The 72,089-nt window shown below is 37.8% G+C and overlaps 2 protein-coding genes across 2 annotated transcripts; one reads left to right on the top strand and one right to left on the bottom strand.

Moving 5' to 3' along the window:
• Positions 1 to 8,105: 8,105 nt before the first annotated feature.
• Positions 8,106 to 14,262, bottom strand: LOC587180 (YEATS domain-containing protein 4). Its single transcript, XM_786926.5, has 7 exons — positions 14,100 to 14,262; positions 12,277 to 12,396; positions 11,390 to 11,456; positions 10,676 to 10,770; positions 10,049 to 10,141; positions 9,231 to 9,318; positions 8,106 to 8,557 (listed from the first exon to the last, which is right to left on the bottom strand). Exons 1-7 carry the CDS (start codon positions 14,169 to 14,171, stop codon positions 8,385 to 8,387), a joined length of 708 nt encoding a protein of 235 aa, XP_792019.1. The 5' UTR covers positions 14,172 to 14,262; the 3' UTR covers positions 8,106 to 8,384.
• Positions 14,263 to 14,274: 12 nt separating this feature from the next.
• Positions 14,275 to 35,801, top strand: LOC589934 (large subunit GTPase 1 homolog). Its single transcript, XM_030987340.1, has 13 exons — positions 14,275 to 14,472; positions 23,711 to 23,837; positions 24,557 to 24,677; positions 26,207 to 26,293; positions 27,083 to 27,230; positions 27,806 to 27,976; positions 28,298 to 28,858; positions 29,106 to 29,207; positions 29,811 to 29,954; positions 31,447 to 31,570; positions 32,246 to 32,325; positions 32,633 to 32,785; positions 33,567 to 35,801. The coding sequence occupies exons 1-13, from the start codon at positions 14,380 to 14,382 to the stop codon at positions 33,777 to 33,779; spliced, it is 2,124 nt and encodes a 707-aa protein (XP_030843200.1). The 5' UTR covers positions 14,275 to 14,379; the 3' UTR covers positions 33,780 to 35,801.
• Positions 35,802 to 72,089: the final 36,288 nt, after the last annotated feature.

Genomic DNA, 72,089 nt, shown 5'->3' on the forward strand with positions numbered 1-72,089 from the left:
AAAATCAACCGGTTATTCAACTGGTAAATCAACTGGTAAATCAACTGGTAAATCAACTGGTAAATCTACTGGAAATATCAACTGGTAAATCAACTGGTAAATAAACTGGTCCCAGTTAGTGTTGGTTCAATTTCCATATTATAAACCAGTTGAATGTACTGGTTTCAACTGGTACCAGTGGCCTACTGGTTTCAACTGGAATTCCGACCTAGGGCTGCATTAATGGCGTATGGGCCGACTGCCTTAATGAGCTAGATTTAGCGCAAGTGGCCAAATAGATCACAGCATAATGAGATACTGAATAAACTGCACAAGCGTGCAGCACACATTATACCTGGTTGTTCTTGGATCAGTTGGATGACCCCGTTAGAACATGTGTTTTCGCAACTAAACTGGCCATCTCCAGGAAATGCATACAAAATCGTTAATTTGCATGGTCTTTAAATGTGTTCACCATCTAACTCCCTCTATTCTGGCAGACAAATTTATTCCCCTCGATAATGTGGCAACACCGACTACATGCAATCTTAATCAACACAAACCCAGAACAAGTACATGCAGAACTGAATACTATAAACGATCGTATACCAATGTTAAAATAGACGGGGCCCATATCACAGATAAAAAGGGGTATTTAAGAGAAGGAAAGGGAAAAGAGCATCTCTCAGATTTGAATAGGGGCAATTACCGGAGGTGGAGTCAGCACTTCCCCTATCTCTTTTTTCTCTCATTCATCTGCCCCTTTCCCTTTCCCTGCCTACCCTTCTTTCTCTCTCTCTATCTCTCTCTCTCTCTTTCCCCTTCATAACTTTATCTCTTTCTTCTTGCATATTTTGTTTCCCATCTATTTTTTCTCTACCAGCAGGGCCTGTGCTACAAGCGTAGCTCTTTTAGGGCCCTTCCGAGTATTTTTCATTTTGTTGTATATTGTAATGTTAAGATTTGTAGGCTACATGTATGCCGTATATATATCCTTGTCAATATGCCTATGTAACCAACCTTTATATAAAGTATCATATGTACTCTTATGTTAATGCTTTTGAGTGAATAAAGTGAACTAAACTGAAATATCAAGCACAGAGTGATCATTGATGGGTGATGCAGGTATACGAGCATGTAGAGGCCATCGAGGACATGGATCGAGGGGCCACCAATGACATGTAGGGCTACCGAGGACATGGATCGAGGGGCCACCAATTATGTAGGGCCATCGATGGCATGTAGGGGCCACTGATGAGCGTGGATTTCAACTCTAACCAAAGTGATCTTTACGTTTACTCCCCAAAAGTGTATATATCTTCACCTTGACATTTATTGAGCATCGAAAACGCAACTATGGAAAAAAGAAAATAAAAGTTATGATAACGGTTTAAAAGGAGAAAAACATCTCGTTCTTATATATTTGTTTGTAATAACTCCAAGAAGGATGTCGTGCATTGAATTTGTGAGATGATCGAACAGTCGTGGATACACGTGCTAAACGATAATACATCCTCCTCCTCCTCTTCATTATCATCATCATCATCATCATCATCATTATCATCATAATCATCATCATCATCATAATCATCATCATCATCATCATCATCATCATCATCATCATCATCATCGTCATAGTCATCATCATCATCATCGTCAGTTGGAGCTTACTTTTACCTCTTAAATAGACCTAATATTCACCACCTTGCATCACTAGTATGAATGTGTATAATGTGTCAACTTCTTATCCCCTTGATCGTGTTGTCATGGCAGCTGTCTCAACAACAAAAAATCGAGATGAACATGTATGCACATTAATACTCAGTAATTAGGAAAAAGGGACAAAAGGCGTCCGTTCCGAACCTTTTTATCAAAGTAATGGCGTTATGTAGAGCGCGGGTTAAACATGTAATGGGCGAAAAGCTTTGACAATTAGACAGCGTTCATTGAGCTCCAAGGCTAAAACTTGTGAATGTCAATTTACACAATACAAGAGAACATGACGACGACTTGTACATATCTGCGACTCACTTTAATTGGTTGAATACGGGCAAATCCGATATCGAAAATATAACCTAATTCCTTGAATTTGCATAATAGGTGGAGGCTTATTAGCAAAGTATGCAAATAATATCTATAATCAATCTGAACATATATGTTCATCATGTTTAGTGACCCCCAACATATTCATGTACAAACCCGGATTGTGTTCATCATATTCCAACAACATACTATTTAATGGGGAAAATGTAATTTTTCATTAATATTTAATTATATCGCAAACTAATTTGCATCATATGCACCTTTTTATCATAATATAAATTTGAAGATGTCTCCATCATGTTCAGTGACCACGATAACATTATTTCCAATACGTAGATTATTTCAATCTGGTGCCAAGATTCTAACTGTTCATCATTAAAGACAATTATCACATTTTACACAATTAAACCGACACTCATATTCTCTTCCTTTATTTCTTTTGTCTGAGCTGTGCGAATAATCGAATATTTGATAATTTGTTTAGCGTTAAAGGTATAGACCAGTATTGGTCATGCAATTGCATTATGAAAGAAACGTTGTGGAATCAATCAGAAAAGGTTGATCATCTAGCATATAAGTATTGGTGTGTACTGCAAGGTTCTGGAATCATCAAAATTATAAGAGATTTGGCCCAGTCTTGGTAAAGTAAAAAGCACTGTACACAGAAAGATGTATTTCGGACTACGCGATATCTATCCAGTCCGGATAGATATAATAATTTACCAAATATATCAACTAGTAGGCGGTTTCCCGTCAAAATCTGTATCATCACGTATAATTGTCAAAATATATTCTTTCATATGATTGGCAATAAGAGCTTCCATTTAATTAATACTTTTTGGAGAGGGGGGCGTTTCCATAACTGGTCTATGAAGTCACTATACATCCAGCATACATGCTTACTTTATTAGAATTAATTGTACTTTCTTTGCAGTTTTTATATTTAGCAGCAAAATGATGCACATGCATTATTTTTGAGAAAAAAAAAGTTTTACACTGTGCAGTCAAATTATTATATTATACTGACACACTCTCTCGTTAAGCCTTGAGTACGATTCTAAATAACCTGCTTTTGCTAAGAGCCCTTTTGTTAGGATTGAATGGCTAATTGCCGTCTTGACAACCGATCAATCACATGTTTTAGCTTGCCCGACATTAGTGACTTTTATATTTGCACGACGAGAACGTGGACTGCTACGTGTGACATCCTCTGAAAGCAATGCGACTTCCTTTTAAGGCAGTGCCTTAACAGGACCCCGGTGGGGTCACTCAATGTGACTTCCGGACCGCATGACCGTTACCAAAATCGCGGAAAAAGGGGTCAATTTCAAGCATTGTCCGCGGACAAGATATTCCTCGAAATAAAGAAAATAGGGGTGCACAGGTGTCCCCGAAATTGATAAATAGGGGTCAGGAAAAGGGAAAAGAGAAAACCGGGAAGAAAAATTCTCGGAGCCGAGTCTTGTCCTTGAAATATGGTAAAATAGGGGTAAATTTGCGAAAGTGTCCTTACAATCTTATAAATAGGGGTATTCCAAAGTACGATTTTGTCCTTGTTTTGACGTAAAAAAGGGGGTTAAATTTCACAAAATGTCCTTGAAATTGACCGCAAAAGGGGGTTAAATGCATTGGTGGTAACGGTCATATGTGTCACTCTTTGCAGGGGAGTGACCCCACCGGGAACAGGACGTCACATCTAGCAGTCCACGTTTCCGTCGTGCAAATCTAAAAGTCCCTATTGTTTGGGTCCAGCATTTCGCGGCTACGAAGAGTTGTGACACCACACTTTGTCACTCTATTATTTTGCATGCTCTAATTACCTGTATTTTATCTTCATGAATAATTATATACACTGTTTCACTACCTTGCTTACAGATCAACCTGGTTTCGCAATCACCCTAGTCATTGAATTACTTTTAGACCATTATATTTCTTATTCTGAGTCGTTTTTGAAAAGGTTATTCCCTTCTTTTAAAATCCAAAAAATCTCCATTAATAGACTATCGCAGAAACCAGATCAGTTCCTGTGACCGGTTGACCTTCATTTTTTTTTTAACACAAGCGTATATCGTAGATTACAACAACAAACAATAATAAAATAATAATAAAATAATAATAATAACAACAGTAATAAGGCAAGGTAATACAATGTAAAGAGTGGGGAGCCAACAGTCAACCAGGGTGGATCCAGCCGGGGGCAGGGAGGGAGCCCAATTCGTGAGGAAATATTTAACCGCGAAACAACCAGAATAAGCTGGGGGGGGGGGGGGGGGGGAGAGGGGGGGGGGGGGTACGGAGCACTCTTCTTTTTTGTTTGCCCTCGAAAATTTGAAAATCGCCCGTCACCAAATAAAGGTAAATTTAAAGTGTTTTTTACCTTCTTTTTTTCCCCAGGGGAGGGAGCCCCACCCTAGATCCGCCATTGGTCTCAATTGTCAACATGTATTCATGTCTATTTTGTGCTCGTGTATTACCTTTCTACGGAAGCTTAAAAGTGCCACCGAGATGACGAGATAATTCCTCGTCTTCTCGACTTTTTTGGTCCGAGAAGGCGAGAAGGCGTGATCCAGCATCTCGTCTTCTCGGCATTTTTTGGTCCAAGAAGGCGAGAAGGCGAGATTCCAAATCTCGTCTTCTCGACTTCTTGGGTGCGAGAAGGTGAAAAGGCGAGATTCTAAATCTCGTCTTCTCAACTTCTCGGGTACGACAAGGTGAGAAGGCGAGATACCAAATCTCGTCTTCTCGACTTCTTGGGTACGAGAAGGTGAGAAGGTAAGTACCAAATCTCGTCTTCTCGACTTCTCAGTTACGAGAAGGTAAGAAAACGAGATTCCAAATCTCGTCTTCTCGACTTCTCGGTTACGAGAAAGTGAGATTCCGAATCTCGTCTTCTCGACCTCTCATGTACAAGAAGGTGAGAAGGCGAGATTCTAAATCTCGTCTTCTCGACTTCTAGGGTACGAGAAGGTGAGAAAGTGGGGTTCCATTTCTCGTCTTCTCGTCTTCTCTTCTCGGGTGTGAAATCGTGAGAAGGCGTTTTTTTACCAACTCACCAAGTCGCCTTGTTTTAGATGAGAAAGCGGGAAGGCGAGATGTCCAAACTCGCCGTGGCGCCATATATAGTACGAGAAGGCGACTTGTTAGGGGGAATCCCCTGCTATTCACGAGGACCTCTTTTCATAAGGACCACTATTAATAATTTGAGAAAAAGGCCATTATTCGTAAAATTAAATACTATTAAGTAATAAACAAAATGATAATAAGATAGCGAGATATGAATAAGGGACACCCCACGGCTGTGGCTTAGGCGGGAGGGGGGGGGGGGGGACGCCACGTGCCCCCGAAAATTTATAGAAAACAATTTGAAAACAGACATTTCTGAACAATAAAGAAAAAAGACGTGCCCCAGTAATGTACGCGACCCATCTTCCCGCAGTATTCCCTAGGAACAAATACATAATACCGACATTTTTAGACCAAGTAGTTCACAGTAGTTCATAGATGGCGTAGCCTGTGTGTGTTTCACGGGGGGGGGGGGGCAGTGGCGGATCCAGGGGGGGGGGGGCCCGGGGGCCCGGCCCCCCCTTGAGAAAAAAAATCATGTAAAATCACGTGATTTTTACCTTTTTGGGGGGTTGGGCCCCCCCCCCCCTGGCGCTCAAGGGGGGGGGGGGGGGGGGGTGCAAATTGAAATTTTTTGAGGATCAAAAAAAAAAAATGTGCTCACTACCTCCCCCCCCCCCCCCCCCCCCCCCCCCCCCCCCCCCCCCCCCCCCCCCCCCCCCCCCACTGAGCGAATTTTTGGCCGGCCGCGATTTTCAAATTTTCGGGAGCAAAAAAAAAAAAAAAATTGTGCTCTGTATCTGTATATTTGTTTGGGGGATAGGGGGCTTGAACACTCTCGGACCTTAATCTTAGGTCTTTGTGTCATGTTAAGTACAAATAGGTAATGCAATCCCAATATGATTTACCGTTTGAGTTCTATAATATTTCAGATCAGGCGAAAACGCACGGGGGAGGGGGGGGGTTGGGTTTGAGTTTTTCTTATGTGTATGTTTTGTGTATGTATTTTGGGGAAAATTGCTCATCATCTCTCACCTTGCTCATCATCTTGTACCCGAGAAGTCGAGAAGACGAGATTTGTAATCTCGCCTTCTCGCCTTCTTGGACCAAAAAAGGCCAAGAAGACGAGATGCCGGATCACGCCTTCTCGGACCAAAAAGTCGAGAAGACGAGGAATGATCTCGTCATCTCGATGGCACTTTTAAGCTTCCGTATGTTTCCCTTCCTACCTACCGCAAGTGGTGGTTTGTCATTCTCTCTCTCTCTCTCTGCTTTACTTACTTACTTTCCTTTTCTCTATGTACACGACCGTAACTATTTTTGTTTAAACTAAAGGGCAATTTCAATGCCCAATTATACATCCCATAGAAATCATGTTCAGATTACGTAATATTGTCACGTTTGTTCATTTCCATAGAAGCGCAAGGCTATCAAATTGCCTTAGGTTGATTATCTGAAAGTACATGTACTTGTAGTTGTGATCGTGTTTCTCCCATTTCTGCTCTCTAGACCCCAGTCAATCTCCTCCACCCGTTCTCTCTCTCTCTCTCTCCCAATCTCTCTCTCTCTCTCTCTCTCTCTCTCTCTTTCTTTATCTCTTTATCTCTCTCCCTCTCTCTCTCTCTCTCTCTCTCTCGTTCACTCGTTCCCCATCCCACTTCACTTTCACTCTAACACAGTTTGTTCATGTTTTCTTTTCAGGCTTTACAAAACACACAATTTATAACAAAACAATGAACATATTACTTTGTTTTTATTTCATTTAATTTATTTTTTTAAAAGTCATATTTACATTAATGTACAACATTTGTAACATAAGTTTGATCAATTCTTTCAACTGAAAACCACATCGCAAACAAAATAGGGAAATGCATCAATAACATTTTGGTAACATACAATGTAACATTACAAATAAATTATTACAAATCAACAATGGGGGGTTTATCGCAATAGCCTGCTTTGGATTATTTTGTATACATGTACAGTACATGTACATATAGTCCCATCATTGTTAATAGACATGTATTTTCTCTACTTTCTGTAAACAGAAACAACATCCACTCTAAAGCCATTTCTAATGTGTCGTCTAAGGAAAATATCATGTAAAAATAGTTTTACGCATCTCCTAGGTGATGTTCTGGAATCTGGAAATTGCTCTAGAGTGGATTTTTCAACAGGTATTTGTAATCATTTTATGAGTAAAATTTATGTTTTGTTCTTCCTAGCATCTATTTAAAACAAGGAAAACTCTTTCTCTCCCTATCTCTCTCTCTCTCTCTCTCTCTGACTTTCTTTCTCTCTACATCTCTCTTTTTCTCAATCTCTGGGTCACAATCTTCTATGTCTTGTTATCATTATTTATTTATTCATTTATATGTATTTTTATTTTTAAAAGGGCAGCATTGTCAGTTACAAAACTGTTTTTCACACTGACCCTGTATCTTATACTATAGTTCTTCTTACCCTCTTATAGCAGGAATGTGACTGACCACATGAGCCATGACCAGGGGTGTCACAAAGCCTTTTTTCAATGAAAAATGATAAAAATCAGTGACAAATCTGCTGATAACCAATCAGAAGTAAAGATTTCAGTAGCTTATAAAAAAAAAATTGTCATTTGTCACTGATAATAAGTTTTTTGAAACACCCACCAGCTCAATCATGAAAATATTTGACTTCCTAACCAAGGGTACCAAGTTAGGCCCAATCCTATTTTAGGTTATGATAAATGATGTAGTTTGTATAACAGAAAATCGCTGGACATATGAAGAGTTTCATTCCAAAAGGAGCTAAATCCATGTTTGTAACTTCGGAGAAAAAAGCCATTGTTTACCAGATTTTGTACAGGCGTCTATGGAAAAGTGATATTAGAAGTTGATTTTTTTTCATAATTGCTCCAAAAATTTAAGTAAATAATTTTGTTCAAAGACGGGTACTAAAGTGAACAATGTTCTGATATCAATAACTCTATTTTCATCAAAAGTGGATTTAGCTCCTTTTGGAATTAAGCTCTTCATATGTAGATGACCTTAGCCTATTGGAACCACCAACGGTACAATGCCACGTAGATTCACTAGTGGACCGGTGAAGAGACAATGTCATGCTGCAAAACCCTATAAAGTGCAAACGAATGGAAATCGATTTCCTGCGTGGTGCATGTTGTCTGCTACATCTCGAGATTGATGGTATTCCTTAGGAGGTTGTGTCATCATTATTTGTTGTGACATGTATTCATCCTCCTAATGTCTCACAGTTCACTCTCCATGTCCTACCATTCTAATGATGCAATCCATTATGCATCAATCTTTTTCCTTGTTCATCTCAGACTCCTCCAGTTTTCTGATCTCCTCTTTGAAGTGCACAATAGCCTCCTTGCTCTGTTTCAGTCTCTCATTAAGGTCTTGGATCTCATGACGAATCTTCTTCCGAGCTGACTGCAAGGATGACACTGTCTTTCCTTCCATCTCTTCAACTGAAGATGAAAATACAAGAATTCAATATCAGTGATGGCATCTCAGAACATCTTCAAACACATTACTTCCGGTCATTTTAGACCAGAGGTAATATTATTTTGAAAAATATGTTGTGTTTTATGTCATTTAAAAGCATGTGAACTGTCAAAACAAAATGAAGTGCATAAAATATACAGTAAAGTGTTGATACCTGCACAGATGTCAATCATAACTACACACACACACACACACACACACACACAGTCAGCTTTGTGCAGCATTAAGAAATCAAGTGCTCTAAATTTAAAAAAAAAAAATTGACAATTAATATACGTTTACTATACTTTCAACTTCATAAAAAATGGAATGGCCTTCAGAATACCAAGAATTGAAAAAAGTGCCTTGACAGATTTTATGCCCTCCATTGTCCAATACTATGACATCATTTGCACCATAACTACTTGTAAAGTAAATTTCTTTCAAATTATTAAACAAGGGGTAGTTACATGTATGTCAAGAACAAAGATAAAAGGCAATTTATCTTACCTCATTTGTTTAATTCATAATCAAGAATGAGTAAATGATTAAACAAGGGGGTAGTTATTGCGAGTCAAAAATATTGTATCCTAACAAATAAGCTTAATTCATGATGAGATTTAAAATCATGGTAAGGTCAAATTTGGCTTGACTTACAATCTGTTTCATGTTTATATGATCCGAGTGTCAATGCTCTCGTTCCTGTGAGCAGTTGTTGCATCATAGCTGTAGGGTCTTGAAATATCTGAAGAAAAGGGAGAGAAAACATGGAGTGTATGACAATCACTCAACATCAACTGAGGGATCAGAAAGGTGTCTACTCTTTGTTAAAAAATGAGGTCTGTATTCTTCTAAAAATTTAAAACCCTACGCTCAGGTTAAAGGCATAAATTGGAGATGCACGGCCCTACATGTTATCAGTGTCTATGATATGGTGTAATATTGTAGCCTTAAAAAAAGCTCAGAAATCATTTTTCACCTCTTCCCAGAACTCAACCTTCTCTTCAACCCGTCATTCAAAATCGAGTTTTAACAATGAAAGTAAGTCTGAGGTCTAGATTGTGCTGTATTTTTTGCGATTTTAGATCAAGGCCAGGGTCGAGATCACCTAATAACTAAAATACGCATGTTATAGAGTTAAAGGGAGATGGTCATAAGTTTCCATGTGTAGTGAGTCATAAATTGATGACACCAGAGTGACCAGACTTGATGGAAATACCATTAGTGGGTGTGCAAGTCTCGCACACAGCAAACCTGTAGTCGCATCAAGAAATACCCCCTTGTCTCTCAGTCTTCAGGATGAGGGAAATGTAAGCTAAGGCGTTTTGGTCATAAAACTGAAGGTGATTGACGACACCTGTTATTGGGTAAACACCCTAATGGTGTTGGATGCCGCATGACAGTCCACTACAATGTGTCTTTAATACCCTTCCGTCTCTCAGAAGCCCTATTTGTCATGATGATAGAACACTTACCAATTCATCATAATGCTCTGAGAAGAGGGTCTTCTTCCCGAGAACAAGACCTGCGCTCGACTGAAACAGCTTCAGAAAGTGGTACACCGTCACCTATGATAAATAATTAAAATAATTAAAATTAATAATATGGCAATAGTGCAGCTACTAACCAAATAAACTCTACTCTGTATCTAAAGACTCACCACTTTCAGGAAATCTTTCAATAAACATGCTTTATTACCTAATCAATTGCACTATTTTACACTCTAATACCCTATTATCTTATGAACCTGCGGGTAATGGACAGCTTGGTGAGCCCAAGACATGATGTTATAACCACCTTGCAGAATGACACAGAATCATTCAGTGTAAATGTAAATATTTCTGTATACTTTCTATTTCACAACTTTAAACCATGTCAAATGTATTGTATTATTGAATGTTGAATTGTATATCTGATTTCTTGTCAAATTACTGTTCTGTTGGAAATGAAAAATAAAACTGAAAACTGAATCTGAAATGTCCTGTCTTACCTGTTTTTTAAATAAATGAATCCTTTTATGTACAAGCTATCCTATTTGTCTTTTGTTTCATTGTTTCAGTTCATGGAAATTGCAAAATAAGATTGATGATTATCACACTTACCGGTCTCTCATTGGGATCAACAAAGAAGATTTTGACAGTGATCTCAAACTCTCCCCAACCAGTTTCTGTTACTTCATATGGTGGCTTGCTGACAACTGGTGAACAAAGAAGATAAAAGTCAACGGTAATATGGTGCTTAAAATGTGAAAACATAAAATGAATTAAAAAACTAAGTTATTATAATAATTGATACTGATAGGAAGTGTAAAAACATAACATAAGGATAACAATGCTCTGACAATAAATAATATTATTTGAAGTGTAGAAACACAAACCAGTACCTTATACAAGCCAAAATAAGGATCAGTTCCTGTATCATGAAGATTCTTCCAAATGGATGTTTTAAAAGAGCAAAAGCATTAAACTAAAATAAAATATCAATATCAGAATGTGTGAATAGAAAAAAATTTAAAAAGGGAGAAGAAAAGGGGAGAAATAAAAAGGATATTGATAAACTCTCTATAATCGTTGTGCTATAAGAGGTATAAACATGTTTGTTTGCCTTTTTTTAACAAAAGCTATTGAAAGTACTATCTGTCCATTTTGAAGATATACTCCTATATTTTAGATGAATTTTTAAATGTTGATGAAAACTAGTGAGATCATTAAGCAAATATTTAAGAATGCTTTATATCATTTGGGAGAGTTAAATTTATGAGAGTAGCCAGTAAAGAAGTCATCTACAGAGAAAAACTGATTCACACTGAAACTTACCACGAAGAGGGTTCGCATAACTCTCATGTAGTTTGAACTGAATTTTCTTGACGTATGTTGATAGATCCTTGAAAAGAAAGCAAGATTTAGAGCTTAACGTAAACAATGGCAATTCACTGATTCCACATTTCTTTGGATAGGGCCAACTTGTCATACTAGCTCTTAAAGTATGATGATGCCTTCAAAATCTAGTTGGAAGGAGGTGTTTAAACTATCAATTCAATGAACAAAATGCTGTGTGTCAACTTTGTGAAACAACAAGTGAATTATGCTATTTAAGGATTTTTGTTACATTGACTCATCTTTCATCTCATGTTTCCAGATGTCTACACAATTATGTAATATTCCTTGTTTCAATAACATATAAAATCCAAATTTCATGGTAAGCATTCCTTTTTTTCCTTAACGTTTATCAGTTGGAAAAATAGGCTTAGAATATGAAGTTAAATCTGCCTGATTGAAGACTACAGTGTATCTCCACCCTACCCCCCCCCCCCCCGATTAGTTTGACTCTACCAAACAAAAGATGAAGAGACTAAAACTTAAATTACAGATATGGTATTTCAAATACAGCAAACTGCATATTTGTGCCCCTGCATTTTTCTTTATGGGGGGGGGGGGGGCACAAAACTCACTCCCCTTCCCCTCTCTACTAGAACCTCATTGTCAACTTGTTTATATTACTTGACAAAAGTATTAAGTTTTCAGGAGGAAATCATGAACAGCAGTTGTGACCCCTGCATTTTGTTCGAGGGGGGGGGGGGGTGCACATTGCTCACTGTAAGTGATTGCTACTAGAACTTGATTTTAAATTTCCTGACAAAATTATTTTATTTTATTTCCTCTGGGGCCTATGGAGGAAATCATGACCAATATTTTGTTTTTACCTCATTCTTGTATGGCTTGACATAAATGGTCCATTGATGAGTATGTCCGTCTTCCTCTCGTTTCTTTCCAAAATAGCGTGAGATGTTCCCATACACGATGGGCTTGATTATTGTAATGCCCTAGAGAGAGAAAACACAGAAATAGCAGACTAATATTGACAAAGATATAAGTAACGATCTTCATGTACATAATCAACGCAATTACATGTATATAGACATTTTAGTTGTCATTCTTTTTTCTTTTTTCAACAAGGGCTTTCTTGTGTCTCCTCCTAAAAAACCTATACTACTCGTCCGAGGTCATCTTATTCCCTTTTCCTTACTTCCTTTAGCTTTTCAACATAAACTCTTATTTTTGTTTCTGTCTTTCTACTCCTATTCTCCTTCAAACTTTAAATCTTCTTCCTATTCTCCTACTAAGAGCACTGCTGTGTAGAGTCTAGAGAAGGTAGATACTTCTTTTGCATAACTTCCAAGTTCCAACCAGGAAATATTAAGTTCATTTCCAAACCTCATGCGCTTATATTCTATTTTATTAGATAAAAACAAAGTTAAAGCAAAATCAGTTAAAATTTGTTGTCTTCCCAAGATAGACTACTACACTCTGCAATTTATTGTCCAAAATATCTGAAATTTGTGGCTTCTCTTCATGAACTATAAATTGAAATTGAAATACTTGAGGTAGATTTTATTTAAAGAATGAATGAAAGACACAAACACAGAGCAAAAACTTAGCACCAGCTAGAGGAGAGATATAACAAGAAGATTGAATATAGATCAAAAAATTGACTGTAGAGTTGACTGCATATTTCCAGTACATCAAGGCATCATTTCACAGATTATCATAAGTAAGTTTGCAAACATATGTGTAATAAAAAATGTAGGTGAATTTGTACTTATGAGAGTTTTGTGCAATGATGTCCTAGGCTCAGACAAACTGAGTTAAAGTTCAGTACAATGGGTCTGAAAACTAGAGAATACACTTCTGACTATGGCTTGCCTGCCGTGGCAGATTACCCATCTATTCAAGGATTTTACATTGTGGAAATAATTGTGTATAATATTTCAAATATCAAAAACGATAACTCAAAGAACTATAGGGCTATAGCTGAAGAATTTCTTGTCCTTTTTTGCCAGCCATACTAGTCTACTCTACCCAATAAATGACATGTAATGGCGCTGCCTATCGACTACAAAGGTATGACAGGGATATGAAACTATTGTCAATATTGAGGTATTGACAGCTAGGTCAAGGCTTCATAACTACTTTTAATTTGAAGATATGGCGTGTATGGTGTATTCAGTACTGAACATGCTGAATGAATGTCGTACACATAAAACAACTACCAGTACTGGAACAACAAGAACTGTAAGTCTATTATATATTGTTGGCATAGACTAGTTAGTGAATTTTAGAGTGCAGTGACTACAGACAGTGTAATTATGAATTGTCTGCAACCCCCCCCCCCCCCCCCCCCCCACCTGCACATACATGTACGTAGTCTGTACTGTAGCATACATGTTCATGTGTAATAATGTACCACTTATGTACGCAGCCGTACAAACACGTCACAGTCACAGTCAAGCTTCAACAACCGGTACCACATAGGGTAGAGGAGCAGAGCCAAAGGCAAACAAAGCCATGTCGCTTTGCATTGCATCGGCGCGTCGCGGAGCTGAGCTACCGCTATAGCGCGGCCAGGGCGGGCGGCGGCGCCTGGCCACGCAAGGGCTAGCCGCAAGGGGTTTGAATTGAACTTTGCTTTACGTTTAATACTCAGAGAGAGAAGTGAGGCAGAAGAATAATAATCAATTTAGCTCACCTTTATACGGCCACCAGAATCTGGGCCATATTCTGTTGGGATCTTGGATTTCATTGCGATTCCAGCAGACATATTGGTGGTTTAATTAGAATCTTCAATTCAAACACAAATAAACGAGAGCGAGCCGCTCATATTTTTTCCTTAATGATTTGCCTTATCTCAGCTCCGGTAATTACGCAAGACGAAAAGAATGAATCACATTGCGACATCGCGACACAATCTGCGAATTTAGGAAGACTAAAACACTGGATTTGAACAGTGGTCATTTATTGCAATTACCATGGGGAAGAAGCAAGGTACCTCGAGTTTAGGAAAAGGTATCTTAAAAGACAGATCAAAGAGTTCTAAATCATGCAAAGTCAACGATTCTTGGGTAAGTTCAACATGTTCAACTTGGCTCATGCATTTTGTTACAGTCCCACACGTTCATTAAGAAGTAGGCCTACCGGGATGTTCACCTTCTTCTTCTTGTTCTTCCTCCGCTTTTTCGGAGATCAGCGATCCCATGGGCCGCAAGACATATAACTAAACAGGAGCACAAGGTAAACATCAAGGTAATGGACTGATAGCAGTCGATCGCGATAGGTGCATTTTATGGACAAAGAGTAAAGTAATAGCCAGTAAACTAAATGGCAGTACAGGATCAAATGGGAGAAGAGTAGCATTGGTGAATAAACACGGATCACGGTCATCATATTGTAGTAGTTTATGATATAGACTACAAGCACGAAGCAGACTGCATTAGCAGACTACGAGTGTAGCAGAGCATAGCAGTCTACAATAGCCACCCTCACCACTAGAGGGCGCTATTCCTATTGGAAGCTTCCCTGGAATAGAGTCAACCTGAACTCTCTCTCTCATGCAACCGACACCTCAACCGAACAGACGTACCTTTACTGGAAGTTAAGGATGTCAAGCCTGATTGCCTGATACATTTCCAGTGAGTATTTCATGTCTGGTTATGGTGTCTATAAAGTAGCTCCCAAGTCTACTTCATTGGCGTCACGGACTTTTAGGACCTCGAAATGCACCGTTTTGGGGTAACTTGTTGTGTTGTTTTGTCAATTTATTTTGTCAAAACGGGGCGTGGACCTAAATTTGCCGAGTTGCGCTTTGGAGCTGTGCGGGGTTATGCCCGCTAGTTTCCTGGTGGAAACAAATTTTCCGGTTGGGGGTGGTGGGCGTTGCCTGCCCGTAGTTCCGGCCGACCATTTGTTTTAAAATGGTGAATTTTAATTTTTCTGTGCCTTTACGGGAGCGAGCGCCGTGAAGGGCTGACAGGTTCGGTGGGGGCTGGGTAGGCCCATGGCCGGATGGCTGCAGTGAAATACGGTGTTTTATATCCCGGGAGTGGATGTGTTATGTTATTTGTGGCTAGTTTACTACTAGTGTGGTGAATGTCCTGTTTTATGTATTTTGGGTGTGATGGAATGATGGTATATCATTATCAACCTGTTGGCCTAAACAGGATGAGATGGTCAGCCATGTTGAATGTTTATGGAAGCATTGTTATTGAATGGCGTGAATTAATGTGATGTGTAGAACAATGGATAATGGATGTGGGAAACATTCCAGGAATAACCGAGGGGGGATGGTTGTATATATATCCCCAGGCTGGGTTATGTTTTTCCATTCATATCCCCCCGAGCGTGAATCTTGAGGAGAATGGAATTCAAGATTCGCACACGTTCGCTGGAGGGGATAGACCAATCAGGGCGGCGGAATTTCGCCCACCCAGATCCTCCGGAGTACGTCCCCATTCGCTCACGTGTTGAGAAGTTTCAATTTCTGAACACGTGCGAGAGTTTGGGATTTCTCGGAAACAGCGGAGGATATCTGGGTGCGTGAGCGTTGCGATCTATTGTATTGACTCGACTGTCAACAACAAACAAAAGTCTTGCTCCTGCAAAATCGTAAACTCCTTCAACTTACAAGTACTTTTGGAGTTGTGAGAGGTGGGATTCTCGTGGATTGTACGGTAGGAAATCCGTTGCTTTTGCCTTTTAATCATTGCTTTTTCTCCTTTATCCCGATTTTGTCGGGCTTTTCCTTCGTTTATTTTTTGATACGTGGACTGACTGTATACGTGTGTGAGTGCTCGTGTTACCAGCAGTTCCGTCTAGGCCCACCTACCCGCTTGGTGGTAGGGGCCAGGGGCTGTGTTTTAGCCAATTATTAAATAATTAAAAATAAAGGGGGAATAGGAGACAAATAAAGCTAGTGATTATTTGTGGAACATAAGCTTTTTGGATTTGTTTAATTTGTTTTCAGAGGCGTAAAGCTTATTGAGAATAAATATAGATTGAGTGGATATCGTGGGGGTTCTGCTAGCTAGCTGCTCCCAGGAGTCCTGCTCTTGTGAAGGGGATTCTAGTCTCCTTCGCAGGATTGGTTAGGTTGATTCTATTAATTATTATATAAAATAACTGAATCAAATTGTAGGGTGTAAACAATTTCCAATTATTAAATAGTTTTTAGCAATCCTTACTCCTTAGGTTAGTTTAGGGCAAATATTTTAGATTTGTTGGTCTGTTTGTTTAGTTGGTGGAGGGAGTTGTATTTATAATTCCTTTCGCGAATTGAATAGAACCTAGAGGCTAGACTCTAGACCTCTACTAACTAGGTAAGGTTACTTGTATTGTATTACATAACTTGCTTTGGTTGGAATCTGTATTAATTGTGATGTTCTGGTGAATCTATAACTGGAATTGCTTTTGATTGTTTGTTTATCTTGGTTGACTGTTCGGTTTTAACTCCGTTGTAGGGGTGTTTTCCGGGAAACAGAAGATACCAGATAAATAGATAGCACTTTTGTGACCGTGGGTGAGGACTTGGCTCTGGGAGTTTTATCCCAGGGTAGTCGTGAGTCTTGGCGGTGCGGAGGTGGGGCAGTTGTAGTGTTGGAGGATTAGGGCATCTATTGCAGTATACAGATACAATTATAGTATTTGTTATTTTTCATATTTAGGAACTGTTTTAGAATATAAGAATAATTATAGACTTAGAGTTTAATACTAGTATTAGGGATTAAATTTAGTAGGACATTGGGTTTATTACAGTCAGTGCCGGGGTGGGTATATCTTACCCTGTCTCTGGTGTATTGCATTGGTTAGGGCGCAAGGAGGGGTGTAGCTCCTTCTTTTTATTTCATCGAACCTCTCAGGCGGGGGAGTAATAGCTCATTCTTGAGTGAAGTAGGCTCCTTGTCGATATTTTATATCGGTTCGGTGAATTGATCTAGGGCAGTAGGGGTCTGTGTTTCCTTTGTTTTGATTGTGATTGTGATTGCAATTGTGCTAAAATATCCTAGTGTGTTCTATCCAATTATTTACCTGTGGTTGTATGGGTATTAATAATTGTTGGGTAGTCTAATTAATCTTCTGGGATATATTTTATTGGTGCTAAAATATCCTAGTGTATTCTATCCAATTATTTACCTGTGCTTGTATGGGTATTAATAATTTTTGGGTAGTTTAATTACTATTTTGGGATTTATTTTATTGGTGGTTATATATCCTGGTATATTGTTCTGTTCAATAACTTCAATTATTCACCTGCGGTTGTAGGGTGTTTATAATTGCTGAATAGATCAATTAATATTCTGGGATTTATTTTATTGTTGTAGGTTTTGTCCTATTGTTGAAGGATTTAACCTAGCACTGTGGGGATATGGAGAAGGTCCCTATTAATAGTTGTACGTTTGAGGAGTTGCTGGCCATGCCCGGGGTAAGTCCTGTTCGAGCGGGGCGTATTTTAGAACTCCGGGAAAAGCATGGGGGGATTACTCCTGAGCTGTTGGAGTCCTCTGCTATGTTTGCGGATGTAGGCAATCTGCAAGGCTGGTTTGACTTCCGATCGCGTTTGGATTATGGGGGAGAGTCCCCCAGGATGCCATCTAGGGCAATATTCCAAACGGGCGATTTTTGGAGTAGCACGCTCCGGGGGAGAGGATCCGGAGAATCCGGAGGAAGAAGTCTTGGGGCACAGGTTTATCCCCATGACAGTTATCCTCCCCCGGTGAGAGAGTCGGGCGGGTTTTCCCGCGCGAATTCGTGGAGATATGAAGGTGGGGAAGATACTTCCCTACCAGGGCCGGCCCGGACTTTTCCAACCCTGCCCCCGGAAATGGGCGATGGATTCCCCCGACCGTCTTTGTCTAGAGGGGAGGGAGATTGGGGACGCAACCGAGGGAGGGCTTCTTATCAGCCACTCCCCAAATCGATCGGATTCGACGGGCGTGGGAATTGGCGCGCGTTCTTCCGAAAATTCTCCGCATTTGCGGATGCCTGCGAGTGGGATTATCCACAACGCCTAAACCAGTTGTGCTGGTGTCTGGACGGTCAGGCAAGCGAGTTTTTCGATAGGATTCAGGAGCGGGACCCCGATATGGGTTATTTCGGGGTAGTACGCCAGCTGGAGGGCCGGTTTGGATACCGGGAGCCTCCGGAGGCAACCCTGCTTGAATTTAACACTGCTAAGCAGGGTCTTACGGAATCCTTGCCTGAATGGGCAGACAAATTGCATCGGCTTGCATCCCGGGCATTTCCCGGGGTCCCAGATACTTACGTGCAGCGGCAACTGGTATTGCGTTTATGTCAGGGCTGTATCGACAGCGATGCTGGGTGTCATGCCCTTAATCAGCGCCTCTCTAACGTTGGGGAAGCAGTGGAGGCAATCCGCTGGTTCCAGCACGCGCATACGGTCATGTACGGCCGTACCTGGCAGGCCAAAGTGATGGCGACCGAATCGGGTGAGGTCAGAGGGCCCGAGGTGCGAAGGGTGGACATTGCCCCGCGACCGGCGCAGGGCACTCCTTCCACCCCTTCCCCTTCCAGACTTGAGACCCGGATGTCAGAGTTGGAGGGACGATCGGATAAGCGAATATCCGATTTAGCGAAGAGCTTTGATAACCGGATGTCTGGTTTGGTGAAAAGTTTGGATAGCCAGATATCTGGGTTGTCTACCAGTTTGGATATCCGGATATCCGGTTTGGAGAAAAACCTGGAGAAGATTGCCAAGGCTCTAGGTGGGGCGCGAGGGATTTCACAGACCCTGCCGCCCAAGACCCAGTGGGTCGGACGAGGGTCGGACGAGAAGTACCTGGTCGAGGAGCAGATGTAGTAAAGTCTGACGAGTTAGGGATGGATGAGGTCCTCCCTGCCATTTCAGGAAAAGGCTTATGTCGGCAAGCTTCTCAATATTAGTTCTGTGGCAGTTGTTTTTTCCTCTTAGGTAATTACCTCTTACCATACTGGATTACCTTATGGGTGATTTCATCTTCGAACTGATAAGTAATTTATCGTTCCTGTACTATCTGTTATACATGGTGGGGGTATGGTATGGATTTTCCCATGATTTCCAGGATAGTTGGGAATCCTGTGATATTTATGTGATCTAGTAAGAGGATTAAGACAAAAATATCTTCTTATGGCTACCATGTCCACTTCTAAGTTATCTACATGAAAGCACATAAACATTCCCTTAGTCCATGCATACTGGAGATATGATCTTCATGTACTTCAGAATGTATGGATGTATATTAGTTTAATCCTAGTTTTGTGGAATTAGTACAATTTGTCAAAATGCTTACATGTATGTGGATCTCTCCGTTGGAGTGAAACCTGTCCTACATGCTAATCATGTCGGTCATATTCATTAATCATCTTGACAAAGGGGTGAATGAGTTTATTTGGAGTATGCGTTTTACTCTATGTTTCAGTACACATCCTTTTGGCAGGCATTTTTGTAATTAGGGTAGTTTTCTGTGGAGAGTTTCTCATTCAGCTTTCTTGTAGTAGTCTTTTCCTTGGGATAGCAAAGTAAGGACTTTGCCATAGACATGTCAAAGTTGGCTGTAAGTTAGCCTCCTGCTCCATGTCCTTATCCCTGTATACATGTAGCACTGCTGCTTGTTGTAGAAATCTAGCACGGTCCATATTTATGCCTGTGTTCATGGTTTCCTCGTTCTTCAAGTGACTTAAGGGGGATGACGATAAGTATCCCTGCAATGTTTTGAGTTGGGTGACAATGTGATAGACCCCTGCAAGTGTTTGAGAGGGGTGTCGATGTGACTGACCCCTGTAATGTTTTAAGTGGGGTGTTGATGTATACTCCACATTTTCTAGCTATCAAAGTATTCCTTGACCAGCTCCCATTGGGAAGTAGGGGTAAGCGACCTCTCTTTCGGCTTTCAGGGTATTCCTTGACCAATTCCCTCTGGGATGTCGGGGTTAGTGACCCCGGTTTGTGATTATTGGGATATTTTGATGATTTGTTTAAATTTAGCAAACTGGGTATGGTTTCATCGAGGCCATTTGATTTGAACTACATCGGTTTAAATCAATTGCACATTGCTGGCACTCGTGTCACCCTTTGATTTCGTTTGCTTCCGATTTTCCTTTTTTAGAAACAAAAACTATACTGTTTGGATCACCCTTGTTTGTTTTTTTCAGTACAAAGAAAGGGGATCGGCATGATGTTTTCTATTATATTGTGTTTATAATGAAATTGCCCTTTGAGGGCGTGATGTTTTTATAATGGGATGTATAATGGGGTTGCCCTTTGTAGTTGGCAAAGGGAGGAGGGTTTTGTTCAAGGAAAGGAAAGGAAAACAGTTTTTTTCCGGAGGACAACATTGTTTTGTTTAAATTTTGTATGTTGTGATTGATGGACCTGGCTGTTACAAAAGCCGGTCTTAGCGGGTTTCAGCCACTGATTGTGGCACCCAAGTTTTTTTTTGAGGGGTTTAGGTTCTCCCTGGGATGAGTTCTTTAAAACGGGGGGGAATGTAGTAGTTTATGATATAGACTACAAGCACGAAGCAGACTGCATTAGCAGACTACGAGTGTAGCAGAGCATAGCAGTCTACAATAGCCACCCTCACCACTAGAGGGCGCTATTCCTATTGGAAGCTTCCCTGGAATAGAGTCAACCTGAACTCTCTCTCTCATGCAACCGACACCTCAACCGAACAGACGTACCTTTACTGGAAGTTAAGGATGTCAAGCCTGATTGCCTGATACATTTCCAGTGAGTATTTCATGTCTGGTTATGGTGTCTATAAAGTAGCTCCCAAGTCTACTTCAATATTGTGACGCACACAATGGGTAATCCTGGAGACATTTATTTACTTTGGAGACAAAGTCATGGCGTATCTGAAGATGAGTCGGACAGGATGCTATAAAGTGTTCAACTGTCTCATCAACACCTTTGCAGTAATTGCACAGGAGGCATAGCGGATCAGCTGCTTTCTGGATTTTGCACAATCTTGTCTGAACCAAATACGTGTTGGAGAGAAGTTGAGCCCTCAGCGAAAGAGCTTGCCGAATGATGTAAGACGGAGAATGTTGTGGATAGAGCAGATGCGGATCCAGAGGTATCTTGCCTGACCAATACTGAAGGGACGACTTGGAGAGTACACCAACAGCAGTCTTGGCATGTACAGCGTCTTTAATCTTGAACTTTATCAACCGCTTCCATTCGAGATATGAAAATGGATTGAGCATCAGACTCTCAAGATCAGGAAGATCATATCTCTGCAGTATACATCGGAGTGCTTGGATGGAAGGAGCATTCACCGCGATAGCTGCTAGAAAAGTCCGTGATTCAAACCTTCCACTGTCAAGATTGAGGACCTGACCAAGAAGGAGGAGCTTATCAAGGTCAATTTGATGAGACATCGGGATGAGGTCCGTGAGGAGGTAGACTATTTCATCTGCAGCAGTTAAGGGTACACCCATGATCTTCTTGAACAGATGAGATTGTGCTCGGTCCAGTTTAGTTACCATTGACTTGGTAAAGTTAAAGATTGATGAGCCATATAGCATTCTGGGAATGCAAAAGGTCTTCCACAAACGAGCTGACAAAATAGGAATAAGACCACCGGAGTAAGCACCAGCTCCTGATAGGGCATGGAAAGTACGTAGACCCTTCCCAATTATCTCATCAGTTGGATCCCTGCGAACACTCGACTTCTGGATTCCAAGATGGCCAAAAACAGAGGAAAGAAAAGAAAAATATGTTTAAATACAAAGCTTGTAGCCTAGGAAGTGTATGTATTGATGTGAATTATGCCAATTAACATATGACCGGTGACCAGAGTCGGAGATCGGAGATTCATTACAAATGATGATATGGCAGTAGCGGGGTCTCGGGTCTGAGAATGAGGATCGTGATCGTCCACATAAATGAGGATATCCTCGTACACTCTGACAAAATGCGTCCTCAAAAATAAGGATCGTCTGCATTTTCGCTGACTTTTTTTTCATCGACGCTCTGCGGGTTTCGGGTTACCGAACCGCCAGCTGGCAATGGGATGAATGGAATCCCCTTAAGAAAATAACTCTAGAGTAAAGGAGCCCGTAATCGGCCAGCTCCAGTTTTCGGCCGATTGGTTGGATGCAAGGTAAAATCACTCTAAAATACATCGCATAATAGCATTACACATATCCCACACATACCATACCATGCCAGTGTCACTGAAGAACCACATTTGCAATGGAAAATATATCCTAAAATATCACATTTTAGTGATGTAATCGCCGGTCCCGCTACCCAAATCTGAAAAATCGAGTATCTTACGCGTGTCTGTAAGAAATATGGGTACCATAAAATGAGCTTCATTTCAAGTATTTTTCAGATTTAAAGCCCGATTTTGTGCTAGTCGCAAGCTCAAAAGTATCTCATCGCATGTATTAAATCAATGCAGCCGCACACCGCGACGCACACACGATATCTCTGTCTAATTCAGATTCCAACTTCCGATCACCGCTGTGCCTGTCTTCGGCCAGGCGAGCACCAGGGAGCTCCGGCGTGGGATACCTGCTCCGCCCGCTTGTGCTGTACATCAGCGCGGAAACGCACGGCCCGCGCGAGCGCTTCCTATTGACTTTGTACATGCGGCCGTAAACTGAAACGCTCGGCCGATAACGGGCTCCAAAACAGTGAAAATTGAAATGAATATTGTCATGGCAATTCGTGATTTTTTTCTGGGATTCTTTTTTTGTTTAAATAATAATAATATTTGCTTCATGATTTGAACAAGAAATGATAATAAATAGGAAGTAAAGAGTCCTAAAAATAGGATTTTGTCTTAAGTGGCCGAAAACGGGCTCCTTTACTCTAGTTCACCATCTACTTTTATGGGTTCATATTTATAATCGCTCATTATCGCTCATAACATGAAAGTCTCTGTACAAAGTCAATGTAAAATGCATCAAAAAAACCATTGCAGAATCCGTTTTTCCCATCGCCAATCAAAATATGAAACGTCTGCGAAAATGCAGACGATCCTTATTTTTGAGGAATCATCTATCTGCATTTACCAAGACGATCCTCGTTTATGCAGACGATCCTTATTCTCGGACCAACGCCCTACTGATTGGCAATGATGTGAAAGACTAGTTTGGTTAACGCACCCTTTCAAGAAATATTGCCTAGATTTGGGGGGACCGTATCTTTTGATAGAGACATCAGTGAGTATATGAAATGTGTTCTTCTGAGTAGTTGATTGTTTCGATTTTCCAACCATAAAGGTAAAATCAATCCAATAGGGAAAATTGAAAAATCGTTCAGACACCCTAATATTACTCTTTGCTGTTGTTTTGTTGCAGCTTCACACAAGTGAACTGGAAGATGGATACGATTGGAACAGGATCAACCTGCGATCCGTCACTGAGCAGAGTAACCTGGAAGATTTCTTGGAGACTGCAGAGCTAGCTGGAACAGAATTCACTGCAGGTATGACTATGTTAGATTCAAGTCAGACATGCTTTGTCCACAACTAGATGTTGGATAATGTTACATTTGGAAATTGGTTTGGGTACATTTGGAGATAAGGATAAAGAATATTTAAAAAGAAAATTGAAAAGAAAACAGAAAAGTCATAGAAGTAGACTGGTGGAAGCTTGAATTAAATAGAATCAAAAATGAGAAAGTTATGACTTTTGAGTAGTCGTGATTACTATGTACGGGGACTTAAATATGGCAAAATGGGTAATGTGTCTGTAATGAAATGCTGGACTCCTTTCCAATTTGTTTCAACAAAAACAATTATAAAGACGCTAATTTCTTTCTTTCTTTAGGTATTTTGAGTATTGCCCCAAGGAAAAAGGCACTTTAATTTTTTTTAAATAGAGAAATTCATGATATTTTTGCACGTACAAAGCTCTTCAACTTTCAAAAGTGAAAAAGGTGGCTGAATTTTTGGATTGCCCTTAGAGAGGGATAAAGGTTAACCAAAAATTCTGCCACCTTTTTCACTTTTAAAAGTTGAAAAATCTTTGTATGTGCATGTTTTAACATAATCATTTTCTATTTGTGTTTATAAAACATGCTAAGCATATTGAACTGAAAGGCAATTGAAGAATAAATATTGTTGTTAATCAAATGACCCATTTACAGTTGTATCGTTGGTGATCTACCTTAACGTAAATATGTGTTTGACCTTTGACCTGCAGAAAGGTTGAATGTGAAGGTGATTGATCCCGGCCAGTACACAGGTCTACCATCAGCAAGGGAGAGCATTGAAATCACCAAAGCCCAAAAAGAAAACATTTCATTTCTGCAGATACCTAGGAGGTAGGTGCCAAGGGAAAGAGATAGAGAGAGGGGAAAAGATTTTAGACATTTTTATTTTCTGTCAATGAATGTCAAGTTTTCAATTTGTCTTAGCATTTTATTTTAAATAGGCCTTCTTTGTGATCTTTGATGGAGGGAGAGAAAGAAATATATGTTACAGGCATAGTTGAGTTCTGTTTTAAGTCCACAAATGCCGTCAAAATGCATGGATATTGCTCTTATTTTTATCTATGACATTTATAGTGCCCTTTTAGAACCTAAAATTGCTATGAAGGTAATTTTAGACCCCAAAATGTGTGAAATTTAGCCAATACGATCATACCAATTCAGCTCCACCTTCAAAAAAACAAGGTGACCTTTAATTAATTATTTTATTAAAAGTAACAATACATGAGCCAGCTAATTGTGGGTAATGTAAGCAACATGAAAATGCCAACAAAAAAGCCAACATCGGCATTTGCTAAAATACGACGTAAAACTTTTTTTCTTCAAATTTTTAAAAATATCTAATATTTGTGGTGGTCCACAAGTATTATAAATTGTTATATTTCAGCCATCTCTGAACCAATTTTGATCAAACAAAGATGATTTTGTCATTTAAATATTATGTTCTTACAAATTTGACACCCAGTTTTTCATTATCTCACAACAAAATTATTTTGTGTAGCGCCTTATGCAACAAAACTCAACTATCCCTTAAGAAGAATGTTTGACTTGAAAAATAAGAGAATTTTTAAGACAGTGTGGGAAATGCCCCCCCCCCTTTTCACCCTCGCGTCAATTTCTATCTTTCACTGTCTTTGAGATTAGCACTTGAGTCACAATGCGCTTAAAGGGGTTGTTTAACAATGTTTCCAGTGTAACAAATCTGAGATGCATGGCCCTACGTGTCATCAGTGTCTGTGATATGGTGTAATATTAAAGCCTTAACAAAAATTTGCTTAGAAAATGATCATGAAGTGCTGTAAAAAAGTAAAAATCTTTGAGTAACCGGCTTTATTTATTATTATCATTTTCCCCAATAGACACGTGTTATAAAAACGGTTTTGAGATTTCAAATTCCAGTCATAAATATCTTGATATTCAGACAGGCGATCGGCTTGTAAAAGTCATGGGATTCCTGACTGACCTAAAGATTTATAATTATGATTGCAGCATGAGCCAACTCCAGGATTTTGTTTAGAATCTGAGACAAATTTACTGGATCCCTTTAAAAAATAAATCAGCTGAACATTTTATCTTTCTGTCAATGAATGTCAAGCTTCCAATTTTTCTTTGCTTTTTATTTTAAATACCGGTAGGTCTTCTTTGTGATCTTTGTGGAAGAGAAAGAAATATATGTGAAGAAGAATGTTTAACTTGAAAAATAAGAGAATTTTGTAAGATACTGGTAGTGTTGGATATGCCCCCCCCCTTTCACTTTCACATTAATTTCTATCTTTCACTATCTTTGAGATTAGCACTTGATGATTTTTTCATTAGCACTTGTTTCACAATGCGCTTAAAATATATGCTTATTTTATTTACAGACCAAAATGGGATTCCACAACCTCCGCAGAGCAACTCAACCAGATGGAGAAAGATGCCTTCTTGGAGTGGAGGAGATCATTCTCCATGTGAGTCATGCAGATAGAGATCAAATCCAATTAACCCATCAACTTTTACAGTTTTATTTCATAGTGAATATATTGTCAAGACAGGAAGCATAACATGTGAAGGGCTTCAGACAGGGCTAGTACCTGAATCTTCATAAGACAGTATCAACATCTAACAGTCGTTGTTACTAGAAGAAAAAAGAGATAGGGGTAATGATTGTAGTAATTGTTGGTAAAGATGATGATTATGATAAAGAAAGATACAGTTAATTCTGCATAACTCAATCTCACAACTCTAATTTTCCCTAAGTCAAATATTTTTATTTTTTACCACCCTATGCAAAATATTTTATTTGCACTCCCAAACGATTTAACTTGTTCAGAATTAAGATGATAAAAGGTGATATCCACTCTGCTAATAAATTGGTTTTAATAGAAGCAGAAAAATGAGACAAATGGGTCAGTGAAAATGTAAGCAAAGCCCAATTAAAAATAAGAAAATTATGAATCGTTGAAGTTGCAATCAATCAAACACAAAGTAACATCTCCGTGAGATATCTTGCGAGCTCCCCTCTCATTTAATCTCTACATATTATTCTATAAACTTTCATTTTCTTAGTAATTGATGATGGAGTAGCCAAGTATCATACAGGGGTTTTATAACAACATATTTGCAACAATTAAATTTAGGTGACATTTCTATATTTAATATTCATTACTTTTTCCCTAACAATATTAGATAACTTTGGGAAGAAGCTAGGTTATACAAAATCCATAATAAACCTCCTTGATTCTTTCTTCTTCTTGCAGACTTCAAGAAAAGGATCACATTGTCCTCACACCATTTGAAAGAAATCTTGATTTTTGGAGGCAGCTTTGGAGAGTGATAGAGAGGAGTGATGTCATTGTTCAGATCGTAGATGCCAGGAATCCCCTCCTGTTCCGCTGCTTGGATCTGGTAAGATAACATGATTTAACCATGGACCTACTACAAATCGACTTTCGACTACGAGAGTAGTAAAACTAATGATAGCTACCACCTGTACTTTCTTCTTTGTTTTAAGCCTGACCGCAACGCTGTGGGCATATTTTGATAAGCTCCGAGCGGAGTTGCTTCACACTGATCAATGCTTCTCATTTCATGAATGAATCGAGACATGAGAGCCTTTGCCCATGCACAGTTAAAATCTACATCATGCACCCCTGTTTTAAATCTGCATTTATGTCATCTTCAAGTGCACAAATCTGTTTTTACAAATTGGATTCAGCGATTTATTTGCTTTTTAACAACTTTTGTTTGTGTGCAGCATTATCATTGTATAAGCGAGGGAAGTCACCACAAGAGCTCACAAAATACGGTTTTTAATGTGCTTTTTTTTCTCCTGTTTCCATTGATCTTTTCTGTGAAACCAATGACGGTGTGATGATCACAAATCTTTTGTGGTTTGTTGGTCATGTAAGAACAGTAGAAAGAATGGTAGTTTATTGAGAGCTCCATTAAAGCTCCATGTTTCTTTAAATTTCTTCCTACAGGAGAAATATGTCAAAGAAGTGAGCAGCAATAAGGAGAATATCGTCTTGATCAGCAAAGCTGACCTGTTGACCCAGGCACAGAGAGAGAAATGGGCCGAGTATTTTGCCAAACAGAGTATCCGAGTAGCCTTCTGGTCAGCTGTCACAGAGGCAGAGAGGTTAGAAGAGAAGGTAAAATAACTTGGAAATATGGAGGATAACAAATTACAGGAATTATTGTTTTCGTTGAAATTTTGATGATTATAAAAGTTCTACTGGGATTACTTGTAGCCACAAAGAGCAGGCTTATATTGTCCAATAATATGGAAATGGTATAAGCCCTACAAATCTATAGTAAAAAGCATGATATTGTTAAACCCATTATCCAAGTTAAAACTTGTTTCCAGTTTGTGAACTCTAAAAGAATTTCTCTAGTGTTAAGTGTAAGCTATGTGAATTTTCAAGTCTACTTTCGTACAGATGAATCAGTTATTGAATTGAACTCAATTACAGGAAGCTAGAGAGCGTGAAGCAGCAATGGAAGGTTGTGAAGATGATGATGACTCTGATGATGACTCTGAGGAAGAAGATGATGAAGATTGTGAAGATGAAGTATCACAAAGGCTTGCCCTAAATGCTGGTCTCCCCAGTAGCATGGAAGGAATGGTCGTATCAAGTGAAGAACAATCAAACACACAAACAAGCCAGTCAGGTGACTCCAGAGCAAATGAAGAAGATGAATCAGATGTTAGGAAAGAGGAAGATGCTGTATGCAGTGAAACAAGCGAGATGTCTTCAAGTCTAAGAATGGAGGAGTCGGGCATGGATGTTGCATCTTCAAGATGTATTCATGACGACCAGATGGAGGAGGATGAGGTTGATGAGTCAAGGACAATGCATGCTGCATCATCAGGAGCAGGAGATGGTCTAGAAGCATCATGTGCACCATCTTCACAGGATGGAGAGGTCCATAATACATCACACCTGCTGAATGGGGAGGAGCTACTAGCCTTCTTGAGAGAGGTTCATCATGGAAGGTCAAAGGTCATTGATGACATTCTGACCGTTGGCATGGTAGGTTGACGTGCAATTAGATTAGTTTCCAAGAATACATTTCAATTCAGTTAAAGCCCCTCTAAAGTTTTGGGAGCCCCTAATTCGCCAAAAATTTGATGGCACAATTTCACTTAAATTGTATCAGAATGTGAAAGAGGATGTCACTTAATCTGCAAAAAATTATAAGGAAGAAGAAGATTATTTGTTTTTATTCACATTGATTCAACTTCATCATTTTAATTACCAAATTTCTGTATGATAACAGGTTGGATACCCTAATGTAGGTAAGAGTTCTACCATCAATGCTCTACTCAGAGAAAAGAAGGTACCAGTCTCAGCTACTCCAGGAAGAACAAAACACTTTCAAGTAAGTTATAACGTGTCGGACTGTGTAATAATCTATGAGAACAGAGAGAAATCGATTCACTGAAAGTATTGCCTTGCTTTATCAACCATTTAAAGGTCGGGTGTTAAAGTGCTCTCTCAGTCAGAGAATCCCCCTCCACCACATACTGGCTATGGAGCGACAGAAACATCTGAAACTTGGCATATAGATAGAGCATATAGGTTCATGCGGTTCATATCTGTGCCTCAAACGGTGCTGAAATTATCACTAATTGATTATTCACATAAGTCTGCATTGTATATTATACATAAACTGATAAATTTTCATTTTAGCAGCATGCATCACATTGATTTTGTTTTTTTGATTTTTTAAATTTTGTATTGAAAGATGCATAAAACTTGCAGCTGTAGTGTTATGATAGCTCATGATGCAAACAAGTTATTCTAGAAAATTAACACCTCCTTTCCCTCTCCACCAACCCGGTCCTTTCGGAGTTACAGCAGAAATCAACTCTGAATTTTAATTTGATTTCAATGCAACCAGATTAATGTTAGAAATGGGTTATTGAATTTGGGGATAGATCTTATACAAAAAAATATGTTCTTTTCTTACCTGCTTGCATAGACTCTGTTCGTAGAGCCGACGTTGTGCCTATGTGACTGTCCTGGACTGGTGATGCCTTCTTTCGTCTCTACTAAGGCTGATATGTACCTTAACGGCATACTACCGATAGATCAGATGAGAGACTACAATCCACCAGTCTCTCTCATATCCTTTTTATCTATCTTTACTCTTAATTCCAATTTTTATGACTGTGTTTTAGTAGTAGTTATTGAGTAGTAGTAGTACATGTAGTAATAAAAATAATAGTAATAATAGTAATAATGAAGAAGGAAAAAAAGAAGAAGTAGACGAAGGAGGAGGAGGAGGAGGAGGAGTAGAAGAAGAAGGCAAAGAAGGTGAAGAAGTGGAAGAAGACCAATTACCATGAATTTCCAATTGTATTTAAAACACATTGAGCAATTTGTTATTGGATTTAGTGCCATATGAAAAGCAATTGTATTGCATTGTAATGTAAGAAGAAAAAGAAGAAAAAAAGGAAGAAGCTGTTGCTGTTGTTTCCATCTCTGTGTTTTGAAAAATAGTAAAAAACTCACTACACATAAAGATACATTTATAAGTACATCATAATGGAATAGATTGTAGTTCATATTTGAAATACAAGTGCAGTTTAAGATATATGATACATAATATAATATATTCATTTGTAAAGCGCAATAACTATGTAGATATATTAGATAGCTTAGACAGATACCGAGATGTGATTGGTCCAGAGCTCGTCACGTGATATCAATTGCGAGGATCCAAATTGTTATATTTTCCTGGCCGGTCACTTTTCAGTGTTATATTTTACCGGCTGGTGAAATGAATATATTTTTAATCAATGCATGTCGCCCTCTTGAGGACTGTATGTCACCAACTACATACATTACACCATTATCGAGGGCCATTTTATTTTTTCAATATTTTTTTTTCATGAATTTTTTTTTTTCCCAAGAAATTTTTTTTTCCACATTTTTTTTTTCCCCAAAAAATGCTTTTTTGGGTAAATTTTTTTTTTTAATAATTTTTTTTTGTTTCCCGAAAAATGCTGTTTTTTTTGCTAATGCTAATTTTTTTTTTTTTAACCCCAATTTTTTTTTTTTTTTTTTAAAGGTGATCTCGACAAATTTTTTCCGTAATTTTGATTGTCTCCGAAAAAAAAAAAAAAAAAATTCGGGCTAAAAAAAATATGGACCCCCCCCCCCCCCCCCACAAAAAAAAAAAACCCAAGGCTATCTAATATAACAGTTATTGACTGGCAGGGGTATATAACATTCTTTGGACCTGAAGGGAGTTATATTTTCCCTCGTGACCATATTTTCCCTCAGCGCTGCGCGCTTCGGGAAAATATAACCACTTGGGAAATATAACTCCCTTCAGCAGTCCAAATAATGTTATATTACACCCCCTGCCAGTCAATAACTGTATAATATTCTACTGCGCTGCAAGAGCTCGTAAATGCTGTGCTATACATACCACATAAACAAGTGAGTTTTCAGTCTTGATTTAAAATTGTCTAGTGATGGGGCTTTCCTTAGTTACAGTGGTAATCTATTCCATAATCTAGGGGCAGCACAAAGAAATGAACGGTCTTCAAGGGTTACTTTGGTTTTATACGATCAAATGTTACAGGAGTTCCTTGACGTAATTTGTGCACATGTGCCAGCGAGTGTCGAGGGAGGTTCTAGAGCTAACGTACGGGATGAACCTGATTAAACCAGGAGAAGGAGAGGATCCAGACAGACCACCAACTGCTCTAGAGTTCCTCAATGCTCATGCCTGTAAGTACACTCAAACCAGAAGATGAAGAAAAAGCGAAATTATAATACAAATGTTAATAATGATAATAATAAGAAGAAGAACATCAACAACATTAGTATTAATAACTTGTTCTTCTTTGCTGCATATCCCATTATGATGTGTTACTAATTTGGGTTTTACAGATATCTATCAAGCAGATATGATCATTTACGTCTGGGGACTGACCTTTAACTTCACCCTCCACTTCCAGGACTAGGGGCATTATTATCTTGGCTTTAGCTCTGATAGCCATTGCGCTCACTGCATTCAAGGAATAAATGATTTAGCTACCACCTGTATAGAAAGGCCACTTGTCTTTAAAGACTGCATTTCTTCGCCCTTTTATCTTGATTCTATTTGGAACCGTTTCTAAAGGAACCTGTATATGGCACATACTGAAAAGGAGCCAGAAGAGCTTTACACACCATCCTGACTCCAAATACACCATACTAACTTGAATTGAATTCATATTTATTTTATTTCAATATTTGGGGTTATTCTTTTTCTTTTTTATTTGGACAAAAGGTTGTCATAGATGCGATAATAAATAGAATTACGATTTCTTTTTTCTACTTTAGCATAATCAGTTATTGCCACTTTTTAGCAGTAAAGATATTTTGAGCATCATATTTTCAAACTTGTTGTTTATTGTTCAGATGTGCGTGGGTACATGACACAGAAAGGAGTGCCAGACAGCTTCAGATCTGCCAGGATCGTCTTGAAGGACTACGTCAAAGTAAGTCATCCTAAATAATACAGTTCCCTTTTTTCATCTTGATTTGTTGTGTTCATTTATTATTAACCAGTTTAAATAAACTAAAAATATACTTGAAATTTGCTTATGAAACAATTCTTAAAGCTTTATATCATCAAAAGTTTAAGGCTAGGACCTATTGTTAGTATTATAGTTGAAACAACAATTGAAACAACCAAAATTACTTCACAGCAATTCAGTTTAATAGCTTTGGTGCATTTTATGTTGTACAACTCGACTAATTGTCTTAAAAAAACCCTCTCATTTTCTGTTCTCTATAATTTACCAGGGCAAGGTTTTATACAGCATTCCTCCCCCGGATTTGAGCCCTGAAGAGTTTGGTTCAATGCACTTTCCATCAATGGAGGTCGGTGAGGTCAAAGCAGGGTCACGACCTAAGAAGTCGGCCAACAAACCTATGATCACTGCAGAAGGACAAACCGTAAGATACTCGCTGTACTCTGTTTTTAACATCTTTCTTTCCAGATTCCTTGATTATTTATAACTTTCAAATAGGTCTGATGTTAATGCTAAATACATTATTCATTGCGGATGTAGTATCGAAAAATAATATCGCTAGTGATATTTGTTTGTCTCGCAATATATGGTCAACAAACCGTAGAGTATAAAACATGCTTGCTTACATAAGATGTTATCACCTGACGAAGTGTAGCAGCGGCACACGAAAAGTCGTGATCCTTTAGATCCCTTTAACGCTTTAACGATTCTTTAACGCTTACCATACATATTTGACAAAATAAAGCCTGAAGCAAATGTTGCCATAGCAACAATCAGGAATACATGTACACATCAAGTTTCTTGATCAAGTACTGCTCTATCTCTCAGTCACACTGCCATACTAACTCAACACTAATTCTTGGCCATATAAGGTAAATGTAATTTTGTATGGTCTGGGGGGGGGGGGGGGTGTTTCACAAAGCCTTTTTTCAATGACAAATAACAAAAATCAGTGACAAATCTGCTGATAACCAATCAGAAGCAAGGATTTCATTAGCTTATTAAACAAATTGTCATTTGTCACTGATGACAAGTTTTGTGAAATGCACCCCTGATGTCCGTCTCATGTTTTTCACATTGGTGTGACTGGAATGTGACTTTCATGTAGATTTTGTAAACTGGACAATGTCCAATGTTTGTCATTTACATTTTGAATATGTGTTGGCTTCCTCAAAACTAATCCTCCCTTTCTTTCTTCTTTTCAGGTCAAGAGATCTGCTTCCAAGAAAGTGGACGACAGCTTCTTTTCCAAGCCTAGCGTTGCACACACCAAGGCGATGCCCCCTAGGGCGGCCATGGTTGGGGATGCGGCTGCAGCCGTGGCTGGGGTCAGATACTTGGGGAAACCTTGGAAGAAGCAGAAGAGAGGCAAGAAAGAGAAACTGAGGAAGGTGTACGGCCATCTAGATGAGAAATAAATTACAAACAGGTCGGACTTGATAAGAAATAGAATTCATGGATATTTGCCCGAAAGTGTTATCATTATTAAGTATATGGCGCCACCTATGCCTGGGAGGCAAAATACGAAACTGAATCGCCGTAACCCTCTGGTCTCTCCTCCCGTTATAACTGATTGGGGGTGCAGGTGGACCACTACACCAGGTTTCCCCCTAACTCTTATACAAATAAAGCAGTAGGTTTTTAACACGTAAAGGTGGTGATTCTCCTCCATGAGACCTGTATTCAACATCCTATCTGAGGGGCAGTGTCTACACTGTGATTCTTTTTTAATTCTCAAATGAATGTTTATCATTATCAGCTGGAATGGACATGTGACTTTAGGGATATTTTAACTTTAAGTTTATCATGAAATTGTAATCAAAAACATATTACATTGTAGTTATATTGTACATTTCAAACCATGCAACACATAAATTACAATATGTATTATATGTATCCTTTTATCTGTCTTTTGATTACAAATTTGGGGTTTAAATAAGATAGATCGAATTGTTCTGTTCAATCTACATTCAATCTGTTGTAAGTCTCTCCTGTGTGACACTGAAACCAGAGACAAAATAATTGCTTTAAATACGTCTGCATCGTAACTTGAATGGATGCAAATCATATTGTACATTTACAAACAGATTTGGTTTTATGATGCCTCATTAAATACCAACTCGTAATTCAAAACGAAGTATAAGGAAAATGATAATAGATGATTATACTCCAGTGTACAGTCTAACAATTAACTTTTCTTTGTACAACGTGATGCCTTCCTGCACCAATGTATGTTTTCCTCTGTTTACTCTGTCTTCTTTAAATTGGCAACAACTATATACATTTTTTGCTTGCATTGTTCAAATATAATACCAAGACTCAGGCAACAGTATGCATTGTTTTGAGCTATGTTGAAAAGTTTTAATAACAAGAATTTTCTTTTAAAAAATCACTTACTTTACAGTCTTTTGCCAATTTTAAGAATTTAAAGCTTATTTTCCTTTTAAAAATACCTGGCATCAAATACAATGTAGCCATGCAAGTAAATGGATACAATATGTGCAGTATTGTGTGCCCTTTCTTTTTATGTATCTGGGGGGTGTTTCACAAAGATCCTAAGTAGAACTTAACTCTAAGTTGGACTTAAAAATTATGGAAAGCCATTAGCATCTTTGAAATATTTGGTAAAAATATTTTTGAAAGGCATAAAATGTTTATTCAAATCATTCATATTTTCTATCATTAAGGAGATTTCATATTCTTGTTGTGGAATTTAATTTTTTTTATATTACTTGAATTTCTGCTTTTGAGTATATTTCATTTTAAGGCTCCAATGGCTGTCCATAATTTTTAAGTCAAACTTAGTGTTAAGTTCTACTTAGGATCTTTGTGAAATACCCCCCTGGTATGCTATTTAGGGCTCTGAATCAAAGGTTATTGAGCCAAACCACAAAATATGGAATGCCTGTTTTGAAAGGGTTATGTCCTGGGCCACGTTTCACAAAGCTTTCTTTCAATGACAAAAATCAGTGACAAATCTGCTGATAACCAATCACTAGCAAGGATGTCACTAGCTTATGACAACAACTGTCATTTGTCACTGATGAAAAGTTTTGTGAAATTGGGCCCTGATGTATGTTTGTTTTCCTATGTTTACCCTGTTATAGGGCAAGTCCAAAGTATTTGGTCATTTGGTGTCCCTTACAAACATTAATTACAATTCATTGTTTCATTTTAATTCATTTGAAGCTCTTGTAGGGCTACCAGCTGAATACATTGATGAGATATGTGTATATTAATACATTCATGAGATTTATTGAAATCTTAAATGTAATTTGTAACATATCTGACAAAATAACTCGAGTACAATGACTATCAAGCATTTTACTATATACAATTAGCAACACCATCAATCATTGATTAAATATAGTGAAATTACCTAAAATCCTGAAAGATATTTTGATGGATAATGTTTACTTAAACGTTCCTTTGTTCCATTATTATTATTATCATTATTGTTATTATTTTTATTATTGCAATCTTAGAAAGTGGGTGAGAGAGAGAGAGGGTAGGAGGCAGCGCTCAAAATACACGGGGGCGATGGGCGATTCGCCCCCGTGAGCTCCATAATCGCCCCCGTCAGGTTGCTCATGGGGGCGATTGAAAAATTAAAAATCGCCCCCGTGGAATTATAAAATTAAGATTGTCTTTTCTGATATAACTTTAACACAATATTGAGTATCAATTTTCAAACCTTAAACCAATGAAATGGAACTTAGATGGCGCTTTCTCTCCCATCTTTATGAGTATTACCGATACAAACAATGGAAGCTCGCAGTGCAGCTAGTGCGGCCCTCAGCAGTGGCTATACTGCGCCGGTAGTATCTGTGTGCGCGCTGACGCCCAATATCTGCTGGAGCTGGAGACGATCGCGCAAGGACTGAAACATGGAGAAGTTTTTCGTTGTGAAAAGTGTGAATCCTCTGGAATCTGGTTATTCTAACAGGCCAGCAAATAATGTAACTCCACCAGTAAATCAATATTGAGAAGAAGATCACCAAAGATGTTGCAGGGGCGGATCTAGGCGGTTTAGGGTGTTTAACCCCCCCCCCCCCCTTTGGCTGCCAAGTGAAAATGTGATGTGCATAGAAAATGCTATCATGTGTTCAGACCTACACAGTATTAGTAGATGTTAGTATAGTAGATGCCAGGAAAACATCTTTTACAGGGGTTCAAAATAGCAACAACGAAAATCGCCTCGCCACTACGCAGCTCGTGGACGATGCTCCACATCGTATTTGGGTTACCCCCCCCCGCCCCCCCCCCCCCACCCCCCCCCCCACCCTTAGCAAAAAGATCCGCCTCTGTGTTTTGGAAGGATATGGTAAAGACTAAAAGTAAAGAAAGAATGTAAATAAGGTTGCTCTGAATAATTAATAAGTAAATTCTAAGAGGGAAATTGTCGACTTAAATAAATGATAATAATAATAATACTGTGAATATCATAATTTTCATTATCATTTACATTTACATTTACATCAAATGAAAGAAGAGGATCTAAGCTTTCCAAATATGTGTCATTTATTAATTATAAATGTAATATAAAACATCGATAATTCTCGGTTTCGTTTTTTCGGGGACGCACTGTATAGTAACATGTAGACAGAAATCATACACTGCGAATTCGTTGTGACTTTACACAGCATTGAGCTGTGGTTCACTCCTTACACAGGTGTTGTGTTAAGTTGTGTGAATAAAAATTACACGACTTTACACTGCAAATTCGTTGTGTTAAGTTATGTAATGTTTTATTACACAACCCGTGTTTAAGGAGTGAACCATCCAATGTCGTTACACAACGAATTTGCAGTGCACACACATGTAAATCTGAGATTGTTCATTAATATTATGTTATTAAATACAGTTTGCAGAATCATCAAATAACTATATTTAGCATTTACAGTCTATAAAAAGTGGTTCCATAAATTGATATCTCTGTGTTTGGATCAAGCAAAAAAAATGCGTTTCCGGAAGCGAGAAAAAAAATATGGAAAGAGGGGAAGGTCGAAATCTGTTTATGTGCAATACTTTTAGTGCACCACGAGGACAACTATATTATGTCAAAGTCATGTTAATCCAGATAAGGTTATTCGAGGAATAAACTTTCAGATTCATATTTAAATCCCAATAAATAATATGTAGTCAAAATTAGATATAGTAAGGTACAATCGACATGTCTACGGGTGCTTCCACTAAACGACATGACTTGAAAAAATAATATGAATGGATATATATGTAATGTTATAGATTAATCAGAGTAAATTATAAGTTATTACCATGGAAATATGTAGTTTGTTCTCTTCCTACTTGTATATCTTCTCTCTTCTCTCTCCCTTTCCCCTTTCCCAATCTTTCGTAAGTACATCTATATTTACGTAAGATAATAATGATAATCAGAGTGAAAAAGTTAAAGGTACATGTTGTTGTTTACCAAAAGATCCCTTTCCCTATATAAGACCGATTACATGCTATTTGCTAGATTCCATCTCTCACACGGGTACATGCTAATTTGGAAGTCCTAGTTTATGGCCCATATATGGTTCCAATTAATATTCTTGAAATGTGTTATGGAAGTATGAACACAATCGACTTAAAAGTATAGTTTTATTTGATGTTTTGTCTGACCCAAACGCTTTTGGGAACAAAATAGCAAAGACTTTTGAAAAAGGCAATTCCAATGGCCTAGCCCTCACCTATTGACATTTTCGAGCATTACAATTATTATTTATTTATTAATTATACCTATTATTTTAAGCTAACAAATAGCATGCCCCACATCACAGGTGATGTCAAGTCCAAGTAATCTTGTCCCATACAATGTTACCGACCATGCACATCAACGTTTCTGTTTATTTGATGACTGTATGAAGTCTACAGCCCTAAACATGATCGCAAAGGACTTTCGAGAATTCAACTCAAGGGCAATTTCAATACCCTATTGTAAATTCCATAGGAATCATGTTCAGATTACGTAATACATCATTGTAATGCTCGAAAATGTCAATAGGTGAAGACTAGGCCATTGGAATTGCCTTTTTCGAAAGTCTTTGCTATTTTGTTCCCAAAAGCGTTTGGGTCAGACAAAACATCAAATAAAACTATACTTTTAAGTCGATTGTGTTCATACTTCCATAACACATTTCAAGAATATTAATTGGAACCATAATGGGCCATAAACTAGGACTTCCAAATTCTTTCACATGATTGGTAATGAGAGCTTCCATTTCATTTTTTGAAATTGGGGCGTTTCCAATACTGGTCTTTACCTTAAAAGTTAAGAAAAGTAACGACAAATTAAAAGACAGCTTTTAACATTGCCTTGTGATGTAAACAACTTTCACTTCGTGTTTGTGACTTGAAAACAAAACCTTAGGCTTTGATTTTTTTTTTCAGAAATTAAACCGATTATGACATTTCTATAGATGTTGACGATTTTTCTTTGAAAATGTTATATTTATATAAAGTTGACAGCGTAAGACGCAATGTGTAAGTTCGTATAGCTTTAGATTGGATTTTTTGTTTCGTTACACTCTCTGGTTAAATACATAAATCCATAGACTTATAAAGAAACAAACAAGTTTCAGAACAATAAACCAATCGTCACAATCACTTATCTTTATCTTACATAGACACTGTGTACGTATGTTATACAGAAACAAGACCATGTTTAACTGGGTCAATATCGCTATTCATAAGGACCGCTATTCATAAGGACCGCTTTTCACAATTGGAGAAAATGGTCATTATTCATAAGGGTCGTTGTTCATAAGGACCGCTAATCATAATCAAAGAAGAGGGTCGGTATTCATAATATTAGAAGAGGGTCGCTATTCATGATACGAAATCAGGGTCGTTATTCATAAGTGTCCCTATTCATAATATTACAAAAGGGTCGTTATTCATAATACAGAAAGAGGGTCGCTATTCATAATGCAAAATGAGGGTCGCTATTCATGATACGAAATGAGGGTCGCTATTCATAATGGAAAATGAGGGTCGCTATTCATAATACGAAATGAGGGTCGCTATTCATAATGCAAAATGAGGGTCGCTATTCATAAGGGTCATTATTCATAAGGGTCATTATTCATAATCGATGAAGAGGGTCGCTATTCATAATAGGAGAAGAGGGTCGCTATTCATAATAGGATTAGAGGGTCGCTATTCATAATAGAAAAAAAGGGTTGCTATTCATAATAGGAGAAGAGGGTCGCTATTCATAATAGTAGAAGAGGGTCGCTATTTATAATAGGAGAAGAGGGTCGCTATTCATAATAGGAGTAGAGGGTTGCTATTCATAATACGAAATGAGGGTCGCTATTCATAATAGGAGAAGAGGGTCGCTATTCATAATAGGAGAAGAGGGTCGCTATTCATAATACGAAATGAGGGTCGCTATTCATAATAGGAAAAGAGGGTCGCTATTCATAATACGAAATGAGGGTCGCTATTCATAATAGGAGAAGAGGGTCGCTACTCATAATACGAAATGAGGTTCGCTATTCATAATAGGAGAAGAGGGTCGATATTCATAATAGGAGAAGAAGGTCGCTATTCATAATACGAAATGAGGTTCGCTATTCATAATAGGAGAAGAGGGTCGCTATTCATAATAGGAGAAGAGCTATTCATAATAGGAGTAGAGGGTTGCTATTCATAATACGAAATGAGGGTCGCTATTCATAATAGGGTCACTATTCATAATAGGAGTAGAGGGTCGCTATTCATAATACGGGATGAGGGTTTTTATTCATAAAATGAAATAGGCCTAAGCAATATCCAAAATGCTCATAACAAATGAAAATATTGGACGGAGGACACCCCCAATGCGATACATGGCTCTAAATATTTGTCTTGTTTTTAAGTAGGTTTGAAATTTGATATCCAATGTTGTAAAACATAATTGAGAATTTAAATCAATAACATTTGAATCATGAAACATCCTCAAGCTCACCTCCCCTTTCATCCTCCCCCCCCCCCCCACACCCGCCGCCTTCGCCTTTATGATGACGACTCGGATATTCAGGTAGCGGACCTTAATATTTATTTTCGGGGGGGGGGGAGAGGCTGTTCGCACAAGGGGGACAAATTACGATAGGATTATGTGTGTGTTATGTTTCCCTTTTTTGTCACCACTGGAGCGGGGGAAATATTTTAGCTAGATTAGGGGGATGTATTTTTATATAATTATCAAAGCTTAAAAGAAAATATAGGCCTACTTTAAAAAAAAGACATAATTTAGGGGACGCCACCGTTTGCATAATGCTTTACGGTCGCAAAATCGTATCTTATTTGACTTTAAATCTTGAAAATCTTACTTCCTTACTTATGAGGAGAAAAACAAAATCGTGCAATATTATATATTTACGAAAAACTTGAATATTGTATATAATCTAACTCTCTACAACCAGGGGCGTCGCTAAGGGGGGTGTGGGGTGCGACAACCCCACCTGTCAAGATATTGTCGGTAAAATTGCGCTGCTGTCGGGAAAAATGAGAAAAGGGGGAGGGGAAAAAGGAGAGGGAAAGGGAAAGAAAAGGAAAAGAAAGGAAAGAGAAGAGAAGAAAGAAAGAGAAAAAAGACAAAGACGAAGGAGAGGAGAGAAAGGAAAAGAAGAAAAAAGAAAGAAAAGGAGCAAAAGAAAAAGGGGATTAAAGAGAAAGAGAGAGACGGGTATGTTTGGTGGAGTCGCCACGTCGAGGGAGCAAGAAAGATACGCATAGATAATTTTGTTGCTGTGTCGGGTCCGCTGTGTCGGTATTCTTGCTCGATCTTCGTATACTATATTTATGTAGAAGTTTGAAGTCGGTGAGATGTATTATGTCGGTATTTTTTTCCCCCTACGAAGTGTGACTTTTTATCGGATAAAGAAACATTTTCGAGAATTCAGACAATGATTAAGAGTCGCCCGAATCGTCCGAATCGTCTTCTTTGTCTAATATTTTAATGAAACGTTAAAGCTTCCGCGCTTTAACGGGTTATTTTCGTTTCTTTTTTTCTTCATTTTTCGAATGCATTTCATGAACTAATGTAGATGAAATGAAATGAATGAATGTTGATGATGTTGGACGAAAAAGGAGTTACCTAAAAGTAATTTCGAATATACTGAAATAACTTTCCATCTATCACGGTACGTCCCATATAATGTACACTAAACACTTATTACATGTCGTGGGAAGTTTTTAAAAAAAGTAGAGCAGCAAGCCACATTCCCCAATACACGCATACCTCCTAATTAATTTCAAACAGCTCATCAATATGTAAGACCTGAATTGACCTCAATGCAAGCAAGCACATGCGTCTTACTAGGTAAACCATCTGCAAGTAAAGCATTATACAATGTACTAGGTCATCATGGAAGTTCTAGAAAACAACGGGGGAGGGATCAAATTAAGCTTTGAAGGGCACTTATACGGGGAAAAATGAATTCAGACAAGGATTAAGAGTAGTGAACGATACAACTAATCGTCTTCTTTCTCTAATATTTTAATGGAACGTCAAAGCTTCCGCGCTTCGCACCGGAAGGGGGGGGGGGTGAAAATAATTTCGCTCCTGGCCCCGGATTTATAGGGTTAAATTTGTAGACATTGGGACATTGGCATTAACATAATATATAAATGGTAGCTATTTTTGTCGGTATTCGGTGGCCTCTTCACCTCCCACACCCTGAAACTGAAAAAGGTCTAGCGACGCCCCTGCCTACAACCCATTTTTGTCGCTTCCATTCTTTGCTGAAGGTAAGGGACATCGGATAGATCAACCCCTTGATGGCAACACTGCTACCCCCCAACCGCACCCCCCCCCCCCATGAAACACAAACAGTCTACGCCATCTATGAACTAATTGGACGAGAATTGTCAGTAATATGTACTTGTACCACGGAAATACTGCAGGGAGGGTAGACCGAATGGTCGGACTGATGGGGGGGGGGCACGCCTTTTTCTTTTCCTTTGTTCAGAAATGTTTTCAATATGTTTTCAATAAATGTTTTCTACAAATATTCGGGGCCATATGGCCCCCTCCCGCCTACGCTACAGCCGTGGGATATCCCCTGTCCATTAGTTCGCCTACTAATGTTTATTGCTTATTTAATTTACATTTTTTTAATGAATAGCAACCCTTATACCGTATTATGAATAGCGACCCTCATTTCGTATTATGTATAGCGACTCTCATTCCTTATTATGAACAGCGAACCTCTAGTCCTATGATGAATAGCGACCCTCATTTCGTATTATGAATAGCGAACCTCTAGTCGTATTATGTATAGCGACTCTCCTTCCTTATTATGAACAGCGAACCTCTAGTCCTATGATGAATAGCGACCCTCATTCCGTATTATGAACAGCGAACCTGTACTCCTCTTATGAACAGCGAACCTCTACTCATATTATGAATAGCGACCCTCATTTCGTATTATGAATAGCGATCCTCTTCTCCTATTATGAATAGCGACCCTCTTCTCCTATTATGAATAGCGAACCTCATTTCGTATTATGAATAGCGACCCTCTTCTCCTATTATGAATAGCGAACCTCATTCCACATTATGAATAGTGACCCTATTATGAATAGCGACCCTCATTTCGTATTATGAATAGCAACCCTCTACTCCTATTATGAATAGCGAATAGCGAACCTCATTCCACATTATGAATAGTGACCCTATTATGAATAGCGACCCTCATTTCCTATTATGAATAGCGACCCTCTTCTCCTATTATGAATAGCGAACCTCATTTCGTATTATGAATAGCGACCCTCTTCTCCTATTATGAATAGCGAACCTCATTCCACATTATGAATAGTGACCCTATTATGAATAGCGACCCTCATTTCGTATTATGAATAGCAACCCTCTACTCCTATTATGAATAGCGAATAGCGAACCTCATTCCACATTATGAATAGTGACCCTATTATGAATAGCGACCCTCATTTCCTATTATGAATAGCGACCCTCTTCTCCTATTATGAATAGCGACCCTCATTTCGTATTATGAATAGCGACCCACTACTCCTATTATGAATAGCGACCCTCTTCTCCTATTATAAATAGCGAACCTCATTTCGTATTATGAATAGCGACCCTCTTCTCCTATTATGAATAGCGACCCTCTTCTCCTATTATGAATAGCGACCCTCATTTCGTATTATGAATAGCGACCCTCTTCTCCTATTATGAATAGCGACCCTCATTTCGTATTATGAATAGCGACCATCTTCTCCTATTATGAATAGCGACCCTCATTTCGTATTATGAATAGCAACCCTCTACTCCTATTATGAATAGCTCTTCTCCTATTATGAATAGCGACCCTCTTCTCCTTTTATGCATAGCGACCCTCTTCTCCTATTATGAATAGCGAACCTAATTTCGTATTATGAATAGCGACCCTCTTCTCCTATTATGAATAGCGACCCTCTCCTCCTATTATGAATAGCGAACCTCATTTCGTATTATGAATAGCAATCCTCTTCTCCTATTATGAATAGCGACCCTCTTCTCCTATTATGAATAGCGGCCCTCATTTCGTATTATGAATAGCGACCCTATTATGAATAGCGACCCTCATTTCGTATTATGAATAGCGACCCTCTTCTCCTATTATGAATAGCGACCCTCTTCCCGTGTTATGAATAGCGACCCTTATAAGTAATGAACCTTATTTCGTATTATGAATAGCGACCCTCTCGCCGTATTATGAATAGCGACCCTGATTTCATATTATGAATAGCGGTCCTTATGATTAATGACCCTTAATATGAATTATGAATAGCGACCCTCATCTCACGTTATGAATAGCGGTCCTTATGATTAACGAACCTTATTTCTTTCCGAATAGTGACCCTCTTCTCCTATTATGAATAGCGACCCTCTTCTCCTATTATGAATAGCGACCCTCATTTCGTATTATGAATAGCGACCCTCTTCTCCTATTATGAATAGCGACCCTCATTTCGTATTATGAATAGCGACCCTCTTCTCCTATTATGAATAGCGACCCTCATTTCGTATTATGAATAGCAACCCTCTACTCCTATTATGAATAGCTCTTCTCCTATTATGAATAGCGACCCTCTTCTCCTATTATGCATAGCGACCCTCTTCTCCTATTATGAATAGCGAACCTAATTTCGTATTATGAATAGCGACCCTCTTCTCCTATTATGAATAGCGACCCTCTTCTCCTATTATGAATAGCGAACCTCATTTCGTATTATGAATAGCAATCCTCTTCTCCTATTATGAATAGCGACCCTCTTCTCCTATTATGAATAGCGACCCTCATTTCGTATTATGAATAGCGACCCTATTATGAATAGCGACCCTCATTTCGTATTATGAATAGCGACCCTCTTCTCCTATTATGAATAGCGACCCTCTTCCCGTGTTATGAATAGCGACCCTTATAAGTAATGAACCTTATTTCGTATTATGAATAGCGACCCTCTCGCCGTATTATGAATAGCGACCCTGATTTCATATTATGAATAGCGGTCCTTACGATTAATGACCCTTAATATGAATTATGAATAGCGACCCTCATCTCACGTTATGAATAGCGGTCCTTATGATTAACGAACCTTATTTCTTTATGAATAGTGACCCTCTTTTGCCATTGTGAATAGCGGACCAGGAAGTACGGGAATTTACACGTTATGAATAACGGACCTTATGAATAGCGGTCATTATGAATAGCGAATAGACCCCGTTTAACTACTAAGTGCAAATTACTTCATGTCTTGTATTTTTTCGAACGAGCTGTTTTTTATCGCGTTGATACTACGCTTATCAATGTAGAAAGGATCAGAATCAGTTGATCATGTAGCATGTAAGTATTGGTGTGCACTGCAAGGTTCTGGAGTCATCAAAATCATAATAAATTTGACCGAGTCTTGGTAAAGTAACAATCACTGTACACAGAAAGCTATATATGGGACAACACACATGGTGTCGGGGCTAGTACTACCTCGATTCCTTGTCTTTCTACTCAGCCAGTATACATTTTCTTCCAAAATTGTTTGGCACATGTCATTTATTTGTAATCTTGAACATTCAGTGTAAAGTTCGTTCGATTCTCTGAGAATTAATTTTCTTTTTTTTACCAGAACTGGAGTTTATATTTAATGTGCTCGCTCTTAAAATATAAATCTAATCTTCATTTGCATACGCATTACTCAATCTGTAGGAGATATGATCGTCGCAATGTAGTATAGTCAAATTGGAGTTTTCTCTGTTCGTTAGGACTAGTTCTCTTAAACATATACAAGTATTATATCATTTTATGAAAACTCGTGAATGCCAGAGGGAAAAACCGTTGCAATCGACTGAACTTTAGCCTAGGCCTATTTTGTTCTATTTTTTTGTCGCGCCCATATCGCCTTTGTAGTTGATTATAAGCTGAAATAAGGAAGTACTTGAGCTTGAAAATATATAACTTCACTGTTGTCACGCGGGGGTGATCTCGAAATAGAAATTTGGCCATTGTACAAGACAAACAAATGTATGCTTTATCACCTTGTGCCAATTGATATCTAGACAAAATATTTGATACCTACAAGACTGTGACACCATTAACTATAACCTCGTATTGATCACGCAACTTTCCGTGACTCTTTTACCATACCCCCTTCTCTCTCTCTCTCTCTCTCTCTCTCTCTCTCTCTCTCTCTCTCCCTCCCTCTCTCTCTCTCTCTCTCTCTCTTTCTCTCTCTCACTCTCTCATTATTTATTTATTAATTATACCTATTATTTTAAGCTAACAAATAGCATGCCCCACATCACAGGTGATGTCAAGTCCAAGTAATCTTGTCCCATACAATGTTACCGACCATGCACATCAACGTTTCTGTTTATTTGATGACTGTATGAAGTCTACAGCCCTAAACATGATCGCAAAGGACTTTCGAGAATTCAACTCAAGGGCAATTTCAATACCCTATTGTAAATTCCATAGGAATCATGTTCAGATTACGTAATACATCATTGTAATGCTCGAAAATGTCAATAGGTGAGGACTAGGCCATTGGAATTGCCTTTTTCGAAAGTCTTTGCTATTTTGTTCCCAAAAGCGTTTGGGTCAGACAAAACATCAAATAAAACTATACTTTTAAGTCGATTGTGTTCATACTTCCATAACACATTTCAAGAATATTAATTGGAACCATAATGGGCCATAAACTAGGACTTCCAAATTCTTTCACATGATTGGTAATGAGAGCTTCCATTTCATTTTTTGAAATTGGGGCGTTTCCAATACTGGTCTTTACCTTAAAAGTTAAGAAAAGTAACGACAAATTAAAAGACAGCTTTTAACATTGCCTTGTGATGTAAACAACTTTCACTTCGTGTTAGTGACTTGAAAACAAAACCTTAGGCTTTGATTTTTTTTCAGAAATTAAACCGATTATGACATTTCTATAGATGTTGACGATTTTTCTTTGAAAATGTTATATTTATATAAAGTTGACAGCGTAAGACGCAATGTGTAAGTTCGTATAGCTTTAGATTGGATTTTTTGTTTCGTTACACTCTCTGGTTAAATACATAAATCCATAGACTTATAAAGAAACAAACAAGTTTCAGAACAATAAACCAATCATCACAATCACTTATCTTTATCTTACATAGACACTGTGTACGTATGTTATACAGAAACAAGACCATGTTTAACTGGGTCAATATCGCTATTCATAAGGACCGCTATTCATAAGGTCCGCTTTTCACAATTGGAGAAAAGGGTCATTATTCATAAGGGTCGTTGTTCATAAGGACCGCTAATCATAATCAAAGAAGAGGGTCGGTATTCATAATATTAGAAGAGGGTCGCTATTCATGATACGAAATCAGGGTCGTTATTCATAAGGGTCCCTATTCATAATATTACAAAAGGGTCGTTATTCATAATACAGAAAGAGGGTCGCTATTCATAATGCAAAATGAGGGTCGCTATTCATGATACGAAATGAGGGTCGCTATTCATAATGGAAAATGAGGGTCGCTATTCATAATACGAAATGAGGGTCGCTATTCATAATGCAAAATGAGGGTCGCTATTCATAAGGGTCATTATTCATAAGGGTCATTATTCATAATCGATGAAGAGGGTCGCTATTCATAATAGGATTAGAGGGTCGCTATTCATAATAGGATTAGAGGGTCGCTTTTCTTAATAGAAAAAAAGGGTCGCTATTTATAATAGGAGAAGAGGGTCGCTATTCATAATAGGAGTAGAGGGTTGCTATTCATAATACGAAATGAGGGTCGCTATTCATAATAGGAGAAGAGGGTCGCTATTCATAATAGGAGAAGAGGGTCGCTATTCATAATACGAAATGAGGGTCGCTATTCATAATAGGAGAAGAGGGTCGCTATTCATAATACGAAATGAGGGTCGCTATTCATAATAGGAGAAGAGGGTCGCTACTCATAATACGAAATGAGGTTCGCTATTCATAATAGGAGAAGAGGGTCGATATTCATAATAGGAGAAGAAGGTCGCTATTCATAATACGAAATGAGGTTCGCTATTCATAATAGGAGAAGAGGGTCAAGTATCAAGTATCAAGTATCAAGTTTATTTGTCTTTCAGAAATCACATGTGACAAAAATATAATAGAGTATAATCATAACAGAACAATGTAGAATAGAGAAAGACGAGGAGACCTTGGTTGAAGCACGGCTTGTTAAGTTAAGGCCCCCTCATAATGATGTGACAAAGATAACTGATTCGTGAATACAACAAATATGGAATATATAAAACTATTTACAAAATACTCTCAGAGAACAACTACCCAGCGATGCATCGACCACAGCATGGATGACTACAACAAGTATATCTGAAGATGCACACATCCCCATCACACCAGGTGAGCTAACAAACTCACCGTGTGTGTGAAAAAAGTATCATATGAGCAAAAATCAACCCACCTATGGGAGGGCGATCTAATATATGGACAAACCCAAGCTGACACCAAATCGAGACATTAATGAGTTATTGCTCTCTGAGTGCAGAGGTAAAGTACGACAAGTAGGGATATATGGTATATGTACAGATGAGAAAGAAGAAGAAAGAAAAGGGATAAAGGGGATTATGTCAAAGTCAAGAAATAACAAAAAATAGATCGAGAGTAGAGTTAAATATGCTACAGTACACACAAAATAAAGCTTGATAACGCATTCATGTGTCATCGACATACTTGTGAAGTAAATATGACTTAAGTCTACGTTTAAAAGCTGAGATACTTGAAGCATTTGTTATAGTAGTATCAAGTGAATTCCAGAACCTGGGGCCAGTGGACATTAGTGTATTCAAAGTGAAGGTTGTCCTTGCATATGGTAAATGGAGAGCAGAAGCCTGTCTAGTATTATAGGTGTGAATTTGGTTATTTCTTCTAAAGATTTGAGCAAGGGCAGGAGGGAGGTCCCCAGAGTGAATGCTAAACATGAGCATTCCAAGTTGCATTGAATAGAGATCTTCTTGTTTTAGAATACCGTTTTCATAAAAAAGTAGATTTGTATGTGCACAGTAATTCGCTTTACAAATTATTCTAATAACCCGCTTCTGCACAACAAAAAGCCTGTGGATTTGAGTTTGGGATGATTTGCCCCATGCCAACATACCATAATTAATATATGATAAAATAAGAGTAGAGTACAAAATGAACAATACTTCTTGCGGTATACATGATCTCAACTTATAAATAACACCAGTATTTTTTGACACCACTTTACTTAATTTGTCCACTTGAGTTTTCCAATTCAGTTTCTCATCTATGTGTATCCCAAGAAATTTTGTTGAAGTTACTCTTTCAATTGGGTTATTATTAAATACCACTTCGCCTGGCAAAACATTAACTGAATTACTGAACAGTATATAATTAGTCTTCTGAAGATTCAAGGATAACTTATTAGCATTAATCCACTTCATTACTTTTCGAAACTCCTCATTAACAGTTTTCAACAATATTTGTGGACATTTATGAGAAAAAAATACACTTGAGTCATCAGCAAAAAATATGAATGATAATACACTTGATGAGCGTTGAAAATCATTAATATACAAGATGAATAAAAGTGGTCCCAAAATGGAGCCCCGGGGAACGCCACATGTTAATTTTTGGGGGCAAGAGTCAATTCCATATAAGGACACATATTGCTTTCTATCAGTAAGATAACTTCTAAACCAATCCAAGGCGACTCCCCTGACACCATAATGACATAGTTTACTTAAGAGAATTTCATGGTCTACAGTATCAAAGGCCTTGGAAAAGTCTAAAAATGTACCGATGGTGTGTAAGCGACTATCTAAGGCAGAAGCAAGTTTATCTATAAGGTGTAAAATTGCATGTGTTGTTGTATGCTTCTCCCGAAAACCAAACTGATAATTACTGAAGACACATGTTTTGTTTAAAAATGTTATAGTTCTTACATAAATAACTTTTTCCAGAATTTTTGAAAAACACGTTAACAAAGAAATTGGACGATAATTTGTCAGTAATTGAGAGTCACCTTTTTTAAAAATTGGTACAACTTTTGCGATCTTCATCTTTATCGGTACAACTCCGCTTGACATAGACAAATTAAAAATATGAACTAGTGGTTGAAGGATACCGAAAATAACTTGCTTAATAAGTTCGTTCCCAATATGATCATACCCGGGACTTTTCTTGTTCTTGAGGGCTTTAACAATACCAAGCAACTCTTCGTCATTTGTGGGCACCAGAAATAAACTTTGCATGTTATGTTCCCCTAAGTAATCATGAAAATCAGTTTGACTGTTTGGAATATTTTTTTTTAGATTCGGACCAATATTACAAAAATATTCATTAAACTTTTCCACTATAATATTCTTATCTTCAACCATTTGGTCATCTATATTCATTTGTATTATACTTGTTACTTTAGATGTTTTTTGAAATACATTTCTTATCACCTTCCACGTGCCCTTGATATTATTGTAAGTTGCTTGAAACTGTGCAAAATAGTATTGTTTTTTGGCTGCACGCAGTTGAGAAGTCAGAGTATTTCTGTAAACGGAATATTTCCTTTTTAGAGCTTCTGTCCCTGCTTTCCTATACTTATAAAACAGCTCATTTTTCTTATTTATTGATTTCAGCATAGCATTGGTGACCCACGGCAAACGTGGAGTTTTTCTACGGTTGTTTTTACTCTTTACTACTGGAATATTAGCATCATACAACGATAAAAACCTATTCATGAAAATATCGAAGGCACTCTCACCACACTGATTCAAAAGAACATCACTCCAGTTTGTCGCCAGTAATGCCTCTCTAAACTGATTAATATTTTCTGTGGTGTTTCTTCTAACATAAATATTCTTTTGGGTGACTACGGGGTTTTTTCCCAAAGGAATTTTAGTATACACAGGAAAATGGTCAGACAAGTCTGACACAATAATAGTAGATAAAGGAAAAGGTTGCAAGTTACTAAAGATATTGTCAATTAGAGTAGCAGATGATTCAGTTACTCTTGTTGGTTTTGTTATCAAGGGCAACAAAGAAAACGACAACAACAAATTCAGGAAATCATCAACATGAGCATCAACATTATGCTGTAAAAGGTTTATATTATAATCTCCAACCAAAAATAAGGATTTACCATTAAGTGACTGGCTTTCCAAAGCTCTCTGCATTTCGTCCAAAAAAATGTTCAAAATACCATTGGGAGGTCTGTACACGACTCCAATCACGATATTTTTTTTACCAGAAATAAACACTTCAACAAATAAAGCTTCTAGATTTTCAGTCATGACATTAAGTTCGTGACATACTCGATAATCGAGCCCAGACGGAACATAAAGGGCAACACCACCGCCACGTCTGCCTACTCTACTATTGCTTAACAAGTTATAACCTGGAATAACAAACAAACTTGCATCATTTTCATTGGTGAACCAAGTTTCAGTGACACCAATGGCAGTTAAGCCTGAGCTGATTTTGTTCACAAAAGATGTCACATGCTCAAAATTTCTACTCATGCTGCGGATATTAAAATGAAGAAGGGAAATCTCTTTATCTGTGGCATTTTTAATTGAATCAAAGAACTGTTGTTCTGTGGAATAATTACATCTTAAAGAAATATTTTCAATGCTGACACTGATATCACTCAAGCTAGCTTCAAGAAAATTGCAAATATTTTGGTCATCTATTTGAGCCATGATCGGTCAAGATAGGTGACAGGATAAACACGAGTACTGATAACATAGACATAAGGAAACGGCTAGCTAACTTAGATAGAACTAGAAAGATAAACACTTGAGACATATAGAATATGAGACAGCAAATTGGAGAGGAAAAGGGAAGGTATAAACAGGTAAAGGAAGACAAAAAAGAACAGAATGGAAAACATATATATAATTGCGCACAGGATACATTGCGCAGATAAGTTAAAAGACAATTCATATGAAAGAGACAGTACCATAGTGTAGTAAATAAAAAGAGATGTTTTAAGTATATCATGTGGCAAGAGCTATCAAGTTATTAGACAAAGATTGAATTTTAGAGCCTGGCCAAGTCCGCTTCAGAAAAGATGTTTTTCTTAATTTCCTTGCCATCAGTTGCTGGCAACAAAGCGATGACTCGTCCATCCCGTGTCCAAGCAGTTTTCACTCGTCGCTATTCATAATAGGAGAAGAGCTATTCATAATAGGAGTAGAGGGTTGCTATTCATAATACGAAATGAGGGTCGCTATTCATAATAGGGTCACTATTCATAATAGGAGTAGAGGGTCGCTATTCATAATACGGGATGAGGGTTTTTATTCATAAAATGAAATAGGCCTAAGCAATATCCAAAATGCTCATAACAAATGAAAATATTGGACGGAGGACACCCCCAAGGCGATACATGGCTCTAAATATTTGTCTTGTTTTTAAGTAGGTTTAAAATTTGATATCCAATGTTGTAAACATAATTGAGAATTTAAATCAATAACATTTGAATCATGAAACATCCTCAAGCTCACCTCCCCTCCCCCCTCCCCCTCCCCCCCCCCCCACACCCGCCGCCTTCGCCTTTATGATGACGACTCGGATATTCAGGTAGCGGACCTTAATATTTATTTTCGGGGGGGGGGGGGAGGCTGTTCGCACAAGGGGGACAAATTACAATAGGATTATGTGTGTGTTATGTTTCCCTTTTTTGTCACCACTGGAGCGGGGGAAATATTTTAGCTTGATTAGGGGGATGTATTTTTATATAATTATCAAAGCTTAAAAGAAAATATAGGCCTACTTTTAAAAAAAAGACATAATTTAGGGGACGCCACCGTTTGCATAATGCTTTACGGTCGCAAAATCGTATCTTATTTGACTTTAAATCTTGAAAATCTTACTTCCTTACTTATGAGGAGAAAAACAAAATCGTGCAATATTATATATTTACGAAAAACTTGAATATTGTATATAATCTAACTCTCTACAACCAGGGGCGTCGCTAAGGGGGGTGTGGGGTGCGACAACCCCACCTGTCAAGATATTGTCTGTAAAATTGCGCTGCTGTCGGGAAAAATGAGAAAAGGGGGAGGGGAAAAAGGAGAGGGAAAGGGAAAGAAAAGGAAAAGAAAGGAAAGAGAAGAGAAGAAAGAAAGAGAAAAAAGACAAAGACGAAGGAGAGGAGAGAAAGGAAAAGAAGAAAAAAGAAAGAAAAGGAGCAAAAGAAAAAGGGGATTAAAGAGAAAGAGAGAGACGGGTATGTTTGGTGGAGTCGCCACGTCGAGGGAGCAAGAAAGATACGCATAGATAATTTTGTTGCTGTGTCGGGTCCGCTGTGTCGGTATTCTTGCTCGATCTTCGTATACTATATTTATGTAGAAGTTTGAAGTCGGTGAGATGTATTATGTCGGTATTTTTTTCCCCCTACGAAGTGTGACTTTTTATCGGATAAAGAAACATTTTTGAGAATTCAGACAATGATTAAGAGTCGCCCGAATCGTCCGAATCGTCTTCTTTGTCTAATATTTTAATGAAACGTTAAAGCTTCCGCGCTTTAACGGGTTATTTTCGTTTCTTTTTTTCTTCATTTTTCGAATGCATTTCATGAAGTAATGTAGATGAAATGAAATGAATGAATGTTGATGATGTGGGAGGAAAAAGGAGTCACCTAAAAGTAATTCCGAATATACTGAAATAACTTTCCATCTATCACGGTACGTCCCATATAATGTACACTAAACACTCATTACATGTCGTGGGAAGTTTTTAAAAAAAAGTAGAGCAGCAAGCCACATTCCCCAATACACGCATACCTCCTAATTAATTTCAAACAGCTCATCAATATGTAAGACCTGAATTGACCTCAATGCAAGCAAGCACATGCGTCTTAATAGGTAAACCATCTGCAAGTAAAGCATTATACAATGTACTAGGTCATCATGGAAGTTCTAGAAAACAACGGGGGAGGGATCAAAATAAGCTTTGAAGGGCACTTATACGGGGAAAAATGAATTCAGACAAGGATTAAGAGTAGTGAACGATACAACTAATCGTCTTCTTTCTCTAATATTTTAATGGAACGTCAAAGCTTCCGCGCTTCGCACCGGAAGGGGGGGGGGGTGAAAATAATTTCGCTCCTGGCCCCGGATTTATAGGGTTAAATTTGTAGACATTGGGACATTGGCATTAACATAATATATAAATGGTAGCTATTTTTGTCGGTATTCGGTGGCCTCTTCACCTCCCACACCCTGAAACTGAAAAAGGTCTAGCGACGCCCCTGCCTACAACCCATTTTTGTCGCTTCCATCCTTTGCTGAAGGTAAGGGACATGATAGATCAACCCCTTGATGGCAACACTGCTACCCCCAACCGCACCCCCCCCCCCCATGAAACACAAACAGTCTACGCCATCTATGAACTAATTGGACGAGAATTGTCAGTAATATGTACTTGTACCACGGAAATACTGCAGGGAGGGTAGACTGAATGGTCGGACTGATGGGGGGGGGGCACGCCTTTTTCTTTTCCTTTGTTCAGAATATGAATAGCGAACCTCATTTCGTATTATGAAAAGCGACCCTCTTCTCCTATTATGAATAGCGAACCTCATTCCACATTATGAATAGTGACCCTATTATGAATAGCGACCCTCATTTCGTATTATGAATAGCAACCCTCTACTCCTATTATGAATAGCTCTTCTCCTATCATGAATAGCGACCCTCTTCTCCTATTATGAATAGCGACCCTCTTCTCCTATTATGAATAGCGAACCTCATTTCGTATTATGAATAGCGACCCTCTTCTACTATTATGAATAGCGACCCTCTTCTCCTATTATGAATAGCGAACCTCATTTCGTATTATGAATAGCGATCCTCTTCTCCTATTATGAATAGCGACCCTCTTCTCCTATTATGAATAGCGAACCTCATTTCGTATTATGAATAGCGACCCTCTACTCCTATTATGAATAGCGAACCTCATTCCTCATTATGAATAGTGACCCTATTATGAATAGCGACCCTCATTTCGTATTATGAATATCAACGCTTTACTCCTATTATGAATAGCTCTTCTCCTATTATGAATAGCGACCCTCTTCTCCTATTATGAATAGCGATCCTCTTCTCCTATTATGAATAGCGACCCTCTTCTCCTATTATGAATAGCGACCCTCATTTCGTATTATGAATAGCTCTTCTCCTATTATGAATAGCGACCCTCTTCTCCTATTATGAATAGCGACCCTCTTCCCCTATTATGAATAGCGACCCTCATTTCGTATTATGAATAGCGACCCTCTTCTCCTATTATGAATAGCGACCCTCATTTCGTATTATGAATAGCGACCCTCTTCTCCTATTATGAATAGCGAACCTCATTTCGTATTATGAATAGCAACCCTCTACTCCTATTATGAATAGCTCTTCTCCTGTTATGAATAGCGACCCTCTTCTCCTATTATGAATAGCGACCCTCTTCTCCTATTATGCATAGCGACCCTCTTCTCCTATTATGAATAGCGAACCTCATTTCGTATTATGAATAGCGACCCTCTTCTATTATGAATAGCGACCCACTTCTCCTATTATGAATAGCGAACCTCATTTTGTATTATGAATAGCAATCCTCTTCTCCTATTATGAATAGCGAACCTCATTTCGTATTATGAATAGCGACCCTCTACTCCTATTATGAATAGCGAACCTCATTCCACATTATGAATAGTGACCCTATTATGAATAGCGACCCTCATTTCGTATTATGAATATCAACGCTTTACTCCTATTATGAATAGCTCTTCTCCTATTATGAATAGCGACCCTCTTCTCCTATTATGAATAGCGATCCTCTTCTCCTATTATGAATAGCGACCCTCTTCTCCTATTATGAATAGCGACCCTCATTTCGTATTATGAATAGCTCTTCTCCTATTATGAATAGCGACCCTCTTCTCCTATTATGAATAGCGACCCTCTTCCCCTATTATGAATAGCGACCCTCATTTCGTATTATGAATAGCGACCCTCTTCTCCTATTATGAATAGCGACCCTCATTTCGTATTATGAATAGCGACCCTCTTCTCCTATTATGAATAGCGAACCTCATTTCGTATTATGAATAGCAACCCTCTACTCCTATTATGAATAGCTCTTCTCCTGTTATGAATAGCGACCCTCTTCTCCTATTATGAATAGCGACCCTCTTCTCCTATTATGCATAGCGACCCTATTCTCCTATTATGAATAGGGAACCTAATTTCGTATTATGAATAGCGACCCTCTTCTATTATGAATAGCGACCCTCTTCTCCTATTATGAATAGCGAACCTCATTTTGTATTATGAATAGCAATCCTCTTCTCCTATTATGAATAGCGACCCTCTTCTCCTATTATGAATAGCGACCCTCATTTCGTATTATGAATAGCGACCCTCTTCTCCTATTATGAATAGCGACCCTCATTTCGTATTTTGAATAGCGACCCTCTTCTCCTATTATGAATAGCGACCCTCTTCCCGTGTTATGAATAGCGACCCTTATAAGTAATGAACCTTATTTCGTATTATGAATAGCGACCCTCTCGCCGTATTATGAATAGCGACCCTGATTTCATATTATGAATAGCGGTCCTTATGATTAATGACCCTTAATATGAATTATGAATAGCGACCCTCATCTCACGTTATGAATAGCGGTCCTTATGATTAACGAACCTTATTTCTTTCCGAATAGTGACCCTCTTCTCCTATTATGAATAGCGACCCTCTTCTCCTATTATGAATAGCGACCCTCATTTCGTATTATGAATAGCGACCCTCTTCTCCTATTATGAATAGCGACCCTCATTTCGTATTATGAATAGCGACCCTCTTCTCCTATTATGAATAGCGACCCTCATTTCGTATTATGAATAGCAACCCTCTACTCCTATTATGAATAGCTCTTCTCCTATTATGAATAGCGACCCTCTTCTCCTATTATGCATAGCGACCCTCTTCTCCTATTATGAATAGTGAACCTAATTTCGTATTATGAATAGCGACCCTCTTCTCCTATTATGAATAGCGACCCTCTTCTCCTATTATGAATAGCGAACCTCATTTCGTATTATGAATAGCAATCCTCTTCTCCTATTATGAATAGCGACCCTCTTCTCCTATTATGAATAGCGACCCTCATTTCGTATTATGAATAGCGACCCTATTATGAATAGCGACCCTCATTTCGTATTATGAATAGCGACCCTCTTCTCCTATTATGAATAGCGACCCTCTTCCCGTGTTATGAATAGCGACCCTTATAAGTAATGAACCTTATTTCGTATTATGAATAGCGACCCTCTCGCCGTATTATGAATAGCGACCCTGATTTCATATTATGAATAGCGGTCCTTATGATTAATGACCCTTAATATGAATTATGAATAGCGACCCTCATCTCACGTTATGAATAGCGGTCCTTATGATTAACGAACCTTATTTCTTTATGAATAGTGACCCTCTTTTGCCATTGTGAATAGCGGACCAGGAAGTACGGGAATTTACACGTTATGAATAACGGACCTTATGAATAGCGGTCATTATGAATAGCGAATAGACCCCGTTTAACTACTAAGTGCAAATTACTTCATGTCTTGTATTTTTTCGAACGAGCTGTTTTTTATCGCGTTGATACTACGCTTATCAATGTAGGCAATTTTGCCTTAAAGATGTGGAAAGGATCAGAATCAGTTGATCATGTAGCATGTAAGTATTGGTGTGCACTGCAAGGTTCTGGAGTCATCAAAATCATAATAAATTTGACCGAGTCTTGGTAAAGTAACAATCACTGTACACAGAAAGCTATATATGGGACAACACACATGGTGTCGGGGCTAGTACTACCTCGATTCCTTGTCTTTCTACTCAGCCAGTATACATTTTCTTCCAAAATTGTTTGGCACATGTCATTTATTTGTAATCTTGAACATTCAGTGTAAAGTTCGTTCGATTCTCTGAGAATTAATTTTCTTTTTTTTACCAGAACTGGAGTTTATCTTTAATGTGCTCGCTCTTAAAATATAAATCTAATCTTCATTTGCATACGCATTACTCAATCTGTAGGAGATATGATCGTCGCAATGTAGTATAGTCAAATTGGAGTTTTCTCTGTTCGTTAGGACTAGTTCTCTTAAACATATACAAGTATTATATCATTTTATGAAAACTCGTGAATGCCAGAGGGAAAAACCGTTGCAATCGACTGAACTTTAGCCTAGGCCTATTTTGTTCTATTTTTTTGTCGCGCCCATATCGCCTTTGTAGTTGATTATAAGCTGAAATAAGGAAGTACTTGAGCTTGAAAATATATAACTTCACTGTTGTCACGCGGGGGTGATCTCGAAATAGAAATTTGGCCATTGTACAAGACAAACAAATGTATGCTTTATCACCTTGTGCCAATTGATATCTAGACAAAATATTTGATACCTACAAGACTGTGACACCATTAACTATAACCTCGTATTGATCACGCAACTTTCCGTGACTCTTTTACCATACCCCCTTCTCTCTCTCTCTCTCTCTCTCTCTCTCTCTCTCTCTCTCTCCCTCCCTCTCTCTCTCTCTCTCTCTCTCTCTCTCTTTCTCTCTCTCACTCTCTCATTATTTATTTATTAATTATACCTATTATTTTAAGCTAACAAATAGCATGCCCCACATCACAGGTGATGTCAAGTCCAAGTAATCTTGTCCCATACAATGTTACCATGCACATCAACGTTTCTGTTTATTTGATGACTGTATGAAGTCTACAGCCCTAAACATGATCGCAAAGGACTTTCGAGAACTTTCGGCAATTTCAATACCCTATTGTAAATTCCATAGGAATCATGTTCAGATTACGTAATACATCATTGTAATGCTCGAAAATGTCAATAGGTGAGGAGTAGGCCATTGGAATTGCCTTTTTCGAAAGTCTTTGCTATTTTGTTCCCAAAAGCGTTTGGGTCAGACAAAACATCAAATAAAACTATACTTTTAAGTCGATTGTGTTCATACTTCCATAACACATTTCATGAATATTAATTGGAACCATATATGGGCCATAAACTAGGACTTCCAAATTCTTTCACATGATTGGTAATGAGAGCTTCCATTTCATTTTTTTTTTTAAATTGGGGCGTTTCTAATACTGGTCTTTACCTTAAAAGTTAAGAAAAGTAACGACAAATTAAAAGACAGCTTTTAACATTGCCTTGTGATGTAAACAATTTTCACTTCGTGTTTGTGATTTGAAAACAAAACTTTAGGCTTTGATTTTTTTTCAGATATTAAACCGATTATGACATTTCTATAGATGTTGACGATTTTTCTTTGAAAATGTTATATTTATATAAAGTTGACAGCGTAAGACGCAATGTGTAAGTTCGTATAGCTTTAGATTGGATTTTTTGTTTCGTTACACTCTCTGGTTAAAGGTAAAGACCAGTATTGGAAACGCCCCAATTTCAAAAAATGAAATGGAAGCTCTCATTACCAATCATGTGAAAGAATATGTTTTGAATAATACATGATGATAAAAATTTGCCAGGAAACCGCCTACTAATTCATATATTTGGTAAATTTGTTTCTCCCATGGTCTGTGAGAGATATAGGGTAGTCCCATATACATCTTTCTGTGTTTAGTGCTTTACGAAGAATGGGCCAAATTTCTTATCATTTTGATGATTCCAGAACCTTGCAGATGCTAGATGCTAGATGATCAACCTTTTCTGATCGATTCCACAACGTTTCTTTCACAATGCAATCGCATGACCATAACTGGTCTTTACCTTTAATGATCTGTATTGATTTTTATTTGATAGTTTGTATTTTTATATGCTTTTTCAAGTTTATACTCATACGCGAATGTATACGGGCTTGGACCAGATATTTTGTACAAAGGGAAGAGATCTGACCACTAGTTGCATGTTATAACTTGTAAAGTTGTAAGAGAAATAATGCCGACTATTAATGATAATGATGAAATAGCAAATAATTTAGGAGTTTCATGGGTACCACCAATTTAATGGAAATTTGTATTAAAAAATAGCCCCTGTCTGTACTAAAACAGCCCCCGTGAGAAGGCTCACGGGGGCGCTTTTTTTTTGGAAGAGCTCCCGTGGACAAAAAATTAATTTGAGCCCTGGTAGGAGGGCGGGTAAAAGCGGAAAATATGGGGAGATATATTGTTAACATAGATCGAATGAGAGAGAAAGAAGGAAAGAAAGAGCTGGAAAGAGAGAGAGAGAGAGATAAGAAATGGAAGGGATGAACAGTAAAGGGGGGGGGGGAATGGAATGTCATGAATAGATATATTGAAAGAGGGCCAGAGAGAGAGTGTGATGCAAAATAGGGAAGGTGGTAGATAGAGACTAGGGGGTGTGTGTGTGTGGTGTGTGTGAGAGAGAGTATAAGAAAGTGACGGAGAGAGCCAGGAAGACATTAGATAATGGTTTATTTTATTCAAGTGATATGCATCGTAGCCCAGGGGATGAATTGTAAAATATTTTTACAAAATTATTTACATGATAAAAAAAATTATACTATATAAAATCATTATAATACAGTATGCAAATTTTGTAAATTATTAGTGAATATAATACCAAGAAGCCCATGCGAGTCTACCATTAAATTAGTAGTACAATCATCATAATGATGAATAATAATAACAAGGAACCATGACAAGCTTCTCTTCAATTTTGATCGAAACATCGGGTCCTGCAATCTATGAGTTTAAAAATAAAGACAAAAAGAGTATACTCGTCTAGCTCATAACGCACAGAGTTCTCAACTGCATGTGCCTATACAGTGCCTTTACATTATATGAATGAAATAAAGCTTTTTGGGTGGTTGCCTCGAGTCAAAAAGCACGTAAGAATACTTTTCATTGTATATCTCCAACAGAGCGGCGACTTAATTAATTAGGGTAATACTAACAATTTTCCAACGTGTATGCACTAGTGCACACGTACGGTTGATGCTAGCATTCGATAATTACGTATGCCTATAGAAACGTAACGTTCAAGCATAACGAAACAAAGCTATTAATTGTCGATTGTCGATCAGGAAAACGAAATATTATCTCAGGAAAACGAGAATTTATCTCAGGAAAACGAAAAATTATCTCAGGAAAACGAAAAATTATCTCAGGAAAACGAGAATTTATCTCAGGAAAACGGGAATTATCTCAGGAAAACGAAAAATTATCTCAGGAAAACGATAATTTATCTCAGGAATACGAGAATTTATCTCAGGAAAACGGGAATTATCTCAGGAAAACGAAAAATTATCTCAGGAAAACGAGAATTTATCTCAGGAAAACGAAAAATTATCTCAGGAAAACGAGAATTTATCTCAGGAAAACGAGAAAAAAAAATTTCTCCATGTCACTTCCGGGGCTCCGTATAGATCACTTCTGCCTATTTCGTTTTGTCCATTTCATCCAACCCCCCACCGTAATTTTTCCATTTAGTAAAAGCAAACATTTTGCCGAGTTTAGCAAAAACATGAATATTCATGAACGGTCAGACAATACAGCCTTTTAGTACGTAACGCATAGTGAATGGGAATGTGCGATGAGAGGTAGATCGAGGTCAGTGGTTTGTGCTGGCAATGTTCACGCGAGCGAAAATAAGACAATCGGAGCAATATGACTATTCAGTTTTCATCACACAAATGCATCTGTGGTGAAAGTATTGCCTCAATCCTTGACCCTCTTTACTCACGCCAGAACGCCTGTGCAAACGAGTGGTTCTGGCAACTAAACGCACATATTTTATAAGCGATGCATTGCGAAGAATTGAATCATAGACGAGAATCGTGTTGATTGGTTTCATGAGTTGGTCAGATGTTGTGTTCCAAGCTTTTTTGACGACGTTTCCTAAATATCCTTCTCTACTTCAAGCTTGTTCATCTCAACTGTCAACGCTGAAATCTATCAAGGTAATGTACAAAAAAAATGATAGGGCATTTGTTACAAATATGGCTTTTACTACCCCAAAAATACACACCGATGCACTCCTCGGAAGTACGAGCATTCGTAAGCATTAGAACAATACAGTAGAGCAGATCAGTGCATGCTGGTTATTGTTAAAGAGCTCTCGCGAACCGAAGTGTACCAATAAACAGAACACTAAAAAATGTGTATTTTAAGTGATTTTAAAGTATGGTGCCTTTTGAAATAAATGTAAACGTTATCGACACGTGTCTTCGTTAAAAACAGTGAGTACTCGGCTGTTCAAGTTTTCATCTCATCTAAAAAGCACCAATTTATCACGCGAATGGGGTAACGTGATTCCACTTACCTCTGTAAATCAAGTGATTATGACCAAATAACCACTTGACCTAGCAACGAGTTAACTGGTGGTGGTGATAAATAAGTAATTCTTTGGTCGCACCTTTATTGATTGGTTTCACAGGTTATCCAAGGTTGATGGTAATAATCACGCTACTTACACCGGCTAATCGTCTTACTGTTTTGTCCGTGAATATCTGGTTGTATGAAATTAGTTATTCTGAGGTGTCTTAGGCGCCTTGGATCAATTCGAGTGGCACCCAGGTCGAAAAAACAGTTAGATACCAGTTGAACCAACTGGTACTGGTACCAGTTGATTCCAATTAGTTAACTGGATTCACTATGGATATTGGAATACTGGAATCAACTGGTAACCAATTGATTCCAGTTGGACCAGTTGTCAACTGGTACCAGTTGATTCCAGTTAAGTTAACTGGATTCAATATGGATATTGGAATACTGGAATCAACTGGTAACCAATTGATTCCAGTTGGACCAGTTGTCAACTGGTACCAGTTGATTCCAGTTAAGTGAACTGGTTTCAATATGGAAATTGGTTTAGTGGAATCAACTGGTAGCTGGTACCAGTTGATTCCAGTTAATTTAACTGGATTCAATATGGATATTGGAATACTGGAATCAACTGGTAACCAATTGATTCCAGTTGGACCAGTTGTCAACTGGTACCAGTTGATTCCATTTAATTAAGTGAATTGGTTTCAATATGGAAATTGGTTCAGTGGAATCAACTGGTAGCTGGTACCAGTTGATTCCAGTTATATTAACTGGATTCAATATGGATATTGGAATACTGGAATCAACTGGTAATCAATTGATTCCAGTTGGATCCAGTTTACCAATTTTCATATTGGAAACAAACAGTTGATCAATAACCAATTGATTACCAGTAGCAACCAGCAATCAGCTGATAATCAATAATCAATATTGCTTAGCAACCAACTAGACCACATCTACTTAAACTCTTGCTAGACCCCATCACATAATCATTTGAGGCGCATTACATTTGAGTATAAGATTAATTAAGTACTTGAGAGCTCATACATCCATATATACAAAATTATACATGTTTTTACTGGTTATCAATTACATAAATCAATATATATTCATGTTTATGTCTTAAATTGGATGTAAACATGATCAGACATAATATAATATATTTGTCAATGATTGACTAGTAAAATATAAATCACGAACTTAATGTGCATTAATTAATTGTTACATTTGCTTGACAGATCATGATAATAACGTTTTCTGTGAAAACATGCAAATTAATCATGAATATGCATTAGATACATTGAACTGGTTTTTCAACTGGTATTCTACTGGTTTCAACTGGTAAATCAACTGGCAATCATCTACTGGTTTTCAACTGGTAAATCATCTGGTAATCATCTACGGGTTTCAACTGGTAATTCAAGTGGCTCATGTATTGGTTTTCAAATGGTAAAGCAACTGGTATTCATGCAAGCTGGTTTCCAACTGAAATCAGCTGGTATCAAATGGTCCAGTTTGGTCACTGTGCTGGAATGAAGTTATGAATTACCAGTTAAGCCCATTGGTGTTAACTGGTATCAACTGGACTAATAATATACCAATACGCCTATAGTTAAAGATAAAGTTGAGTTATGGTCATGCGATTGCATTGTTAAAGAAACGGTGTGGAACCGACCAGAAAAGGTTGATCATCTAGCATATAAGAATCTGTGTGTATTGCAAGGTTCTGGAATCATCAAAATGATAAGAAATTTGGCCAAGTCTTGGTAAAGTTACAAACACTTGCACTGAAAGATGTATATGGGACTACACGAACATGTGGCGTAAAAAACCGGCCCCCCGATTTTTACGATGTTACATGCATATATAGAATATGAAGGCATTTGAAGAGCCATGCTTTTCAGGGAACATGTCTTAACTGATGTTCTTCCACGCTTGCATAATAAGAATGAGTAATGCTCACAAATTATTTTTCACCTCTTCCCAGAACTCAACCTTCTCTTTAATGGCTTTCAAATGGAATCAACTTGTAAACGGCCATCAAGGTTGGGCTGGCAATGTCCTGGCAAAGTTTGTTTACACTACAGATTAGGGACTTACTGGGGTGAAGTTTAAATGGACATGTTTTCGTTTAAAATATGCTTTTTTTTGGTGGACAGTTGCTAAAGTCGATTTTGATTTATCATTATTGATTTACCAATAGAAGCCATGACGAAAACAGTCCATTTAAACTTCACCCCAGTAAGTCCCTAATCTGCAGTGTAAACAAACTTTGCCAGGACATTGCCAGCCCAACCTTGATGGCCCGAATTCACAAAGGAGGTTTGTCGACAAACCTTGGTTTTCGTACGTCATATCACGCGTTTTACGCATTTTTTACAAACCTGGTTTGTAAAGAACAAAAGTACTGTTTTCACACTGGCAATATTTTGCTTAACCCCGTACTATAGGTGGGGTTAAAGGGTATCTTAACCCCACCTATAGTCCGGGGTTAAGCTTATTCCACTTTCTTTTCACACTGGCAAAATGTTGCTTAACCCCGTACTATAGGTGGGGTTAAAGGGGGGGGGGGGGTTTAGCCCCACCTACAGTACGGGGTTAAGTTTATTCCACTTTCTTTTCACACTGGCAAAAAATTTGCTTAACCCCGTACTATAGGTGGGGTTAAAGGGGGGGGGGGGGTCTTAGCCCTACCTATAGTCCGGGGTTAAGCCTATTCCACTTTCTGTTCAGACTCGTTTTTACCAAAGTGGGCTAACCCCACCTATAGTACGGGGTTAACTAACCCTGCAAAATAGCAGGACTAACCTCGCAATTGTGGTGCTAACTCCTGCTAACTCCGCAATTGCGGTTAGAACAGAAACGAAAAATAGTCCGGGACTACGCAGTGAAGCGAATTATTGAATTCCAAGGCCATGGCTAGTACGGGGCTAAGGAATTGCAGTGAGAAAAGCCCCCAAAAATAGTCCGGGGTTAAGGATAGTACGGGGCTAAGCAAAGTACGGGGTTAAGCAAAACCAGTGTGAAAAGAGTAAAGGAGGTTTGGCGAAACAAAAGGAGGTTTGAGCTCAAATCTTGGTCTGAGCTCAACCCTTGCTTTGTGAATTCGGGCCGATAAGTACTGCTTGGAACTCGCTCCATGAAATTATAGTCTTATTCACAGTCTGATATAGGTTCGGATTATGTCCATTCATATAGCTATACCTGGGAGTTGTCAGTTTCATCTCCCTTGCTTTTCCTTTATGTTCCTTTCATCATAATTGTCTAGTTTGAAACGCATGGACACAAGTAAATGTGATATGCGGTAAATAATATTGCATTATACAAATAGTATAGGATATAATATACGCTAGACTGCTCTGGGTTGCCTGTTCATGATTCATAGCGCATAAATATTAGGCTTGATACTTTTAGAAATTAGAATGATGTATTAATAAGCAAATTTTGTATGCATAACCAACGCCTATAAATATGATTATGATGTCCTCGTTTCGTAGTATGTTATCAATTCAAAATCGTGACGAGAAGTGCGTCGAAAATATCTGAACCTCAAAATAATATCCGATCCAGTGTTCAACTATTTTGAATGAAGGATTTTTACTTGATAGTCTAATATTTGTTTGATAACTATTCCGCAGTAAATTTGACAATTATCAACATCTGATCTATACTATATAGTCGTATTTTTTACAATTAATAACTCATGAACCTCACACTAGTACAAGGATAACATTCATCCCGATTCTCCAGCTTGCTAATTCCAGGGAGGTGAGACTTTACATGCCCTGTTAATTCGGATGACCAGCATAATAATAATAATAACTAGACATATAATACTTGTTTGGAACAAGTATAGGTGGGCTGGTCAACTAACATTTGAGACAAAATAGGGCAAAAATAAGCGACATACTGCTTACAAATTCTTAAAAGACAATATCATGTAGATTCATAACGTGAACTAAATTCACCTTCTATAGGCATAACACGCAAATTATGAAGTTTTTGACATGAGGCCTTTAATCAAAATTTTCACTATGATGACGTCATCAAAATGAAAAATGGTTATTACTGCGCTTGTAGAGAATTGTCTTAGCTACAACATATCGAAATTTTGAAGAAAATTGATCAATATTTACAGAGATACAATCAATTTTACATAAATATGCTGACGTCATAATATGCAAATTCGTATTTTGAGTTCCAAGGCCATTGTGATGATGTCACGATACACTTAATGGCCAAATGAGACATGGAATCATATTTCCGACTCATACTCTATCTTAATATGAAAAAAAATTGAGGATCCTGGTGCATTCCAAAGAGCTATAACGGATTTTGTATAGGCATGTTTTTGCCCATATATGCTACGTATTAAAAGACCTCGCGCGCACTGACATTTATCTTGAATTTACGCTCATCTTGTTAATAATGGTCATAAAGAGATAAACATGGAATCAAATTCCTTGAAAAAATATGAGAAATATCATGAAAGAAAAAAAAATGGCGATTCTATGTTTTTTAATGGTGTTACGCGCGAAAACGCGCGCGCATGCTCGTACGCGCGATTTTTTATAAAATGCTTAAAATAACCTGAAACGTATGCAAAATAAATTTGAGACGATTTTAAGCATTTAAAAATTTTGCGCGCGCATTGACGCGCGGACGTACGCGCACGCGCGCGTTTTTTGACCTGAAATTGACTGGACTGATATTGACCTTGATCATAATAAATATGAATGAGAAATACCTTTTGGTTATGAAGATATGATCATGAGTTTATTTTCAGAAAATTTCACAAAATGGCGCCTAGATGACGTCATCAGTCAAGGTCAAGGTTGAAAACCTTACTGTGTTTTGTCCATATGCCTATAATGTGTGCCAAATATCAAAGCATTTGATTAAACCATTTTCAAGATATCTTGTTAACAAAAAAGTGGGTAGAATTAAGAAAAATAAATAATAAACTAGACATATAATACTTGTTTGGAACAAGTATAGGTGGGCTGCCATCTAAAATTTGAGACCAAATTGAGCAAAAATAAGCGACATACTGCTTAAATATTCTTAAAAAACAATATCATGTTGATTCATAACGTGAACTAAATTCACCTTCTATAGGCACAACACGCAAATTATGAAATTTTTAACATGAGGCCTTTAATCGAAATTTTCACTATGATGACGTCATCAAAATGAAAAATGGTGATAACTGAGCTTGTAGAGAATTGTCCTAGCTACAACATATCGAAATTTGGAAGAAAATCGATCAATATATACAGAGATACAATCAATTTTCCATAAATATGCTGACTTCATAATATGCAAATTCATATTTTTAGTTCCAAGGCCATTATAATGATGTCACGATACACCTAATGGCCAAATGAGACATAAAATCATATTTACGACTCATACTCTATCCAAATATGAAAAAGAAATTGGGGTCTAGGTGCATTCCAAAGAGCTATAATGGATTATGTATAGGCATGTTTTTGCCCATATATGCTATGTATTACATAGGCTCGCGCGCACGGAACTTTATGTTAAACGGACGCTCATTCCGTTTTTAATAGTAAAAAAGAGATAAACATGGAATCAATCTGTTTGTAAAAAAATGTGGAATATCATGAAAGAAAAAAAATGGCGATTTTATGTTGTGTAATAGTTTTACGCGCGAAAACGCGCACGCATGCGCCCGGCGCGATTTTTTTATAAAATGCTTAAAATGGCCTAAAACGTATGCAAAATAATTTTGAGACTTTTTTGAGCATTTTGAAATTTTGCGCGCGCACTGACGCGCGAACGTACGCGCACGCGCGCGTTTTTTGACCCGAAATTGACCGGACTGATATTGACCTAATCATGATAAATATGAATAAGAAATGACTTACCGTTATGAAAATATGATCATGAGTAAATTTTCAGAAAATTTCACAAAATGGCGCCTAGATGACGTCATCAGTCAAGGTCAAAGTTGAAAACCTTACCGTGTTTTCTCCATATGCCTATACATATGTGTGTCAAATTTCAAGTTATTTTATTGAGCCATTTTCAACTTATCTTGTTAACAAAAAAGTGGTTAGAAATAAAATAAAGAAACTAGATTTGTAATACTTGTTTGGAACAAGTATAGGTGGGCTGGTCGAACTAAAATTTGAGACAAAATAAAGGGTACATTTGAGATAGCTTATTGTCTCAGCTACAACGTACTTGAAGTTCAGCGTAAACAAAGCTAAACGACAGAGATATTGCTCGCGAAAGAATCCAGTTTTGAGAAAAACTCATGTCCCATAGAGAATACACGCAAAATGTGAAAAATTGACATGCCTTTTTTAATCGCAAAAATTCGCCCTGATGCCTTTGTCAAAATGAAAATTTGGGCCAATTTTATTTGTAGAAATTGTCTCAGCTAAAACATATCAACATTTTGAAGACAATCGATCAATATTTACAGAGAAACAATCAATTTTCCGTAAATATGTTGACGTCATAATATGCAAATTGAAATTTTGAGTTTGGAGGCCATTATGATGACGTAATGAGTTCATTGAGGGTCAAATGAGACATGAAATCATATCTCCAATTCATACTGTATCAAAATATGACCCAAAAATTGGGGTCACCTTGCATCCTAAAGGGCTACAATGGATCTTGTATAGGCATGTTTTTGCCCATATATGCTATGTATTACAAAAGCTCGCGCGCACGGAAATTTATGTTAAACGGTCGATCATTCCATTATTAATAGTCATAAAGAGACAAGCATGGTATCAATTTGTTTGTAAAAATATGTGGAATATTACGAAAGAAAAAAAATGGCGATTCTATGTTGTGTAATAGTTTTACGCGCGAAAACGCGCGCGCCGCACGCATGCGCGTGTGTGTGGGCGATTTTTTATAAAATGCTTAGAATGGCCTAAAACGTATGCAAAATGATTTTGAGACGATTTTGAGCATTTTAAATTTTTGCGCGCGCATTGACGCGCGGACGTACGCGCACGTGCGCGTTTTTTTACCTGAAATTGACCGGACCAATATTGACCTTGATCGTGCAAACTATGAATTAGAAATTACTTTCCGTTATGAAGATATGATCATAAGTTAAAATTCACAAAATGGCGCCTAGATGACGTAATCAGTCAAGGTCAAGGTTGAAAACGTTATTTTGATTTATTTATATGCCTATACATATGTGTGTCAAATTTCAAGGCATTTGATTGAGCCATTCTCAAGTTATCTTGCTAACAAAAAAGTGGTTAGAAATAAGAAAAATATTTAATAATAATAATAAACTAGATTTGTAATACTTGTTTGGAACAAGTATAGGTGGGCTGATCCAACAAAAAATTGAGACAAAATAAAGGGTACATTTGAAATAGCTTTTTGTCTCAGCTACAACATATTCGGAGTTCAGCGTAAATGAAGCTAACACGACGTAGATATTGCTCGCGAAAGACGGGAATGTAGAATCAAGTTTTGAGAAAAAGTCATGTACCATAGAGAATACACGCAAAATGTGAAAAATTGGCATGCCTCCTTTAATCGCAAAAATACGCCATGATGCCTTTGTCAAAATGAAAAATTGTGACAATTGGATTTGTAGAGAATTGTCTCAGCTAGAACATATCAAAATTTTGAAGAAAATTAATTAATTTTTAGAAAGATACAATCAATTTTCAAAAAAATGCTGACGTCATAATAGGCAAATTGAAATTTTGAGTTCGGAGGCCATTATGATGACGTCATGAGTTAATTGAGGGTCAAATGAGACATGAAATCATATCTCTGATTTATACTCGCTCAAAATATGAAAAAAAATTGGGGTCACCTTGCATCCTAAAGAGCTATAATGGATTTTGCATAGGCATGTTTTTGCCCATATATGCTATGTATTACAAGAGCTCGCGCGCATTGAAATTTATGTTAAACGGTCGATTATTCAATTATTTATAGTCATAAAGAGACAAACATGGTATCAATTTGTTTGTAAGAATATGTGGAATATTATGAAAGAAAAAAAATGTCGATTCTATGGTGTCTAATAGTTTTACGCGCGAAAACGCGCGCGCATGCGCGTGTGCGCGATTTTTTTAAAAATGCTTAGAATGGCCTAAAACGTATGCAAAATGATTTTGAGACGATTTTGAGCATTTCAAAATTTTGCGCGCGCATTGACGCGCGGACGTACGCGCACGCGCGCGTTATTTGACCTGAAATTGACCGGACGGATATTGACCTCGATCATTATAAATATGAATGAGAAATACCTTTTGGTTATGAAGATATGATCATGAGTTGATTTTCGTAAAATTTTACAAAATGGCGCCTAGATGACGTCATCAGTGAAGGACAATGTTGAAAACGTTATTGTGCTTTGTACATATGCCTTTACATATGTATGCCAAATTTCAAGGCATTTGATTGAGCCATTTTCAAGTTATCTTGCTAACAAAAAAGTGGTTAGAAATAAGAAAAATATTTAATAACTAGACATATAATACTTGTTTGGAACAAGTATAGGTGGGCTGGTCAACTAACATTTGAGACAAAATAGAGCAAAAATAAGCGACATACTGCTTACAAATTCTTAAAAGACAATATCATGTAGATTCATAACGTGAACTAAATTCACCTTCTATAGGCATAACACGCAAATTATGAAGTTTTTGACATGAGGCCTTTAATCAAAATTTTCACTATGATGACGTCATCAAAATGAAAAATGGTTATTACTGCGCTTGTAGAGAATTGTCTTAGCTACAACATATCGAAATTCTGAAGAAAATTGATCAATATTAACAGAGATACAATCAATTTTACATAAATATGCTGACGTCATAATATGCAAATTCGTATTTTGAGTTCCAAGGCCATTGTGATGATGTCACGATACACTTAATGGCCAAATGAGACATGGAATCATATTTCCGACTCATACTTTATCTAAATATGAAAAAAAAATTGAGGATCCCGGTGCATTCCAAAGAGCTATAACGGATTTTGTATAGGCATGTTTTTGCCCATATATGCTATGTATTAAAAGAGCTCGCGCGCACTGACATTTATCTTGAATTTACGCTCATCTTGTTAATAATGATCATAAAGAGATAAACATGATATCAAATTCCTTGAAAAAATATGAGAAATATCATGAAAGAAAAAAAAATGGCGACTCTATGTTTTGTAATGGTGTTACGCGCGCGTTATCTTGAATTTACGCTCATCTTGTTAATAATGATCATAAAGAGATAAACATGATATCAAATTCCTTGAAAAAATATGAGAAATATCATGAAAGAAAAAAAAATGGCGATTCTATGTTTTTTAATGGTGTTACGCGCGAAAACGCGCGCGCATGCTCGTACGCGCGATTTTTTATAAAATGCTTAAAATGACCTGAAACGTATGCAAAATAAATTTGAGACGATTTTGAGCATTTAAAAATTTTGCGCGCGCATTGACGCGCGGACGTACGCACACGCGCGCGTTTTTTTACCTGAAATTGACTGGACTGATATTGACCTTGATCATAATAAATATGAATGAGAAATACCTTTTGGTTATGAAGATATGATCATGAGTTTTTTTTCAGAAAATTTCACAAAATGGCGCCTAGATGACGTCATCAGTCAAGGTCAAGGTTGAAAACCTTACTGTGTTTTGTCCATATGCCTATACATATGTGTGCCAAATTTCAAAGCATTTGATTGAATAATTTCAAAGATATCTTGCTAACAAAAAGTGGGTCGAAATAAGAAAAATAAACTAGATTTGTAATACTTGTTTGGAACAAGTATAGGTGGGCTGGTCCAACTAAAATTTGAGACAAAATGAAGGGCACATTTGAGATATCTTATTGTCTCAGCTACAACAAACTCGAAGTACAGCATAAACGAAGCTAAAACGACGTAGATATTGCTCGCGAAAGA

This window comes from Strongylocentrotus purpuratus, unplaced genomic scaffold, assembly GCF_000002235.5.
Source record: "Strongylocentrotus purpuratus isolate Spur 01 unplaced genomic scaffold, Spur_5.0 spur5_scaffold_16, whole genome shotgun sequence".
Lineage (NCBI taxonomy): Eukaryota > Metazoa > Echinodermata > Echinoidea > Camarodonta > Strongylocentrotidae > Strongylocentrotus > Strongylocentrotus purpuratus.

Excerpts from the sequence above, each read along its gene's own strand:
- LOC589934 (XM_030987340.1), top strand. The coding sequence starts at position 14,380 with ATGGGGAAGAAGCAAGGTACCTCGAGTTTAGGAAAAGGTATCTTAAAA. Across the intron at positions 24,678-26,206 it reads TTTCTGCAGATACCTAGGAG|ACCAAAATGGGATTCCACAA; the intron begins GTAGGTGCCAAG and ends TTTTATTTACAG. Across the intron at positions 27,977-28,297 it reads CAGAGAGGTTAGAAGAGAAG|GAAGCTAGAGAGCGTGAAGC; the intron begins GTAAAATAACTT and ends ACTCAATTACAG.
- LOC587180 (XM_786926.5), bottom strand. The coding sequence starts at position 14,171 with ATGTCTGCTGGAATCGCAATGAAATCCAAGATCCCAACAGAATATGGC. Across the intron at positions 12,397-14,099 it reads ATTCTGGTGGCCGTATAAAG|GGCATTACAATAATCAAGCC; the intron begins GTGAGCTAAATT and ends TTCTCTCTCTAG. Across the intron at positions 11,457-12,276 it reads TCAAGCCATACAAGAATGAG|GATCTATCAACATACGTCAA; the intron begins GTAAAAACAAAA and ends TTTCTTTTCAAG.